At 39.2% G+C, this 60,948-nt stretch overlaps 2 protein-coding genes across 2 annotated transcripts; one reads left to right on the forward strand and one right to left on the reverse strand.

Moving 5' to 3' along the window:
• Positions 1-21,263: 21,263 nt before the first annotated feature.
• LOC310965362 (suppressor of tumorigenicity 7 protein-like) lies at positions 21,264-36,235 on the forward strand (the record flags this gene model as incomplete). Its single annotated transcript, XM_083938915.1, has 15 exons — positions 21,264-21,432; positions 21,885-21,967; positions 22,785-22,944; positions 23,031-23,085; positions 23,279-23,394; positions 23,610-23,688; positions 23,962-24,050; positions 24,575-24,675; positions 24,805-24,919; positions 25,043-25,115; positions 25,260-25,362; positions 31,742-31,892; positions 32,362-32,454; positions 33,052-33,191; positions 36,032-36,235. 15 exons carry the CDS (start codon positions 21,264-21,266, stop codon positions 36,125-36,127), a joined length of 1,623 nt encoding a protein of 540 aa, XP_083795041.1. The 3' UTR covers positions 36,128-36,235.
• Positions 36,236-48,055: 11,820 nt separating this feature from the next.
• Positions 48,056-55,444, reverse strand: LOC310965610 (protein Wnt-2b-A-like; the record flags this gene model as incomplete). Its single annotated transcript, XM_083939309.1, has 5 exons — positions 48,056-48,285; positions 50,400-50,664; positions 51,318-51,595; positions 52,412-52,632; positions 55,281-55,444. 5 exons carry the CDS (start codon positions 55,442-55,444, stop codon positions 48,056-48,058), a joined length of 1,158 nt encoding a protein of 385 aa, XP_083795435.1.
• Positions 55,445-60,948: the final 5,504 nt, after the last annotated feature.

A 60,948-nucleotide genomic window follows, 5' to 3' on the forward strand; every position in this document is an offset into this window, starting at 1 on the left:
TTAATGAATTACCAGAAAATAATAATATAATAATAGATAAATTACCTATAGATAGTTCACCCAGCCCTAATTCAGGTTTATTGACACAGATGTCCTGTGACTAACAAAGGCATATGTACATGTGGCACATCTGAGGCCACCTACCAACAAATACTTTTATGAGTTGTAGTCTAAAAATAGTTTCTTACTGTAAATATAAATGTAAGATCACAAACTGTACCCGAAAAGTACCCGAAAGTGATTTGTTTCTCAATAACAGCATTCTAATAGCTCTAAGGTTTATTGTAAACCACAACTGGGTAAAGTACAAGTTTGGATACCCACATTTGATATTGTTTTAACTGACTGATCTATTGAATAGTTTTTTCACAACTGTCACATGGGAAAAAACCTATAACATCACCAAGCATTCCCTAATGTTTCTGTCCCTGATATAAGAGACTACAGAGAGCTTTGTCTGCTGTTTATATGACACATGGATGTGAATATTAATGTGAATGTGCTCTGAAAATGGTAATTCAAAGTTCTGCATTTAGTTGTCTCTGTCAAGGACATTTATAAAGAGCAAAAGCTCACACAGACACAACAAAGTAATGCTTAGGTAATGGAGGGGTAATTATGCAAATTAATTAGACGGGATTTGTTGAGAAATTGCTCAGAATGCAGATTCAGAGCTATTCAGGAAGTAAACTTTAGACACTGGTCCATTAGCATAGTATCCAACGGTTTGTTCTCAAGTAACTCAGCATTGTTTAAACCATGTTTAAACCATGAGTTAGGATAACTATTAATTTATTAGAATTTAGTTTCTGATCCCTCCCTTATTCATTCCACAATATGTGCGAGAGGCAAACCGTATTGTTTGTCGTTTAGGATATTTGAGCTAAAGCAAGTCTATTCAGCCCTAGTCTTACTTTGCCAGACTCTACTCAGCACTGGAGAAAATGAAATTCAACCTTAATTGTTTTGACCAAATAAATGTAAAGTACTGTACAAATACACAAATACAATTAAGGAGCTTGTGGTTTCTGTGATTTCAACTGACCAAAATTGAAAATATCAGTAGATTTTTCTGTTGTGCAGTATTTATATTTATATTTATATACACCTTTAACAGCATCAATAACTTTGAGATGTGTCTAATTTTAGTGTTACTATAGTAGACTTGTCAATCAATTTGACAGTGACAGCTGTTTCCAAACATGAGTTTTGGTGGTGGGGCCACCGGTTTGTTTACATTTGGATTACAGATTGCACCTTTAACCATTTTTATTTTTCCAGGATCTCTTTTCAATTGTCTTAGTTTGGTGTTTTTAACACACAACCCTCTACTATATGCTTCCCATATATCCTTTTGTCGTTTACCCTTTTTTACTTCATAATTTTTGAATACGACATCACTGTCTCTATCAATTTCAATTGAACAAATTTCTGCCTAACAGTTACAAAATAGCTTTATGATTTAGGCATACATAGACCCACAGAAAGCAAGAGGAACACAAGACAAACATTTGTTGAGGAGAAGAAGAGAAGCCGTGAGTGTGTAGTAAATTGCAGATCAATGACATATTCAGCTTTTTTAATCCCCACATCAGCATTGTTGAGCTGTCCTGCTCAGAAGTACTGAACCAGATTCATATGGACCCTGAATCAGACCTTCCTTCTGTGTCTCATACTGTCAGTTTGTATATACCCATGAAACATGAACAGTTTAATATATATTTAAACACTGTATTACAAGACTTGATCCCTTTTTAAAAAAAAAAAAAAAAGATCTTTGTGCTATTTTTTGCTATGCTACTATCATCCATCTGAAAATTTCTCCCTAAAATTCTTGAAAAGTTTTCACTATTGATTTGAAAAGAAGGGAGACCTGCGTGCTCAGAGGAAAATCCAGATCAATATATGTCTATTATAGACTACAGCAGGAGACCTTTGAAAATCTATGTATACCAGGGAATAAGCTCCTGCCTCAGTGTGTGTCTAAGTGTTAGAGAATGGCCTTTCTAACTGTAAATCTCCGGGACATTGCGCAGATCTCTCAGGAAACCAAAGCCAGTCATCTTCATTCATTTGCAATGTACATCTGCCTGTGGTATGAATATGGCTGTCAGTCCAATAAAGACCCTCACAATAGAACACGCTCATTAGTATTGTGTTGCACTGTGCTTCAGCATCAAGCGCCTACCACCCTTGACTAATTTTCTGTTTGTATCGAGAAACAAAAGCTCTCCAAATCCCCCCATGGGCTCCGGAGTGGCTTTACTGCACATCAAACTATGCTAATTACCCTTTGCATGATTAATTGGACCAATTAGAATTAGCAGTGGAAGAAAATGATTCTTGGCAAGGTGCGAAACATTAATTAGTCGTAAAAAAAACCCTAAAAAAAAACGTTTATTAGTGTTCAAATTTAATCTTGCAGAACACAATGGGATTAGGAGGAAAAGACAGTTAATATGTGGCGTGTTCAATCACTCTCAGCCGCAGATGGAATAATGAGTGTCACTGCTTGCATTGTGCTCCATCTCACATACACACACACACACACATACTCAGCCTCCATCCCCTACCACAGTGACTATACTGTTAGAAAACACCCATCTTCATCCATCATACAAAGTGGCAGTTGTAACACAAACATTCCAGCTCTGATTGATGAGTCAAGACCATACAAACGACTTATACACAGTAATCCCATACAAGATTTATGGCCTGAAGGCGATGCATTACAAATTTGCAATAACAAAATCAACAACAATAGCAGCAGCACCAGCAGCAGCAGCTAATGGTGATTTAGCTGTGGCAGCATTTATAATGGTACAGTATGGCATCTGTAATAACAACGTTGCATTACACTTGTTGATACAGACTCTGTCTGTAGCATTGGAAATGACAGCCGCAGGGCAGTTGTTCATGATAGCGAAAAAAAACAAGCAGGTACAGTATGGGAAGTGAGTGTGCGGGTGTTTTCTCACAGTTTGAACATTCATACAATAAAATAACACAGGGAGAGGCTTCACACTGAACTAAGCTTTGATCTAACTCTAATCTGCATGCATGCACACTTTTGGTTGGTGTGTGGTGATCACGGCACCATATAACATGGTTTCAGATTAAGTGTATCAAAAAATGACTGCAGACATTTATTTTATTTTCCAAGTTGTTTAACAAAGTCTCTCTCTCTCTCCCTTCCTCCCCCTTTTTTTCTGTGTGTGTGTGTGTGTGTGTGTGTGTGTGTGTGTGTGTGTGTGTGTGTGTGTGTGTGTGTGTGTGTGTGTGTGTGTGTGCCTGTGTGTGTCTTTGCTTTGTTTCAGGGGAAACACCCAAACATGTAATGAAAACCTTAGGTGAAATATGAAACTTAAAGAAATCACACTTCAATGTCTTTTCACATCATAACACAATCTAGCAATGCAACTTCTTCAGTAATACCAATGTTTTCTGCCTTACAACCATAATAACTTGATCAGCAGAATGTGTGTGTGGTTTTGTCACTTTTCTACTGTGTCACATAAGTTTTGGGTCCTGATGAGTTGGTCCCTTTGTGACTAGTTTGGGGGGGGGGGGGGGGGGGGTTGTAGGCCTACATATACACTAAAAGACTTTACAACTCTTAATTATGTCTGCCAATGTGATGTTTTTGTCTCGGTTCGCTTGTTTCCTTTGATTATTTGTCTCTCAGTAGGATTACGGAAAAACTACTGACCCGTTTGTCATTCAATTTAGTGGAAGGGTGTAGCAAGGGCCAAGGAAGAACCCATTAAATGTTGAGCTGGATTCACAGACAGGTACACAAATTATTTTTCACTTTCATTAACATTGGGAGAATGAATGTACTGCTCAGGTAACCTGTGAATGTTCTCATTTGTCCAGGTCATCGTTAAAACAAAAGCAATTTCAGTCAAGAGAAACTGGACTTGGTTATTTATCTAGGAAGATGTTTCACCTCTCATCCAAGAGGCTTCATCATGTACGCATCTGACCAGGCTGGGACTGGTCCAACTAACTGGTGTGGATATCCAGGTATTCAACCTCTCACAAGGCCGATGATGTCACTGGAACCCTTTGTGCTCCAAGTGCCAACGAACGTCGTTAGAGTGACAGTCGTTGGTGGGAAGTTGGTTTGGACTTAGTGCTCTATTGAGTCTTAACGACAGTCGTTGGAGTCACAGGAGGCCATTTGTAAACAGTTGTTCTTTGAGGTTAGATTGTTGAATCTCCCGGGAAGGGATGAAAGGGCAGCATTATAAATTGGAGATAAGTGGTGTCTCAGACCTCCTCCTCTGTTTAGCGATGGTTTCTCTACTTTTGCATAGATGGCTTCCTTTACTCCTCTTTCAAACCATCTGTCCTCCCTGTTCAGGATTTGGACATTTTTGTCATCAAAGGAGTGGGCTTTCTCCTTGAGATGTTAGTGGACAGCAGAGTCCAGGCCTGAGGAGTTAGCTCTCCTGTATTGGGCCATGCGTTTATGCAGTGGTTGTTTTGTTTCCCCAATGTAGAGATCTTTGCATTCCTTGTTGCATTGGACAGCATAAACCAAATTGCTTTTGTGGGTGTGTGGTGTTCTGTCCTTGGGATGTACTAGTATCTGTCTGAGTGTGTTACTGGGTTTGAAAAACACAGGGATGCAGTGTTTGTTGAAGATCCTCCTGAGTTTCTCTGATACCCCAGCCACATACCGAATGACTATGTTGTTTCTCTTGTTTTCTTTTTCTTTTTCAACCACTTTGGTTTTCTTTCTGGAAGCAGCTGCTGTCTTCACAAAGGTCCAGCTGGGGTAACCACAAGTTGTGAGGGCGCCTCTCAGGTGCTTCCGTTCTTCCCCTTGGGCCTGTGAGCTGGTGGGTACGTTATCAGCTCTGTGTTGAAGTGTTCTGATAACTCCAAGCTTGTGTTCCAGAGGGTGGTGAGAGTCAAACAGTTGATATTAATCTGTGTGAGTGGGTTTTCTGTATACCCCAATGTGGAGGCTCCTGTCATTCTCCATATGCACGTCACAGTCTAAGAAAGGCAACTGTTGTCCTTGACTTCTTCTCTGGTGAACTTCTTTTTCTGTTCACTGAGTTTATATGTTTGGTAAAAGTTTGCACCTCTTTGGATTTGATTTTAACCCAAATGTGTTGTCCACATATCTGAACCAATAGCTTGGTGTTATTCCTTTGAAGGTGTTCAAAGCCTTGTCCTCTACCTCCTCCATGTATAGATTTGCCACATTAGGAGATACTGGTGAACCCATGGCACAGTCGCGTTTCTGTCTGTAAAAAGTGCCATTAAACTGGAAATATGTGGTGTTCAGGCACAAATCCAGAAGTTGGCAAATGTGGTCTAGTTTGAGATTTGTTTGGTTGTGTAAGGAGTTGTCCTGTTTGAGCCACTCTCTTACTGTGGCCAAAGCCTCCATGGTTGGAATACAGGTGAACAGGTGAAGGAAGTCACGTTGTAGGATACCATGGTTTCATCTGGAACCATTTTCAAGTCTCTGACTTTGTCCTCAAAGTTATGGAGTTTTGGATGTGGCGTGGGGTGTTGCCCACCAGTGGTGCCAAGATATTGCCTATGTGCTTGGCAATGTTGTAAGTGACCGAGTTTATGCTGCTGACAATGGGCCTGAGCGGGGCCCCTTCTTTATAGATTTTTGGGAGTCCATATAAGCAGGGGGTTGAGTCCTGGGGATAGAGCCTGTAATATTGTGATTTGTCAATGACCCATTCTTTTTGTAGTTGCTGTAGACACTCTATAACCTTCTTTTTGTAACCACTGGTAGGGTCTCGGTTCAGAGTTTGGCAAGTGTGAGAGTCACTGAGTAGTGCAGAGATCTTCGCCTGGTAATCAGTTGTATTGAGAACAACTGTGCATCTACCCTTGTCTGCTGGTAGGATTGTGATGTTGTGGTCTTTGCTCAGTGCTGTTACCGCTTTTCTCTCCTCAATGGTGAGGTTGGACGGGGGGACCTTAGTTTGGGACAACGCTGCTGACGCTTTTAACCTTAGCTGTTAAGCCTCAGTTCCAGTAAGGTTGTTTTTCTTCATAGCAGATTCTGTCGCTGTAATCAACTCCACAATGGGTACCTCTTTTGGTGTCATGGCAAAGTTCAAGCCCATGGCTACTGCTCAGTGTTTCTCATTACTAAAGAAACTTGATCATCTTAGATTAGATTTGCATTTTCATAGATTCTTGATTCTTCGATGTGTGAGAAGGAGTATCTGAAGTTAAGAGAAAGTTTTTTGTGGAAAAAAATATCAGACAATATCAGACAGATACAAACTAACATTCAAAAAGTATTAATGTCTTAAAACATGTCTGGAGGGGATCTTTGAATCATGTCTGTTTCCTCTGATGCTACAAGGAACAATAAAAAAGACACATCCTGGTGCTCACTGCTGGATCAGTTTTTTTCAATTTTCTCTGGAGCTAATCATAAGGAAGGTTAGCATTCCGTCCTCACATTACGATGTTAACAAGAGCAGCCTCACATGCTTCTTTATCAGCTCAGGTGCAAAATGGACTCAAAGTGGAGCAGCCACGGCTTTCAGACTTGAATTGAGAGTGTAAATGAAAAGGGAATCTGGCAAAACATTTGTCAATGGGAGTAAAGAGTTGATTGAACTTGTTTTCTCAAGTTCAGTGAACTCTGCATAATGACATCTCATGAGCTGACTGTGGACACAATTTTCAGGCAGCAATGTAGAAGTTGTCATAAAGCATGCATTTACTTTTTCTTGAATTATTTAATGTGTGGAATATATTGACAAGTAAAAGTACTGATAACCCAATATAAAAACACTTCATTACAAGTAAAATGTATGAATTCAAAAGTAAAAGTACAGGATTATTATCAGCAAAATGCAGTATCGACTACTCAATAGAGGGTGCTAGAGTGCCGCCCTATTGTCCCACATGAAGACGAATCAATATCCCCTCATTGAATAAAACAAATAAAACATTACTTCCACACATATATATATATATAAATATAAATATATATATATATATATATATATATATATATATATATAGATTTGTGTGTGTGTGTGTGTGTGTGTGTGTGTGTGTGTGTGTGTGTGTGTGGTTGTAAAAGTAATTTTTTATCATTTTTTATTTATATATATGTATATGTATATATATGTATATACATATATATAAATATATATACATATATATATATATATAAATTAAAAATGATCTACTTTCTATACTTTAAATACATTCTGTCAGAGCACTCCTTACATAACAAAATAGCTCCTGTGACTGATTATATTATTAATACTGATGAATCTGCTTAGCTGTTAGATGCTCGAGGCTGAGCCAGTTTTAATTACTTAACAGTATACAGTCAGCCTGTCTAGGGGTGCCCAACCTTGGGGTCCGACCCCTCCAAAAGGTCACCAGATAAATTTGAGAGGTCGTGATATGACTACTGAGAAAGAAAGAAGAAAATAATTTTTGACACGCAAATATGTATTCTTTTTTTTAAAGATTTATACATGATACATTTATAACTTGCAATACATTGTTAATCTACATAGTAACTAAACCTGTTAAATACATGTAGTCAAGTAAAAATTATAATATTTATCCCATAAAATGGAAATACTCCACTATAGTACAAGTACCTCACATTATACTTACTTAATTTCCACCACTAATCAGAATCAATCAAATCAATTCCAAAATCTCATTCCCTTTTCTGTTTCATGTGACTTATATGAAAATCTTTTGCGCAGAAGTGATATAGTAGAGCAATAATGTCCAGCACTAATTTAATACCTTATTACCATAAGCCTGGTGCAATGCATGCATAATAAATTGTTGTATCTTTTACACGGCTCAGGCATATGGTTGAGAGACCGGATTCTCTTCAAACTGCACCGAATTTGCATGATAGGATGTGAGAGTTGGATGGATTTGGGGATTATATAAAACACAGCTTCCATTTCCAGTTCATTGTACTGAGGAGAGGTATCACATTTACACAGATGGCAAGGAACTTGGAAATTCACAGCTTCTGTGAAACAAAAATGTGAAAAAAAAATCACTTCAAAGACGGAGTCTATACTTTTTTTCCCCTCCAAAAGAAATAGGCTTCAGCTTTCCACAGCTTAGATGGAGTTGATAATTGTTGTTAGTAGTCTTTAAGCCGCATGGTCAAAGTTTCAAACTCATGTGTTTCATGGGAGGTTCTGGAGACCCTGACAGAGCAATCATTATAGTGACATCATTCTAGCGTTCAGTCCAGGGAATATTTTCCTGCACTATTGGCTGGCATCACCCTGCCAGTCTGCAACCATCTAACTGTGTTCTGACATTACAGGAGTCACAGGAGACATGACAAGGAGTGCAGTATTTAAAGCCCTGATTACCTTCTTATACGTTCTTCTTTTTTATATAATAAAAAAAAAATTCTACTTTGTTTGCCAGTCATCATGGTTTGAGCTTTCAAATTACAAATTAACTATGGAATGTTTTTATCGGACAGAGCAAAGGAAGAAAAATAAAACGGACGCAATTACCTTGCACACTTCAGATAGATTTTGTCGCTGAGTTTGAGGAGAATGATCTTTAATTTGCCCCAGATTTTAGTTTCATGTAAAAAATACTCTCACATATATGAAAGGTAACCTCTCTCCCACATGCTGTCAGTTTGAATCTGGTTGTTCCTGATGTCTGACTCAGTAGTCAACCACAAATACCAGTGGCCAGGTAACGTTAATTTGTAATGACGTCAGGGACAAGAGATTAGCCGCGTTAATCAGCAGGGTTTTCTCCAGGTGACACTAACGTGTCTCAATTCGCTATAAAAGGTCAGACACACAGCAGTGGAACTAACTGTGGTTCAATGTGGTGTTTTGTTTTCCGTCAGTATCCAGCAGCCATCACTCACATACTGTTTGCTGCACCAGTAAGAGTGACAAAGACGGTTGTGTTTTAATGTAAGCCCAGTGACTAACTGAAAGCCCATATATGTGTAGAATGTATCTCGATATATAACAACAATAATCTAAAGTTAAATCCCTCTGCCCTTCTTTCTTAGTTTCTTAGAAGTCCGTAGATCCAAGGCATCAAGTTTCCTGTATACATTAATTGGCACATTATTATAAGTCAGTCCAAATTTATACAATCCAATCTTCAGTACAAAGTTACACTTGGTTTTGGACTGTAACCTTGAATCTTTTGATGTTTCTACAGAGGTGGTTACAAATACATTCAGTGAAAACAATGTGGTCAGTGTCAGCCAGTTAATTTGGCTGGTAAATGATTTATTTAAATTAAATAATCATGATCAAGAAAGACTTGTGTCCACTCTTCACAATAGGTACAGTAAAGACTGTATAAATACATGCCTATACATTAAATGATCGATTCGATGTATTTGCTTATAAAACAGGCCTGAAACAAGAACTGTAATATATATGAATTTTTCTGTGACCTTCCCAAATCCAAAAACATTCAATTCACATCCATATAAAGCAAATAACAGTGGCAAATGGTCATGTTTGACAAGCTGTAATCAGAATATGTTCACCATTTTTTAAAGGTCCCATATTGTAAAAAGTAAGATTTCTTTGATCTTATTTTATCATAAAGCAGGTCAGGGTGCTATATACTGTGAAATTATCAAAACAATGTACAGAGAAATGCACACAGTATTGAGAAACTGTGCCTTTAAACAAAGACTTCTGTACAATCACAACTGCACTATATATAGGTAGAAAGTGCCATTACAGTTATTCAGAAGAACCAGAAATGCTAATCAAACAGAAGAGACTGGGCTTTTTCGTTAGGGGGCATTAAGAGAAAGGCACAGTACATGTACAACATGTATGCATGTTCCAGTAGAAACTCAAAATACAAGTATGAATCTGAAAAATTAGCATGATTTCTCCTTTAATCAATATAGCCTTAATCTGACACGGAAAGTGATGTTTCAAATTTACAAAATGTATTCATAGTAAATTAATCGTGAAATAAACAGAAAAGGTGCTACTATATATGAACCAGACGGTTATTTTCATATCTGAACTGAGATCTTACGTTACGCAGCTAATAAAATTGTGCTTCATGACGGAGCCGCTACAATGCTCAACATAAATTGATGGCTAGATAGAGTATTTAATCTACAGACACCAGTCAAGCCAGCATTACAGGGATACACAAAATAGCTCCATATTTATAGCGTTAGACAGACCTGTAGCTTGTGGTGGCTCCTCATCAACACAACTTGTTCCATGGGAATAAACTTTTAATTTAATTTGAGTTATTCAGAATGCATGGTGGCTGTTCACTTCTCCTTTACTTAGATGCACTTGGAGTGGGGGTAGGTCTTTTTACATCTGTCTTAAATTTCTCCCAGTAAAGGCCACACAGACCCAACAGCCAAATCATCAAATTCTACATATGGGTGTTAGGTCTACATAAAGATGTAATAAAACCACTGAGCAGTCAGGAACCACATAGAAGTGTAAATCATGTCGAGCACATCTAAATATTCAAAACTTGTTTCTATATTCAAGTCTGTTTTGCTACTATCGTTGTGCACAGCAGCCAAGTGTGTCTTTTTCTCTGTCTGTGTCACTGCGTTTCATGTTTTATAATTGTATACTTCAAGGACAATCTAAAGCACAAAGCCCTCTAAAATGAGCTAGCCTATGAGTCATCTTTAAAACCATCCCTTAAAGGTCACATGATTCTCAACAGCAGTAACTGCAATCAAGGCCTATTGGCTGTGATGGAGGACTTAAACCACAGAGACCCAAGTGCTGTTGTGTTCTTTCACATGCTCTGAGTCAGAACTCATCCCGCTCTGTGAATGGAGCCAGGTATCGTCAAGGAAATGTTGATGGTTTAAAGGACCAGTATGTAGTATTTAGGGGGATTAACTTGATCTTCATCATCACTTTGTAAGCACAGCAGAAGTCTTCACGTGCAAGTGTGTTCACACCTTTTCATTGGTTTCACACATTTTTCACAACCGTTTCCAAAACACAGATCTCATAGAACGACACAAAATTCTATTGGATTAACCTTGTTAACAAAAGGAAAACATCTATTCACAACTGATGGAAATTACTTTCATAATTATGAATCTCTAATTCACCTGTGTGTAACTCCTTTGCACAATTTTTCAGTAAGCAGTCAGCCAGGAACAAATGTGAAATTCTCAGTATTCCAACTCTTTTTGTTATGTAGGTATTTCTACCCACCTGTTTTCTTTGGTTGCTTTTATGTTTCATTTATTTACAGTATTCAGCATTTTTGAGTTCGAAAAGGATGGAAACTAGCCTGAAAATCCAGACTCACAACTACAATCGATCGACCAGCCATCGTTGGATGTATCATGGGTGACAGAGAGGAGGAGTATCGGAGTCTGGTGGGGCACTCTGCTCTCTGGTGCCACACTAATCACCTACAGCTCAACACCTCCAAGACGAAGGAACTGGTCATTGATTTTGGGAGGTCCAGACCAAGACCGCGACCATTCCTGCTGGAGGGAGCTGAGGTGGTGGCTGTGGACTCAAATACAATACAAATACCTCGGGCTGTGGCTGAACAATAAACTGGACTGGACAACACACACCAGCAGGTTGTACTTCCTGGGGAGTTTGCGGTCCTTCATCATCTTCAGCAAACTGCTGTGGATGTTTTACCAGTCTGTGGTCACCAGTGTCCTCTTCTACACTGTGGTGTGCTTGGGGGGCAGCATATCCAAGAAGGACACCTCCAGATAAACTGATCAGGCGGGCCGGCTCTGTGGTTGGCATGAAACTTGACTCGCTGGTGACGGTGGCAGAAAGGAGGACACTGGACAAACTGCTGGACATTATGGACAATGTCAGCCACCACCTGCACACCGTCATCAGCACCCAGAGGAGCCTGTTCATTGGGATGGTGCTTCTGCCCAAGTGTAGGACCAACAGGCTCAAGAACTCCTTTGTCCCTCAGGCCATCATCCTCTACAACTCCTCACTCGGTGGGAGGAGGAAATAAAGAGGACAGAAGGGAAGTAGTGGGAGCCATTCACTGTAATTAATAATCTACTCATACATACCTGGACACTTATCGTCTTTTCTTTGTGCAATAACTTTATCCACAACTTAAGTGCAGTAATGTAATTTTACCGCTCATTTCTGTCATATACAGTCATACATATCTTATCTTATACATTTTCTCTACATTTAACTCATCTGATTTCATTTTCTGTGAATTTTATTTTACCTGTAATCTTACATCTACTTCATATATATTTAACTAAGAGTTTATTGTTAACTTTTTATTGTTTTTTCAATACTTTCTGTATTTATTTAGCTAAGAGTTTATTGGTTATCATATACTGTATTTGTATGTGTATGTATTGTGTTTTTCCTTGCGGTTGTCATACCAAAGGGATCAATAAAGAGAAGTCTAAGTCTAAGTCTCTCTCTTCCTAACTCAAGGGGCCGCACCAACACATGCAGTTCAAAATATAACTGCACACAATTTCATAGCACTACATCCGTCTACGACCAGTCAGAGCAATGCACAAGGTGACGTATGTACGATTAGCAACCAGCTGGGCCAACTGGTAAATTAAACTTTTGCTGTATCCGGTTGGCAAAACAGCAAATAAATCTTTCTGCAAACGAAAGATTTGAGTGCCGCCCTCTGTACATTTTTTTAAAGAAAGAGCTGAGTCCAAGTCGTTAAGAGAAACAACCGCTGTTCATCATCTGCAGCCATCTTTGTTGTTTACTATAAAGACTATGACAGCGCATCACAGTCTTCATCGGTTATGTGACAGGTAGTATGATTTGATGGGTGATTCTGGATTTTCTGGCATAGATAATGAGCTCCAGTGGATAGTTCCCGAAACCAACGGAAATGCAAATTGAAATTTGCTGGCGAAGCATCTGGATTTACAAAGTAGATGGAAACAAGACTCGGGGTCAAAACCTATTAAATACAGGAAGACTCTTGGCGCAGCAGGCCCGTGCAGTGCTTCTAGAATGATCTCTCAAATTCAACTACCGGCCACACGTCTGATCCAGTGATTATCAATAAGTCTTTTTCTGATTTCTATACCGCACGTTATACATCTGAATGCAACCCAAATACTGCAGCAACCCCTAATTAGACTGTTTAACATATCCTCAGATTGATATGAATATCGCAAGGGAGCTCAATAGACCCATCTCCCTGTTGGAGATGCATGAAGCGATCAAGTCGATGCAAAGCAGGAAATCTCCTGGTCCCGATGGTTTTACAGTCGAGTTCTTTAAGGCATACTCGATGATATGATGTTACAGCAGCCAGGTCACGATGAACTCTAACCTGTGTGCAAAAAGTAAACACAAGAAGTGTGCTGTGCAACGCTGTAGAGCTTGGCGACTGTCATTTCTCGCCCTGTAAATGAAGGATTTGATTTCTAAACTAAGACATTTTTCAAAGCTGGACTTTCAGTCAAAGCAAGAAGTAATTTACAAGTAAAGGTAAGATATACTGCAATATACAGTGGCACTGGTGTTTTAAAATGGTTTTCAGCATCCTATCCGCTCCTATTCTCTCCTATTCTCTCATCCTATCCTATTGGCATCCTACTGTATGTTTGTAAATCTGACTTAGTCAGTGCCTCCCCAACCCCGACCCTCACTGCACGTCACTGATTTCTGTTATATGTTTAATATTTGATGTGATGTTGGAACCTGTACCAAGCTGTACTGATAACAAATTCAACCAGCCTGGCTGTGTGGTCATTTAAACAATCAATCAGTCAATCAAATACAGCCTGCCTAATAGCCACTTTTTTCGGTACCTTTAAATGAGACATTTTGTCAAACGACTGATATCTGACATTTACAATAGGATTGAGGTCTATGGAAAGATTTATAAACAAAGCGAAGCAACGCGATGACGTCAATCAATGCATGTGACGTGTTACGGCGTGATGACGTATGGAAGGGCAAGAAGCATTTGCGCGAGGCCCAGGCAGTGTGAGTACAAACGGGCTGGCCAGCGGGGTGAGAGGGAGGGGGGGGACAAGTACCCTAAAGCCCGGGGCGTGGTGCGGAAGGACAGTGTGAGTGCGCCCTTAGACAGTATTCCACAAAACTTGGGACCTACTGCTGGCTTTTATTAGTAACAGTCTCTCTGTTATTCCTGATGATGCTTTCTAATACTTGGAAGGAGCATTTTTTTTCTTTAATTACTTTATTTACTTTTACTATTAATTACAGTTTTTTTACTTTATCTTTTATCATTGTACCTTAATTATTTACTAATGTTATATGCTACTTAATTACCTAGTGTCATGACTGGCTCAAAATGCCATTAAAAAAAAGGGTGAGACTTGGATAAATATAAAGAAGGTCCCAGGTCCTTAAGTTGGAAGTGAGAGAGAGACTGAGTGACACGGCCTGCTTTTATAGTCTCAAGTAGACTGGTCAGGTGCTCCTGATGACAAGCCCCACCCACTAAGGTACCTGCAGACAAAGCAGGCCCTAGGACAGCAGGGGGCCATCACACTAGTTATTAACTGTGACTACATCTGACATGGGTTGTTGGGAGGGATAGTGGGATTCAGGTTGGGGTTTTTTATTTTTATTTTTCACTTTAAAGCAGACGCTCTGACGCAGTATGCAATTGTTGTCCTTTTTTCTTGCCTATCTTCAACAATTCAATAAAGAAATTTTGAAAAAAAGAAATATTAAAAAACTGTTGAATGACATGGAAAAAAACTGAGTACAATAAAAACAATTCTGAGTATAGTTTTTTAGTTGAAATTTCGTATCAGTTCTTTAGTGAATAAAGGATGCAGTACAAAAGCGGTACCATAATGAATTCCTGAATTTGTCTAGCCTAGGTGGTTTTTGCAGATCTTACATGTCAACAACAGTTCATGGGCAGAGAAAGACCTGCACGCAAGAATAAAATGAATGAAGAAATCTTTCTTGGAAAATGTCTTTTTTACAGTATTTGAACAGAGCATTGTATAAAAAAGTGAAATCCTCTTTGGAGGAAAGTATACAGTTCATGCTGCGATCTGCTTGCTTGCTGTTTTTTGGCACATACCATAACTATGTATAATATGAACAAACAGCAAAAACAGTAGCTTAAACTATGGCTGAACCGGTTCATGTAGATAGGTGTATTTTGTTGTCAACTGTGTAATGATTGATTAAAATAATATATTAATATGACTAGTAGTTGTGGTGTCTGATGGAAATATTTGCTCTTGTTGCATGTGTCAAATTTTTTGAGATTTTGCAAACAAAATGTGTCATTTTCACTTTCAGTTTATGTCTGTGTGTGAACTGTTTTGAAAAATTAACTTAAACGTGAATGGAACAATGTGTACAAGCAAATGAAAAAAACTGTAATATAATATGTTTTCATACATTTATAATTACCTGAAAATAAGAATTGTTGTGTTTTGTTAGCTTCCATGGAGCCCACCATGTTGCACCACCAAACCAGATACTGGCTCTAGATAGGGACTTTTGTGTTTTTACATTAACTGTAGGCCACCATAGGTTCTGCTGCCTTACTGCAAAATTCCTCTAAGCCCTACTAACTGCTCCTGTAAAGTGGATATTTGTGAATCAGTGAACGGTTATTTCAGTCATCTGATGTTGTTGTTGTGATGTGTAGGGAAACAGCTGTAGTAATGAAATGTGTGGTTTCCCAAGGATGAATCCTACTAACTTTAGTTCCTGTGACTTTTTATCTACCTTACATACATACTGCATGGTGAAAGAAAACTTGGAAATGATTAATGTCCATAACCTCGAAACAACAGTCAAATCAGCAGGTCAAAATCTTTCCCGACAGACATATCAACAGCCAGCAAAATACCCAATACCGGCTCAGTGTAAGTTCCTGCTACAGTGGATGTCTCCAGCACCACATTTTGCCATGATGACACATCCACACAAAAAATACCAGCATCGCTGTTGCCGATGGTTAATACTCCTGTTGTTTACACACTATTTAACACCTTTCAAGCTCTTGCAACTACTGATGCACTGTCAGTCTTTCACAATACCGTTTTTTTTTTTTTTATCTGTACACCTTGCCTTTTATTTTATTGTTTCTAAAATTGATGTCCTTGCAGTTGAGGGGAGTGGAAAAAAGTACCCTGACTGCATGAAGGTAATTCACATGTATTATTCATCTCCGCCTCTTCCTTTTATAGTTACAGTTGGCTGGAGTTTATATGATGAAAAAGCCAGTGTACACACTGGATAAGAGGCTACTTGCTACACTCTTGCTGTTATTCAATGTTTTGCGTTTTCATTCCCATGTTATTAGTGCTTGTACTGATGACAGTGATGATGATGCTTCATGTTCTGTGGGGTTTTTGTTTGACATTTAAAGGGTTGAATAATATTTCACACATACATTGTATTCCTTTGAATTCAAATTGGGGCTTTGCAGCTCATAATGTAGGCAAATGTAAAGTGTGCATGATATGTATATTCCTTGCTGCTGTTTAAATGGTAGCTATCCTTTCTGCTGAAGCATAATGGTGTTAATGAGTCATTATTGTAGTTATGAAACAGCAGCAGAGCATGTCCACTTGTCCTCACAGATTTACAGAGAAAAGGGTTGAAATGGTGTTCCATGGTCTCTTAGCCTGTCATGGAGGAAGTCATTTTTCTGCAGCACCATTGCTTGCAGATGTGGTCAAACAGCACGGTCTTCTGATGCAAAAAAAGAACACACATTTTCTGAAAATGAAGTGTTTCAAGAGAAATTACTGGTAGGGGGAGAGTCCCTTCGTGGAGACAAGTAATATATACTCACAGAGAGAGAAAGTAGTGTGGGAGACAAGAACCAGTTTCATAAAGTTTTCCATCAGCAAGGACCACCAAATACAGAGCTGACAAACAACCAGAATGTACATACGCAGTGCACTATAGTACTCAGAGCAAACTTTATTACTCATTAAAATTGCATTGTATCAAATCTCTGCTCAGGTTATACTAAAATGTTGCACTTACAACAAGGAGATTTAATCAGACTTGAATTTTATGTGGAGAAATTAAATTATTACATTGCTGTTGAATATTAATTCATGGTTTGTATATTTATTTTTCATATACATCCTCCTCGTTTGTTGTAACAGCTTGCTTTTTGAACAATTCGATCAACAGCGCGCCGGGTGTTTTCAAGCCTTAAAGAGCAGCCTCTTAAGTAATAATGAGAGTGAGAAATGCAGTGCATTTAAGTGAAAATCCTGATAAATTATGTATGTTTAGAGGACTCTTAAAAGCTTTGGGGAGAGAAAAGAAAGAAACTACATAAACAGAACATGAAGTCCATGGCTGAATGGATATGAGACGTAAAATTGTAAATGAACCTTAAGTGTACAGGTGACTGCAGAATGATGAGAGATATTGCTTCTGTATGACTGGTCACTGACTAACCGTATGTGTACAGGTCATGTCACACCTACTAACAAACTGTCTATTGCTTGTAATTTTTATATCAATCTTGTGTTTTATTTTTATAATTTACTATGTATTAAACTTTTGTCCTATGACCCAAATAAACATGTTTTTTGATTCAGATAAGTACTGAAAATCTGTCCTTACATTCATCTAAATATATATCTTATTTAACTGCTGTCATCTAACAGATAGAGGTGGTGCAGTGTAAATACATAAGAAGATAACACTGTTTACCCGGTATATTCTTGGAAGCTTCATGCATGTTTGATCAAAGAATGAGTCACTGAGCAGAGGTCATTTGGAAATATCATTTCAGCTGGAAATACATTCAGACATGCAGGTCATCCCGTACACCCTCGATAACTTCTACAGACCTCTGTTGCTTTTATTCCTCCTTTTTTTCCACACTCTTCCTCCCTGTCAATAGCATCATGCATGTTTTCACCTCTAAAGCGATTGTACCTGATTTATATGACAGGCCTTTAACCCTGCGTGTGCTTGTCCATCAGCATCAGGCAGAAAACACCCAAGGGCATGTGTGAGCAGGACCAAATCTGGTTCTCTGTCATTCAGTGGCTGTAACCTCCAACTAGAATGCACTCCAACAAATCACATGTATTCCTGCACTGTTAGGATGTGAGTCAATCCCACAAGGTGAGAAGTGCTGCGGGTGATATGCATCCAAAAATATACATCTACCTTAAAGCAACAATCTAACTGAATTGTTCATTTTTTACAAAGTATTTACATCGATAGATATGTAAATCATGAGAATAGGGAGTTCTCTGAATGTAGGTTACAGTACAATGATTATCAATTTGCACAAAGACATACCATTCGATTCCAACTCTTGTACCTTAGATAAGGCCAGCAAAAAGGGTTTGGTAATGAAAATCTGAGCTTTAAATGAAGGACTAGACATGCATGCATGAAAACATGAATTACTAAAATGTTGTCATGAATTTAGAGACTGCGAGGGAGTCAACAGAACCGAACGTTGTCTCCACCTGCAGTCAGTAGATGGTAACAGAAGTGAATGTTTTGTTACTACAATAGCCCCCCTCACTGGTCATGACTAGTAGTACAGGCTAAGTGAGCTCGTGAAGGGACATCTCTCATTAATATTATATAACGTTTAGCATTAATGAAATACTTTATTGGATTACTTGAATTGATAAGTTATGCCAAATATCATTATCTCCAGCTTCTCAAATGTGAGGATTTGATCATTTGCTATGATAACATTATGTATTGATTTTTATGTTTATTCACACTGTTGGTCCTACAAAACAGGACATTGGAAGACATCACCTTGGGCTTCTGGGAAACTATGGCATTTTTGGTATTTCTTTAAGATTTTACAAATTAAATTATTAGACCACTTGATTAAACACAATGATAATACCAGGTCTAGATAGAAGCATTGGCAAAATGTACCCCTCCCTACCATTTAAAAAAAAAAAAAAAGATTAGTTTCTTTCCTTTTTATTAGAGCAGCTAAAGAGTGAGAGGGAAAGGGGGATATGAAGGGAATGACATGCAGCAAAGGGCCACAAGTTGGATTCAAACCCAGGCCACTGCCAAGGACTGGGCCTATATGGGGAGCAGACTCTACCTGGTGAACTAGAGGCTGCCCAGCTGCTAGAGCTTTGCATAAGTAAGAAAAATATGTATGGAAGTACCAAAAGAAATTGTACTCATTGTGCACAACGCGTAACTTTAATTGTATAGCTGTTGGATATGGAGCTCAAATTGCATGAGGATGGTTGACATATGAGCCTGAACGAGAGGTTTTTTTTTATAAACTTCATATATTAGACATAACAATGATTCAGCTGTGTAGTTCCAATTATTCGCTTTCCAAAAATATATATGGTTTTTTAGATTTTGTTTTGGATTCTGAAGTTATTTACCAATTTGTTATATTCGTACCTAAAATTGCCATATGGTGTGACATGGAAGTTATTGTATATAAAATGAAAATGAGGTGTACTTTTCTTAAGTAATTCACTTTATCATAATTCTTTATCAATACTATCTTGAGATCCAGCATTTCCTTGTGCAAATGTATAAAATTCTGTATTATTATTCGTAATCACTGCGCAAAAAAAGACATCTTTCTTCAATCTGTCTATATATTTTAGATTATGACAAACCCTGTTATAAATCTGAAAGAGTGCTTGTGACTGTTGCTTATACGATCACCAACCATGCCTTCTTATTGTCACAATTCTGAATGTCACACCAAATGATATAAGGTCACACCATAGGATGAATCACAATTGTCATGCAAAAATGTGTTAACATTCAAACAAAAACAGTACAAAAATCACACAAAAGTATGCCACATTTATTTAAAACATTGTTTTAACGCAACAAGCTTACTAAAAAGTAAGGCTATTTCAAATTCATGGACATTCGCTTAACAAGTTTGCTAAACATTGAGCTTATTTCGATTTCATAAACATTAATTTAAAACGTTAATTTACACTGCATACGTTTATTTATGAGAATACGTTTATTCTCATACACCTCATTAAACTTTAACCAGTCAAAAGTCAAGGGTTTGGCAACTTGACTGCATGGCTTGGTTTCTGATATTCCAGACAGTTTCATTGTAATGATAGAAAATGAATTCAGAGAATGCTGTTTTCGTTCGACAGCAGAAACAACTCCACTTGATTTCTCTTCGCCTTCCCAGACTTTTTACATGGGGGCAAGTGATGTTTCTCACTTACTGTTGGTTTTATTTTCTTTCACCGTTGACTCAGTTTTCTATTTTCGTAGCCTTCCGTTACTTCCTGATTGAACAAGGACCCCTCCTCCCTTGGGTCTCCAAACAATTTGCCATTTAAATATCACAATACAGTGTCACACCATATGATATCAATTTATGGGACAAATTATTTTTGATTAGAGCTGACTCGAAATATTATGCCTGGAAAACAGTAGACTCACACATAGACATCTCTGTTATAATCCTATACTTGATTGAGCAGTTTTGAAATTATTTTTCCTAGTTTTATTTAAGTTTAAACTTTGTGAAATGTACTTGGTACAGTCCCACCATATGAGCTTTTTCGTGTTTGGTTCAAAATTGTGAAAAAAGTGACTGATTAATTGCATGAATGTGCAGTATGTTCACATAAAGAAGCATATTCTGAACAATTAAAAATGTATTTAATTTATTTTTGTTTGTATCTGTGTTCGGAACCACAACTAGGTCAACCACACATAAACCTTTTTATTTCAGATTTGTGTTTGTGTTATTTTTCAGTACAAATATTCACAGTAACATACTGTCATGGATTAATTAAGCGGAGTACAATATTTAAGGGTTTATTGAAGGTGCATGAAGTGCACTAGAAATATAAAGTAGTATAAATAGCGGCTTACCCCTGTAGGTTACACTTTTTAAAGAATTAAATAAAATACTAGGCTAACTTGTTTAGTTATTTCAAAAAGCTTCTATCATGGGTCCCTATAAAACAAAATGCATAGCTTTAATTTTATATTGTAGTTGTAATACACTATATATATATATATATATATATATATATATATATATATATACACTGTATTTTTATATACTACTATGACTTGACATATGTTAAACTTATCTGCAAGAAGAAAGGTACGAAACCGGTATTTCTATTGTCGTATTTTATAGTTGTAGTTAAGATGACGAGAAAACAACACTATTCCTTTACAAAGATAAAAAACTAAAATAAAATTCTGTAGTCCCCGGAAATGGATTTCTGTTGAGATTTCAAAATATAAGTCATCTTACTTGGTGATCACGTGACTCCTCTGTTTACAGGCATCCGGAGAAACATGGAGGACACCGCTGGCAGTAATCCCCAATCTCTCGGCTTCACAGATAAATTGAAGTCCTGGCTCTCTTGGTCATGGACCTACGTGTGCTTCATTTGGTTCGGTATGGTGCTGATCATGATATACGTCCTGTGGAGCCCGCTGAAACTGCAGGAAACTCTTACCTCAGGTGACTTAATGCAAGTGCTTAGCTAGCTTTGTTAGCCTTCGGGTATGTGGCTTTAGCTGACAGAAAGCGGGAGCTGTTGGTTTGACAGTCCGACTCATTCAAGCACGAATAGAGGCGACTTTCTGCTTGGATTTAAATCGAGTTAGTACATATTTATTGCCAGCTCCTAGTGTTTTTGCTTTTTTTTTTTTTTTTTTTTAAACAGTAGCTTGTGTTGAATATTGTCAAAACTGGGTATTTATTCCTGTATGCTACTTTGATTATTCTGTAATCGATAAAATGTATGTGGTTACATGTCACCTGCTTTATGAAATCCACTGCCAATGCTTTTAAGTTGTGCATGTTGTTTATTGCATGTTTTATTTATCTCATGGTCACAACAGAGGACACTAACTTCTCGCAGTTGTGGTTGCACTATGGCTCTAATCCTCACTGTCTTCTTCTTCTTTCAGCCTCAGTGTTTTTGAATACACTGACCCCCAAGTTCTATGTGGCTCTCACTGGAACCTCCTCTCTCATCTCTGGGCTAATCCTAGTGAGTAATAGTCCTAGTTAGTTCTTGCACTTAATGTTTAATAGTTACCCTTTGAAAAATTAGATTTGCTAGTTGGCCACCTAGAAAACCCCATTTGCAAAGAACGTGTCCCATATTTCAAATTCTCATTCAGGAATCCAGGATAAGACACACATGGGTGGAAGCCATAGTTTTAGAGGGGTATCACTAATAAACGCAAGGCGGACTAACCACAGTGCCGGGGTACCTTAACTGAGGGGGGCTGCAAAGGCATTGTAAGGGTGATAAAATATGGAGCATAACAAAAGCTGAATGAATCAGAATAATTTGGGTGCATTAAACAAACAATTGCTTTTAGCCATTTCTGTGCTTTGCAATGTGTTTATTATGAATGCATTGTTTTAACTTTGTGTGTGTGTATATACATATATATCATTTCAGTACTGATGATTTTTTTCCATCATTATTGTTATGAATGTTTTCTTCCGATTGTTATCTTTTCTTATGTATTGTAAAGAAAAATGGCATGCAATGTACAAGATGGACAGATTTTGACAGAAAATAAAAGATAGTACTGAACAAAAATGTTAGCTCACTATTATAACATTTTTATTATAACAGCAACAGATCCTCATGTCTATCGTGTATTATGGCAGTTTGGGCAGACTTTAAGTTGCATACGTTAAATTCTTTTTTTGCATCTGACGGGGGCTTGACAGTCCACAGGACAGTCTAGTGAAATAATAGCAATTGGCACTAAGGGATAACTGGGTAAATGTTTTCTATTAATGAGGTACTATTTTTAAAGCAAATTTTCACCATTTATTCCTGTCTACAGATATTTGAGTGGTGGTATTTTCGTAAATATGGGACCTCGTTCATTGAACAAGTGTCAGTGAGCCACCTGCGTCCTCTCCTGGGTGGAGTAGAGAGCAGCTCCACAACTGGTCTATTCGCATCAGTTAATGGAGAGGCAGAGCCTAGGCCCAGTGTGTCAGGTAAATATATATATATATATATATATATAATACAAATAATACTTCTATTACTACTAGCACTAATAACATTATCTTCCTTATGGTAGAGTGTAAGGTCTGGAGGAACCCTTTGAATCTGTTCAGAGGAGCAGAATACAACAGGTATGTGTGATTGTTATATTTAGTTATACAGCATCTAATAATACTTAAAATGCCTGGTTAATGCATAATGTATAAAACTATTTATAAATATACAAACTGCCTTTTTGTGCAAGAACATTTTGATTCATTGGTAATCACAAACTGTAGCAAAACAGTCTTATAATTTAACAGTATTTTAATCTGTGCACTACAGGTACACCTGGGTAACAGGGAAGGAACCCTTAACATACTATGATATGAACCTGTCTGCTCAAGACCATCAGACCTTCTTCACAGGAGATACTCCGCAGTTGAGACCAGAAGATGCTGGTGGGTTTTTATACAAACTAAATACCCAGTTTAGTAAAGAAAAAAGAGCAAAAGACTGGTGGCATATGTCCTTAGAAGGTATTTCTCTGATTCTTTGTAAATGTTCAGACGGACATTCTTTTTTAATGTGGTGCTTTTGACTTCAATTCAATATGTCTGTAAGATCACATTTATAAAAAGCTTGACTTCATCATTTCTTTATCATCTCATTACAGTAATGCAGAAAGCCTGGAGGGAGAGAAATCCTCAAGCCAGGATCAGAGCAGCTTACCAGGCCATAGAAATGAACCATGAGTGAGTCCTTCTCTGACACAGTCATATTTTTCTTTAAATGCTGTCAATATGAATCTAACACTGTTTCTTCTTAACAGTATCTACTGTTGTAATACAGTTAACAGGGGTGGACACAAACTAAGTGTCTGTGATTGTGTTTGCTTCAGTTAAGAGCATAAATGCATTAATACAATCATATTGGCGCCTTTTTATGGGCGTTTTCGTACTCAAATTAAGCTTTAGTTGTGTATGCGGTTGAAAATCTGTCCCTTTGTGTCTTACATTTGTGTGCAGATGTGCTGCAGCTTATGTGCTCCTAGCAGAGGAAGAAGCCACAACAATAACAGAAGCTGAACGCCTCTTTAAAAAAGCACTCAGTATCGGTAAGTAAGGTCTGTTGGAGGAAATGTCCATAGGTAAGAGGAGAGAGGATTTGCGCACACTGTCCTATTTATTTGCAATAAACTCAATTTAATAGTACAACAGAGGATCCTCTGTTACCTGGTGAAGGTCTAAGGACTGGAATGTTGTACTATTAAATAGTTTATTGCAAGTAAATAGGACAGTGGGAATCTTCTCTCCTTAGTCCTGATTGTGCGACATGCTCTGCCACAATATGTGCACTGCACTTCAGAATGCACTATTGAGGATCCCCACATCACAAGCAATTGTGGTTATGTAGAATGGACTACATCTGTCCACATCCACCTGTGATGAAGGATGAAATCACAAGTGCAATATTCCACAATGTGTCAGTGCTTTTCCTCCACACAAGACCACAAGAGTAGTATGTAGTTATATCATATATAAAAATACAATTTCGATCCATGTTATTCATGTTTTTACATTTCGGTTTTATTGTTTTTTGTTTATTAAATGTCTTATAGTTTCTGTTTGTCATCTACAGCTGGAAAAGATATCAACTTACTGGTGTACATTAAACGCAGACTGGCAATGTGTGCACGCAAACTGGGCCGAATTAAAGAAGCAGTGAAAATGATGAGAGATGTGAGTAGAAGCTCATCGTACTTACAGCTGTTATAGTGTGTAATTTGTGGACATAATGTTTACTGTATGTAAAACAAACTACCTTTAACAAATGACATTGTTTATGTACAATATTTTCTCTCTGTACAGTTAATGAAGGAGTTCCCTCTTTTGGGAATGTTAAATATACATGAAAACCTCTTGGAAGCACTTCTAGAGCTTCAGGCATATGCTGATGTCCAAGCAGTCCTTGCCAAATATGATGGTAATGCAATAAAAAGAAAATTCTGAAGCCATCACACTATATTTGAAAAGAAAGTAGCTCAGGGTCATTGAATCAATTATGAAAATGTGTGTCACATGACTCCAATTTCTTCTGCTATTGTAGACATCAGCTTACCAAAATCAGCCACTATATGCTACACATCTGCACTGCTGAAAGCACGGGCTGTATCAGATAAGTATGTGTCCACTTGGTTCATGTACTTTTAAATATCTTTTGAACATTGCATACCATTCAACATCAGTATCTCTTATATGGCTGCACCAAAGGCAGCATGTAATTATTAGCAACAGTGCGTCATATGGGGTCGTTTTTTTTTCAGGTTTTCTCCAGAGGCCGCGTCACGGCGAGGGCTAAGTACAGCAGAGATGAATGCGGTGGAGGCCATACACAGAGCTGTTGAGTTCAATCCACACGTGCCAAAGGTCAGTGGTTAAACTAATGAGTGTCATATAGACTCTCATGGTTGATGTGGGCCATGAAAACCCAGTGATCACTTAGCAGGCATTCACACTAGATCAGGTGGTCCGGCAAAAATGCAGATCGTCCTACTCATTTTGAATGGGGGTAGTGTGTTTAGGCTGTGACAGTGGATGCTGCAGAGGGGGTGCCAAAAAATGCAGTGGGCTGCAGTGAAAAGTTGAGACAGACTCAACTTTTATTATACTCGTCACAGTCCGTTTGGATGCGGTGTTTCAGTCCCGTACAGTCAACGGTAATCATCCTGTCTCTATCACTGCCACAAGAAAGTAAAAAAAACGATGAGGGTAAAAAAAGGTAAAACAAGCTTCAGCAAAGTCTCTGTCTCTTTTCTTTCTCCATACCTCTGTAAAAGGAAGCTGCCTTCAAGTGCGGTCGTAATTGCAAGATCATAACAACGATCTGACGGAAAACAATAGCCTAATTGTGAAATATAAAGCCCAATAAGTGACACTCCCAATGCCTAACAACCCTGCAGCATTTCATAGGATGTGAATGCGGCCTTAATGATGTGATGTGCTTGTTCCTGTTCCACAATTGTCCAGATTAGTTTTAACTAGTTAAAGTATATTTTCATCCATACAGCATCTATGCTGCAAGTGGTTTGGGTTGAATTTTTCACATTATTTATATATTCTATAGTCTGAACATACAGGTCTTGCATGTCTGCCATGCATAAATGTTCCACGCAGAACAAGCAAAGCAGTTAGACAGGTAAACAATCAATCAGACAATTATAGGTGAGTTATATCAGCAGTAACACGTAACAACTTACAAATAGGGCAGATAGTCGTTATTCCAGGCATGCTACTTACTGGCTCACCAGCAGGTGTCAGTGTTGGTCTTAATACAGGAGCTCCTAATTCATCATTTCATCTCACTTGATTGTCAGCTTTAGATCCTTAAGCTTGCATTTGTCTATTCTTTCTCTATATCAGTAATTTAAGTGATTATTAGGGCCAGAGCACCGACGAAGTCGTCGTTGAGGGACCTTCTTCTTTTTCTTCTTTTTCTTCTTCTTCTTCTGTCTATAGACCTTAGTGATCGAAAGTTACCTCATAACGTTTCGTTTTTCTGAAGTGTCTGGCGTGGCCTGGCGGCGAATATTGGCGTCATGTTATGAAACAGGAAGTTGCTTTAACTTTATCATACATTGTCCAATCTTCACCAGATTTCTGAGGAATGACAAGACCCCCGGCCTGAACACACCAACACATGGATATTTACTCACAGCCACAGCGCCACCTGTTGGCAACAGGAAGTCAGCCGATTCACATCAAATTTTCAATGATTGTTCTTCGTTTGATGTACAGTAAGGGATAGCATGTTTGATAGGGGCTCTCTAGCGCCAAACATTGGACGCAGGAAGAGGGGCAGGAGAGAGAGAGAGCTACAACAGGATATTTCTCTGGCCATCCACATCAGTTCCAACAGGATTAGATGTCACACATGCACACAGTCATTCACAACCAGTTGCATCAGAGTTTTTCTCAGTTTAGCCTTTGTTGTGTAGTCTTGTTTCATCTCATGGAGAGAAAGAGAATCAGTGTATTGGTGTGTGAGGGAGGGGGGGTTTGTATGATTCAGCCTTCAATTTTAAGGTGAGGGCCCTCATTTTCACTCTTTCCAACTGCTCCCACCCCACTGTCCCAGAGGCTGCCATCCTCTTTCCTCTCGTCACGTATCCTCATCCTGTTTCTTATGCCACCATGTTCCCTCATCCCTTCTCATCCTATTTGAGCCAAACAGAGAGCTATCACTGCCAGCGTTATGAATTTTTTACCACACCTTTGACAGAAGATTATTTCTAGGCTAATCTTTCAACACTTGACTTGACGTTTCTCATCTGCTGGGTGTGAAAATGTAACAATGGAGAAGGAAGTAGGGGTTGTTGCTTTGTGTTGTCTGGCATGATGAGAGCACCTGTGACTGGCCTTTTGAGACACAGGCTGGCCTGTTGCCTGCTTAAGTAGGACCTGCAAAGGGCAGATCCTACTTAAGGCGCAAAAGTTCTTACTATTGTGTAGATTTGCCTCTAATTTCTTAAATAGTTTAAAAACATGTGCAAGCTTTGGCAAAGTGCTTGTGTTTTTTGTGTGTAAGCAACTAATGGCAACAACTTTTTTGAAATTGGTCCAGTATTGAGGGCGAGCGCTGCAGCCTGGCTCAGCAAGCCATGTTATTAGCCCGGTATTCAGATTAATTATTCCCTAAAAGCACCAGTACTTGTGTTCACATAGTCCGTTTAGTATCCATTCACCAACATCACAAACATTGTCGAAAACTAAGGTGTCATGAAGTTGTGGAGCAGACAGACAGCAAGCAGCTAACGTGAGGAGACGGCAGCTGTCACTCAAAGTAACCACACCCTTAATTTAACAGAACATTAAGCCTTATTATAATTTAAATGGTTGAGTTGTATAATAAAATTACCCCCGCACAGTCAACATGAAGACTGAAATGAGATAATGGTGTTTTTGTACCAGGGTGTAAATCATTTCTAACATCTTTAACATGGGGCTCTATGAGGATTTGCTCTGTTTTAGAGCCAGCCACAAGCGGCCACTCAATGAACTCTCAATGAACTGCAGTTTTTGGCACTTCTGCATTGGCTTGATTTCTCAGACCTTTTAATGATTTTGTTTTTTCTAAAGCACTTATTATGAAAGGTGCTATATAAATAAAGTTTTTTATTATTATTTATGAAAGGAGATGGCTCAAAGCTAATGTAATAACAAAGCTTGTGTGTGTTTGTGTTGCTATAGAGAAGCCATAACAGATATCAGTGTTGCACTGACCTGGAAAAAACTCACCTCTGTGTGGATTTTTCTTAATTTCTCAACCATCATCATCATCAATGTACCAGCTGACCCAACATTAGAGATATGGGCTTGTGACTGTAGCCAGTTTTGTCCTCGGAGTAGCAGGATATATAATGTGAAAAAAGGGCATTACCAACATTGAAGTGCCGTGAGAAAGACCTTAAAACTCCAGACTGTGGTTGTACTGGGTAGCTTCCAGGTGTGAATGTCTGTGCAAGTGTAAACAGGACAAGTGGAGTAATAGAGGAACAATGTTATGTCATGTATTAAGTGTGTGGGTGTGTTATCAAGCATGCCAAGGTGATTATATATAAATGTCATACTATGCTACATCAAATGAGCTTATTCAAACTGCTCAAAAAGCTAAACTTAAACCACATTCACAAATACACACACACACACACACACGCTTCAGTCAGAGTCTTTTTCTCTACACTACCCCCTTTTCCCTTACTAGATCTTCATCTTGCCCCTATTTACCTCCCTTCTATTTTCCTTCGCTCCTCATCTTCTTGTCCTTCTCTATTTATCTTCCTCCTCCTCAACCAAACATTTCTCTATCTGTCTGTCCATTCCAATCAGCCTCTCCACCAGCCAGTGGTTAAGAAACTCACAGTTTGTTGGGTGCTTGGACAGCAGATAAGGTGTTCCTGCTATTTAAATCTGTTGTCTGTTTACATGTACCACCAGTTTGGTCCTTACATGTTCATTTTAAAGCAGTCTGGGTGACCCGATCCCATCTACCTTACTAGTTTACTCCACTTTGGAATGCGGTTTCTCATCTCAGCCCATTCTGGTTAACGTGTTCTCATCTAGATTACCTGTCAAGGCTCAGAAATGCTCACCAATATTCCTCTGAAATTGGGTTTTTGGTTTTGTAAATTGAGACAGAGCAGAAGTCCTGGGTTTGTTCTGAATTAAGATGGATGAGGTTGGAATCAGACAAGGCAAAGAGGGGGATGTTAGGATTTGCCTCATCCCGGTCCACTTTGGAGTAACTGCTAAGTTTTCTGCTACTGTCCTCAGAGGAGATTGGAGTAGCTTGTGTCGGTGTTTACTGGCTGTATAAGATTCATAATCTGCAACACCTGTTTTTTTTTTTGTTTCACTGTACAACTGAATGTTTGTTCAACCCTTATACAGCAACTACAAGGCTGATGTCATTGTTGCCTGTGTCCCATTGTGAGAAGCAAAGTGCTGCAGATTAGAATCAGAAGGCAGCTTATGAGTTATGCTCTGGGCTTATGACTGCCCGGGGATAAAAGGAGAACACATGAAACTCAATCCCTTCATCAAAGAGGCGACAGGGAGTGGAGAAGCGGACCAAAGAACGAGAGGGTGGGGGCTAGCACAGAGGACAAAGGTGTCACCAGGTCTAATACCGTGGCATGCAAGGAAGAACAGCTGAGCCGCCAGCCTCTCTAAATGGTTAATCTTAAAACACAGAAGACCCAGACCTGCATGACTGCCGTACACTGTCATTCTTTATCAGCAACAGAATATGGAGGTCGAAATATGTGTAAAACCAGAGTTTAATCAAAATCACAAATTGGCCCGCTTACAGATTGTCAGAATGAAAAGATTGGCCCCCAAATTAAGATCACCTTCCTACTTGGCATGTGGTTCTTCACGCACGTCATTAAGTGTTGTATAAAATGAATATATATTACTATCAGGTACCGTTGGAAGTTGTAGGTTTTTCTCTTGGGCTGGCTGGCTGCCTCGACACCGGTGCCGGGGGAGTGATGAAAGGTTTTTGCACAGAAGAAAGGAGACTGAAATGGTGGTGAGGAGGATGAAGGCGGACTGTCAAATGTCTGGGCTGAAGCAAAGAAACCTGATTTAAGCAAGTCAGACAGGATAAGTGAGAAGGTCAAACAAGCAGCTTCTGGTAGTCTTGAGCCGCCTATCTTTGTAATGACTACAGAGGAGGTTAGGATGGAAAGAAGTGGTTAGAAGACGGGACATTCTGGGAATGGTTGGGTGATGTGAGGAGAAGAGTATAAACCGGTTGAGTAGTTGCATGCTTGATTGAGCTTTTTTCTTTTTACCCATAAGGGTGAGAGATTCAGTGGGTGGTGAGTGAGGAATAGAGAGGTGATATGGGCTTGGACAACTGTCTGGATAGAACACAATATACAGAGAACTATTTTATGAATATAGCTATGATAAAGCAATGAGGTAGCGCAAGCAGAGTGATGGCATTGACGTGACTGGCATTGCCAAACAGGTGAGACAGATAACCAGGGGACATGACCATATCTTGCAAGCTAAAAGAGCATGAAAGATGGGTGGAAGGAAAAAGGGATGAGCCAGGTCCAAGAGTCTGTGCAGGCTGTGATCATGACAGTGAGAGTGGAGAAAGAGGGTTAGTCAGGGGGAGATGGGTGAAGCAGCATGGTCTGGCTGGCTGGATGGATAGATGGATGGATGGATGGCTGGCTGAGCCTGTGACCATGGAAGGGATTAGACAGGATTAGCTATGGGGTAACCTTCCTAAAGTGTCAGTCTGAGATCCAGAGCGCTGTGAAGCTGGACGCCTGGGAATCCGGCCCAGGGGGCCCCAGCCCCGCACATGGATTTTGTTTAACATAGACCTTGCCACACTGGGCACCACAGACATAAAATACATAGAGTGGCATCTTCATAGGAGCCAACATACATCCACTAATGACTTATCGATGGACAGAGATAGGCTGTAATTAAATTACATAGTGCAGGAAAATAGTCCACAGTATACTCATATTGTTATTTCTAGAAAGTTGTTTTCTGCTTCAGATTTCATTCCAGAAAGCATACCTGTTCTATAGGTTGTAAGTCTGGGATGTGGGCCTTTGTCAACACAGTGAACCGTCTGACTCACTGGGACAAACTTACACAGTAGGGAGAAAGAGGAGGGTGAGTGGGGGGATGTTACACATTCATGGAATGAATGTACCGTACTGTAACAATAACACACACTCAGAGAGCTTTGGAAAGCTTTTCCCTCCCACCTTGAACAATTGCAAAATAAGGCTGTCAACAAATGCCTCACATGAAGAAAATATGTGTTCAGTCTGCAGGGAGTTTGCCAGAGGGAATTGCACAATAGAATAGAATAAGTGAAGTGCTGACTGAGAAACAAGGAGAAGATGTGAATGAAACCATTAATGCTGCATGAACAAATTTTTGACCACAAGGGGCAGATGTCCTTTTAAACCAAACTTACATTAGCAGAATTTAAAGGTTACGTACTTAATGTCCAGCACAAACTAGTATTATAGTAGTATACTATTGGCTCATTTGGTTATGTGATTCTGAATTCTACCGTGTTTGATTCCACTGTAATTGACTGCCGGTTTTCTAAGATGAGAAATTATGGCTATGACAAACGGGCATTATCACAGTTTATTTACAGCAGGATTACGTGCACCTATACTAATATTCTTTACCAAATTCGGGGGCCAAAACACATTAAGGTTCTTACCAGAGGTCTTGTATTTCCTCCTCTTCCTGTCTGTAGTACCTATTAGAGATGAAGAGCCTGATCCTCCCTCCAGAGCACATCTTGAAGAGGGGTGACAGCGAGGCAGTGGCATATGCTTTTTTTCACCTGCAGCACTGGAAGAGGGCAGAGGGAGCCTTAAACCTGCTACACTGTACCTGGGAGGGAAGTATGTATTACTATTACTTATTCTATTGAATACTAATGCTTTTCATATGATTTGTTATCATTTCAGTTGTGAAAATCTTGCTATTGTCTTTGGTTCTGTTGAACATTGATTCTACAGTATGTATTTTCAAAAGTCACAATTATACAGCACTTCAATTAAGCTGGGCCATCAAGACCCAAAGTATCTTCTTTGTAGGCTGCTCTTCATTTTTAGATGGCTGTGTCATAGGTTGTGTATGCACAGTACACCCACAAATATTCCGGTTGTGATTATACAGGGATGAGATCACTGCTCACACAAAGCCAAGGGCCAATGGTATTGCTATGTATTATTATGATTTTACTATTTTTACTTTCACTCTTTATAATATGTTGCTACTTAAATGATTTACTGAAATGGTGTCAGCTGTCATCCTTGTGTTATTCATCTGAATTCGATTTCCTACTTATGCCTTTGTCTGTCTTTACAGCCTTCAGGATAATTCCCTACCCACTGGAGAAGGGTCATCTGTTTTACCCCTACCCAGGATGCACAGAAACAGCAGATAGGGAACTGCTGCCCTGTAAGTTTAATAGCAAAAGCCTATGTGCAACGCATTAATATACCTGGTTGCTTCCAATTTGATTGTGTATCTAGAATGGCCTTCACCAAAGCCAATGGTGTCCTGTCAAATGTCAGTGGTTTGTTGGTTTGTGGTTTGCACACGGTCTGCTGCTCTCATATGGGTTTATTGGGGCATTTCTTTATGCTAATTCTAAATTTCCTGGCACGTGCAGCCAATTTATGTTCAAATAGGATTCATTAACATACTCAGGGGGGTAAGAGCAAATTGACTGTTAACGCACGTTTCATGAATCCCACGTAAGATTTTCTTATTTACCTCTCGTTGCTTTGTGCACAAACAAATATAAGAGAAAATAAAAAAATGCTTTAAATGCATGATGCCTAATTGAATCTTCCTTGGCCCATGCTACACCCTTCAACCAAGTTACATGAAAATCAGGCCAGTAGTTTTTCTAAAAAACATGACCTTCTCGGTGGAAGTAAATAATCATACTATCACTATTTCAGCCCCACATCTTTTGAAAATGCTTTATATTTTTGCATACATAAACTAGTGGTGACTTTTTCTTGCTCTTCGTTTTCACATTTGCTTCAGCATTCCACGAGGTGTCTGTGTACCCAAAGAAAGAGCTTCCCTTCTTCATCCTCTTCACAGCAGGCCTTTGCTCCTTCACTGCCATGCTGGCCATGCTCACACATCAGTTCCCTGAGCTAATGGGTGTCTTTGCAAAAGCAGTAAGTAATTACACAACACATCTCAATTTCATCTCAAAAGTTGCTGTTGTAAAATGTATAGATTCAGGTGGGCCACTTATTCATCATTATACAAGTATAACTTGTGCGTAAGTGAGCTGATCAGTTACATCTTCATTTAATATCTGATTGGGTCTGTGTTTTGAACGCATGTTGTTTGAAACCTGAACCTTCTAACCCCAGTGGTAATTGCTGCCTTCCATCACTGTCAGTAACACTGGGGCTCATGAGAGTCGTAGGCCTGTAAAGTCCCTGTTTCCCGCCAAAACAAGCTGTAGCCCACCTTAAGCTATCAGTGACCGCAGCTGTATAATGCAAGCTTGTTGCCCTAGCAAACATAACAGTGTAGCTCACAGCCTTAAAGTTTCAAGTGCATGACTTCCTTTTACTGTTTGTTTATTTATTGAAGTGTTGTGTTATCTGTTTTTAGCTAGTTTGGCAAGTGCCTTACTTTGGCTAATCCTTTGTTTATGGTCACCCTGTTTATTAAGGCCTGCCTTTTACAAAGACTTTTAGCAAAAACAAGGCTACAGAGAACATATAGTGCTCTTCCTTTTGTTATGGGAAATATTGGGGGTAGACAGGATTTTTACAGCAGCCCTGGCAAGCCTGGTTTGTGTAATGTTCAGATGGAGTGCATGAAAACCATCGAGGAAGGAACACAGAGGTCCTCACTGCTTTCTGAGGAGAAACAGATTCATCTAAATCTGCTGCTCTTGAACAGAAGGTCCAAGCAGAGCAAGACAGTGTTGGTGGCAGTCTGCCTTTCCTTAATTTATGGATACCATGTACAGCAGAGTAGTTGAATATGTTTCATAATATTAGATGGGATAAGAGGAGTACTTGATTTGCATTTGTCTGACAAAGCAGATATGTCCACTTATGAGACTATGAATTACACCTCAAGTTGTTTCAGAGAGAAACCATATTGTAATATTTTAGGGGATATTTCACTGTTACTAGCTAACTTAAATCACTAATATGTGCCTTTAAAATCCTTTATTATATCCATATAATATACTTTATATCTTAGATCTAAGAGGATATGTGCTCTGCTGGTAATTATAAAATCACGTGTTTAAGTTGCGCCTTATATACTCGTAAGTATGAGCCGGATTTGTCTTTTTTGTCATTTTGTAGGCACAAACTTTGTTATTGCTCCTGTTTTATAACTGACATTAGGAATAACAACAATGTCAAAATATGCAGCCAAAACACAAATTGTTTATAATCTATCTGTTAAATTAATCAGTTAAATTAATAGCCGTGTTTAGACGAGGTTAATGGGATATATAATGGCTTTACAGTGAATCCATTCACTTCATTTGAGAGCTCCTGATAATGAATTGGTGTGAATGCCACAGCATTGCATTATCCTATTGGTTTTTGCAGTAGCACACCTGCAATTTTTATATGACAGTTTCCTCAGGGAAATGATTTATGATAAAATATACATTTGTAATGGTCATATAATGATATTACAGTATATAGAAGCCGACATATTTTTTATGATCATCCTACAAGGTTATTTGCTCTTGTTGTCAATTCAAGTCAAGTGTATTTCCTTTCCCTTATTTATTTTCCACCAAAAGACAAACTGAAAGAATGAACGTGGTTGATTTGATGTATAAAAGTATGTTGACATTTAAATCATTGATAATATAAAGTTTACCCCAAAAACACTGTTTCCACAAACATTTTAAAGATGATCATTTTCAGATAAAGCTGCTTTGTTTTTGTCTTCCCTATACTTTGGAAGCAGTAGGACTGAGATTGACAAGTGGCTGATGGTACTGTATGCCACCAGTGGTACAGCTGCACATACCGTTTCCTAGCGGCAGGTGCTGCTTGAAAGTGGGCCACTGTTAATAAACAAACAAAGTAATTAGATATACTATCTTTGAAGATATACCAAAAGCTAATACTAGAGCTAGCCTTAGCTAACATGGCTATTGTTTGCCTAGCTGCTTATGCCCATAGAATGTGCTTATACCACAATAATAGTTTTATATGATGTAACGTTAATATGGATCGCGTTCTGCAATTAAACATACTAAAAATAATACAGCGTTTGCTCTAAATTTCTGTTATTGATTAAACTGTCTGTGGTTAGCTAAGGCTAGCTATATTATATATTTGGGCACATTGGCAATGATACATGAAATTGCTTTACTGTCATTTAAAACACATAACACATATCCAAACAGAACCAACAAGAAAAAAATGATATATTCCTTTTTTTGCTTAGATGGCTCTAAATTATTTCTCTTGATTAGTCAGACTGGCTACAGGGGCTAGGCTATCACTAGCCATGTTAGCTAAGACTAACTAATATTTATTTTGGGTACATCTGCAAAGATATATGAAGTTACTTTACTGTGGGTCACTGACAGAGGCCATTTTCTAGAGGCACAAACGGTATGTAGAACACAACAACATTACCAATCCAGGGATCAGCTGATGCTGCTATACCAAAGTGTAGGCACTTTTTGATCTTAGCGTCACTCCTGGGAAGCTTCTGGATATATTTCATGCGTAAATATGTTGGGTGTGGACCTCCCTGCTGCAGCCCCAATGCACTTTATATCTGAACTGTATTACTCTCACCTAAAAAAAATAATAATAATAATACTTTTTTTTAAATGTTGTACTTAAGGATTGGGCTCAGGCTTTCCATAAAATAGTTTTAGTGAAATTGTTGGCTCTGTAACTTTTGTGGATTTGTTTTAAGTATTTTACCTAAACATTACCTATGATTTGGTAGGGAGCGGTTTAACTGACATTCATCTAAAAGCTCGTTCTGCTTTTTCTCTTTCTTTTAGTTCTTCAGCACACTTTTTGCACCTCTGGGTTTCTTCGCAGACAAGATGGAAAGCTTCATGCCGTCCAGTTTTTGGCACCAGCTGACTCGAATCTGACCCCATCTCACACAAACGCACACACAACGCACACAGAGACACACATACACACACACACACAGACACACACACACACACACACACACACACACACACACACACACACACACACACACACACACACACACACACACACACCAATACCACTCCAAACCCTCAGACAAGAAGTGTTTGCTCTCCTGTCTTCAGCATTACTGTCCACTTGCTGCATTGTTACTGATTATGTTGGATGAGGTTGTATCAACACCGCAATACCGCTCTTAAGATGTTCTCCTACACTGTTCAGCAGCCACAGTTTTTCCAAGAACACATTTAGTGAATACCATTTGCAATGATTTCACAGAATCGTTCATTTGTCATTATATTAGCACCGGCCAAATGGAAGTTTTTAAGCATCCCACAAAGCCTACAAGAATCTAATTAGAAATCTGTCGGAGGCACTCCACTGTTCTTTTACAATCATGGATTAAATCATGGAAAAAAGCTAAAACAGCATGTTTTTAATACTTCTCTAACTCCTGTCAAGTCAGATGAGTTAGTTTTAACCAGTGTGCTACTGATGACAGGAAACGGAAACAACTATATTTCTCTTGTAGAATATGTTTACCGAAATGATTATTGATTATTGTGCCCATTTATTAAATCCTATCACAGAAGATCCCATCGGGTGTTTGGGATGGGAACCTATGTGTCCTATGTGAACCCACAGTGCCCCGTAGACATCCAATGGGGCAGATTTAAATGTCTGTAAGACCTCTTAAAAACCGTGCTGATATTTACAGCCTCGAAGTGCCTGCAGTGCATACAACGCCTCTTCAGTTCAACAGTTGTTGCCATGGCATGACACCTCAGCACTATATCACTGGGGCAGCCCCGTAACATCGAAATGTAAATGGGATCATCATTGGTCACATTAGAGCTCTACTGGAATCGCTCATTTCTGCTGATTGCACTACAGAATGTTGTAAGTCAGTGTGTTAGTCAACTTCTCAAACAACAACGAAAGAGGCACACTCTGTAGCAGTGGAGATAGGTGGCAAAATTACAAGCACAGACAAATTATAAAGAGTAAGAATTACCATACGTTGTATGTGCAAAATCTCTGAAAAAGTCTGTCTCTAACTGTCTGTTCATTTTACCAGATACGGTACATGTTGGTTCTGCTTGAACTGGTTTAGTTCTGATTTCTTTTCCCTCTGTGAAAGATTTACAGAAGATGCCGGCATCTGCTTGTTGTAAATTATAATGTAAACCTTACTGATAATGTAATAACCTGTCAGAAACAAATGTGCCTGGTTTGAAATCTTAAAAAAGCCTGTAAATGTAATACATATTCCTATGTAAAATGTATTGAATGAAGCACCATGCCAATCACCATCACCTTATCGTGGTGGAGAGGTTTGTGTGTCTCTGTGAACCTGAGGGCTGTGTTGTCTGGAGCCTGGGGCTCCTGGTAGGGTCTCCCATGGCAGAGTGGCCTGAGGCGAGGGGCCGGACTAAGAATGGTTCATGAAGACCGCATGGAAGAACAGGAAAGAGGAAAAGAGACCCTGCCCGGAGGAAGCCCAGGGCCCCTATCTGGAGCCGGGCCCAGACGGAGGGTTCGCCGGCAAGCGCCTGGTTGCCATGTTTGCCACGGAGCTTGGCCGGGCACAGCCCGAAAAAGTGACATGGCACCTCTCTCCTCTCCATCCTGTGGGCCCACCATTCATAGGAGGAACTGCTGGAGTCGTGTACTTACAAATCCCCGGCTGAGTGCTGCGGTGTTGGAGTTCACCCCGGTGGACGAGAGGGTCGCCTCCTTACGCCTGCAGGTGGTAAGAGGGAAACTCTGACTGTTGTTTGTGCATATGCACTGAACAGTAGTTCACAGTATTCAGCCTTCTTGGAGAACCTAAATGGAGTCCTGCATGGGGCTCCATAGCACTACGACTTCAACGCCCAAGGGCAATGATGGAGACACCTGGAGAGGCGTGATTGGGAGGAACGACCTCCCTGATCTAAATCCGAGCGGTTGTCTGTTATTAGACTTCTGTGCTAGTCACGGATAGTCTATAACAAACACCATGTTTGAACATAAGTATGTTCATAAGTGTACTTGGTACCAGAGCACCCTAGGCCAAAGGTCGATGATCGATTTTGTGATCGTATCATCTGATCTGAGGCCGTATGTTTTGGACACTCGAGTGAAGAGAGGGGCAGAGCTGTCAACTGATCACCATCTGGTGATGAGTTGGATCAGAGGATGGGGGAAGATTCTGGACAGACCAGGTAACCCCAAAAAGGTAGTGTGGGTATACTGGGAACGTCTGGAGGAGGCCCCTGTCTGACAGATCTTTACATCACACCTCCGGCGGAGCTTTTCTGGCATCCCTGTGGAGGTTGGGGGCATTGAACCGCAGTGGCAATGTTCAAAGCTTCCATTGCTGAAGCTGCAGCGGTGAGCTGTGGCCTCAAGGTCTTAGGTGCCTCAAGGGGCGTTAACCCTCGAACACCGTGGTGGACACCGGTGGTCAGGGAAGCTGTCCGACTGAAGAAGACTCTGTTGTAGAGGCAGAGCTGGAGGCTGATGGGGGATCATTATCAATATCTCTGACGGAAGTCACTGAGGTAGTCAAACAACTTCACAGTGGCAAAGCCCCAATTGATGAGATTCGTCCAGAAATGCTGAAAGCTTTGGGTTTGGAGGGGCTGTCTTGGTTGACACGTCTCTTCAGCATTGCGTGGAAGTCTGGGACAGTGCCATGGGAGTGGCAGACCAGGGTGGTGGTTCCCCTATTTAAAAAGGGGGACCAGAGGATGTGTGGCAATTACAGGGGTATCACACTACTCAGCCTCCCGGGAAAAGTCTACTCCAAGGTACTGGAAAGGAGGGTTCGTCCTAAAGTCGAACCTCAGATTGAAGAGGAACAATGCGGATTCCGTCCTGGACGTGGAACAACGGACCAGCTCTTCACTCTCGCAAGGATCCTGGAAGGGGTCTGGAAGTACGCCCATCTTGTCTACATGTGCTTTGAGGATCAGGAGAAGGCATATGACCGGGTCCCTCGGGAGATACTGTGGGAGGGGTCACTTTTGTGGGCCATCCAATTTCTGTACACCCAAAGCGAGAGCTGTGTCCGGATCCTCGGCAGTAAGACGGATTCGTTCCCGGTGGGGGTTGGCCTCCGCCAGGGGTGCGCTTTGTCACCAATCCTGTTTGTGATTTTCATGGACAGGATATCGAGGTGTAGTCTTGGTGGGGAGGGGTTGCATTTAGGTGGGCTGAGGATCTCTTCTCTGCTTTTTGCAGATGACGTGGTCCTGAAGGCGTCGTCGGTCAGTGACCTTCCACACTTACTGGATCGGTTTGCAGCCGAGAGTGATACGGCTGGGATGAGGATCAGCACCTCTAAATCTGAGGCCATGGCTTTCAGCAGGAAACCGGTGGATTGCTTACTCCGGGTAGGGAATGAGTCCTTACCCCAAGTGAAGGAGTTCAAGTACCTCGGGATCTTGTTCACCAGTGAGGGGACGCTGGAGCGTAAGATTGGCCGGAGAATCTAAGCAGCGGGGGGGGGGGGGGTATTGCAGTCGCTCTACGAATAGAGAGCTGAGCCGGAAGGCAATATAATGCCTCATCATCTCAAATTTGTATTACATTAAAAGGTTTCTTACATTTTAATCCTATGACAATGTATTAGGCCCATTATATGTTTAAAAATTAAATCAATAAAACACTACAGAGCCAGGGGACAGGGGTAATATTAAGAAAAAAAAATTGAAAGAGATTAAATAACTAAGATTAAAATTGCAAATTTATGAGAAAAAAATGTATAATATATATTATTGCGATTATTATAATAAATATAATATTTTCTGATATTATAAAGTCATAAATTTGTGAGAAAAAAACTCAAAATCTCACATTCACAGAGATAAAGTCGCACATTTTCAAGGGGAAAGGTTGTCGTTGTTTTTATGTCAAGGAACCACATCACACCCCAGACAATGCTACCTGCTGTGTAGTATACCTGCAGTGGATGGATTTATCAAATTAGGCTACTTTTGCAATGAAATTCTGCGATAAGGAAATACTTGTGATTTTAGCCTAGAATCACCATATGATCATAAACATTTGGACTTTAAAAGAGACATTGCCTTGAATTGGGACTATTAGAATAATTTGGATGAGGTGAACTTGATTATCATGACTTTATTATGTCAGAAAATATTCAAAAAATGTACATTTACAGATTACTATTTTCTCAAAATATAATCCCCCTACCCCGGTTCCGTGATTTAGTTTTTTTTTTTTTACCCTACAATGGCCCAAATACACTGTCATATAAAGCACTTAAAGCTAACATGTTTACTACACTTTGTCAAGTTATGTTACTTGATAGTTATTACATCATTGGTGGCTAGAACAACATAGAGTCCATGTTCCAGGATGTACTGTAAGCGATATTATACTGACAGCTATACTTCACTCTACATGTAATAAGTTATGTGATAATAAAGTGCCTTTTAGTACATCGAAATAGTTAAACACACTGATTTGGCATTTCCTGGACCTACAGTGTTAATGTCAAGTTTAGTGGAAACTTTGTTAAATTTTGATGGGTTCAATTTAATAAATAGATGCCTTCAGAAAGTGTCATTTATAACAGAATCGTTGATTGTCCAATGATTATCATTTTGAGATACAGCAGCCAAGTAACACCGACAAACATAATTTTGAAAAAGTAGAAAAGGGCAAGCTTGTTATGATGTAATGGCACATAAAACGTGTGTCACAGTATATTTCCAATTATGATTCAATATATAATAACTTATCTACGCTCAACTACAAAGATTCTGTTTTGCATCTCACTCTGGTCTGTAATATGTCTGATTAAATTTGTGACACTTGAAATGTGAAATTTTATAGCGTGCAGTCGAAATGTAAGAGTACATGCTGAAAACAGGAGAATGTCTGAAGAATTGTAACTACTCTTGGATGAGGTTGAAAGCAAAATTCACAATAAATTTTTCTTTCAGTGGAAATTCCTTCTGTGATGTTTGCTTTTATTGTGGAGGTCCCCAGTTTTATTGTTGTAAAAATGTGTGGGAGTGGAAGATATATTTAAATACTTTCCTGTTGTATGTTAATGCTTTCCTTCATATTTTAATCACTTCTGTATTAACAGGGAGGTGGTATCTTGTTCAAGGACAAAATAGTCACTGCTCCTGGAATATATAAAGCCAAGAACCATTATTATGATTACAATACTCCACCATCATCAGCAGATGCTTTATGTGGCATGTTCCCAGCGAACCACTGGTGCCATAATCATACTCTCATGCTCAAGTGGCGAGCAGCAGTAATGAAAATCGCTGGTGAGGTCTGTTGACAATGCTGAAGTGTTTGCTCTCAGTGCCAGAGCTTCATTTTCAAACATGAATTGTTCACTGACCTCCGAAGTGCATCAAAGTCAAGTTAACAGCAACAAAGAAATAGAGGGTAAACATGAAAACAATAAATATGAGGTGAAGACAGTATAGATGTTTCATTTTACCTCATTTACACAACCTTGATGAAAGGCTTATAGGCAAGGTAGCCACTAAGGTTGCCATGCACAGATACAATTGAGCTGAAGGATTCAGTGAGCCTTCCAAACGTATATTTAACAGTAAAATATGATGTATAGATATATGAATATGTCAATAATGATCATAGGCCATGATACTTTAATCATTTATTTTATTTTATATTATTGGGGAATCCAAAAACCAATGTTTACACTTGCATAGACACTTTTGTGGCGGGCAGTACACTGGTCACACTAATTTTTCTAGCTCATCTTTTACTTCCTGTTGCACGTCACTTTCGTCAGAGAGTTTCTCCAGGGCAGAGAAGATGTCCCTGTCAGCCTTCCTGTATTACTGAAACCATCAAGTTTTGCTGATTCTGGAGAATTCCAAAATGACACAGAGGAAAGTGATGAAGACCTGTGATAAGGGTAAGTTCAGCGAATCTCCTTCCATGATTTCTTGCAAGAGTTTTTTTCTAGTGAAATTGAACATTCACTGTCTCTTTTAACAGCCAATTATTAATGTCCAGTTTATACTTTTATCCAAGACCATTGCCAGCAATTGTCTCCACACTCAATCCCATATGATGGACTGAATTATATGCAGAAATGTTGCTTGTTTACAGGCCAAGGTAGTTTAATTTCTTTTTTTTATGGTGGCCATTTTGGAAATCCATTGCATAAATGGGAAACTGTCAACATTGGTTTTTGGTTTCACCAGAGTCTGCAGCTCCCAAAAATGTAAAGGTCAACAAATTCCCACAAAGTACTTTTTTGTACACAGTGAATCTGACATTATAGGTCGACTCATGCACTTTTTCTCAAACAAAATTCATACTCAGCCAAGCAACAATAAACTATTTCAGGTCAAAGCAATGTGTTGAGCTTACTTTACTGTGTTTCATATTTAAGATAGCCGCTGAGCTCCTGTGCTATGTTTTATGCATCTGCTACACTCAACAGCCGAAACGTTTCATCAAGGGCTGGGCTATATTACCAAAATCTTCTGCCCAGATATAGGTAATTTCATATCTCAATAATGACAATATAGCATATTTTGCAGTCATTCAATAAATCAATAAATCAATAGTCCTGTAAAATAACGACTTGGTATAACCTATTTTTGTCTACTCCTGTGTGAATTAAGTACTTCGAAAAGTATGTTCTGTTCATTTTATTAAGAACATAATGTGCAAGGATAAGAACATATGGGCATAACGGCATTGTGATAGAAACAATATAGAACAATATACAATACTTTTTAATATTGTTTTGATTATATAGACAAGGGGTGCCCAATTCCGGTCCTGGAGGGCCACTGCCCTGCATGTTTTAGGTTTCTCCCTGCTCTTACAGACCTGATTCTACAGGCTGAATTGGGCACCCCTGATATACACTATATTGCCCAGCCCTAGTTTTATCCACTGATTGCTTTCTGTTGTTTATCTGTGTGCTGTCTGCTCATGCCAGTCATTTTTTGTCAGTTTAATAAGCATAATCTGTCTAGTTTTAATCTACTGCTGCAGATTGGTGGATTTCCTCATCTCAGTTTGCAAGATAGTATATTCCCTTTGTGGTCTGTGGTGCCCAGCAAGAAAGTAGCCACACTGCAGCTGGTGCTTTTGGCCTATATAAAGTAGATTTCACACAATCCCTGGTGTCAGAATCTGTATCTAATGGGGCTCTTGGGTGAAGTGGTTATCACCACTCCGCAGTCTCTGCTGTACTGATCTTAGTGTATGGTTGTGAGGAGTGAAGCAGCCTCTATATGCCAAATATCAGTTCTGTAAATACTCTGTATTCACATGATAAATCCAGTGCTTGTGAGCTGGCTGAATGCAGATAAGGATTATGCATTTCATCATTTAGCATGTGCCTCAATAGCTGTGTGCCCCGCTGAAGTATCCTTGAGAGAAAGACACTTAACCCCAATAGACTCATTTATTGTATGTCATGGGGGGCATAAGAATCATCCAGATGCCTACAATTTAGTAGTCTTAGGTATTGCTGTAAAAAGACAATTTACATTGTATAGTCTTGTGACAGTCTTTTCATTTGTCAATACTATAGAAACATATTGTGAGATTTATAGTTGGATTCTCCCAGTAACAAATGGGTATGATGTCACTTGGCAGTAACTACCCCACACTATAGCAGCTATAGTCAAGTCCAATTTCATGTCAACATAAAGCTCTTAATTACTGCTCATAGGGCCATAAGGGGCATCTTGTCTTCCAAGAAAAACAGTGAAACTACTGGGACATATTTTCAACACTTTTCCTAAATAGTCTAGAGAGCATCAGTTTCACAGTGTATACATATCAACATATTTCCCATACAGCTGTACATCACAGATATTAATCATATAATAAGATGGAGTACTATGTTTTGGACTAGTCAGACAAGTTCAAGGAGAAAATTAAACATGTTTAGTGTTAAACTGACACAACACTGAATAGTTTTTGACTCATTACAATTTGTATGGATTACAACATTTCTCTCTTCTGGTTTCCCTGAGTGTGAACCACAAATGTAGACCACACTGTAAGTCTCTCCCCCGGGCCAATTTTAGCTCTGAAATGTTGTCAAATTGAGATGTCCATTTGATATCACTGTGATGGTGGAGAACGCCTGCGATGTCGCTCCTGTTATTTTTACAGAGTTCAACTGGATCACACATTGTGGGGAACAAAGCGGTACAGATAGTATGACAGATTTAAAGATCTGCAAAGTATTATTAATCTGTGTGTTTGACGAAAATGGACTTTGTAAAGAAAGTCCCTTCATGTTAAGATTCCTCAAAGACGAGATGTTATATTTAAAATCTGCTGGTGTTGATGTGAATTATGTTGCCATGCCAACTATCTGCCTGTCAAGTAACATTTCTGGAAAGTATACTCTGGAATTACCTCACGTTGAGCTGATTAAACTTTAAAAAACCAACACGGCTGGTTGCATTATCTTCAACCTGTCCCTGCCAAAAGTGAATCAGTGGTAAAACACAGGATATCACATAAGCATGAAGAGAACGGAAGACCTCTAAAGAAGTGACAGAGGATCAACAAGGTTTAATATAGAGCCAGTAAGGTATTTTTGGACCTGCATTTAAAGGTGAAAATACCTCCCTAGACAATAATACAAACCAGGACACTGTTGCACCAAACGTTCGCCGAGGAAAAGACTGAGCTGAATATAAAAATTTGGCATCTGCATTAATTAAACAAAAATATTTTTGTTTGGCTGAAATCATGTAGTATATCTTAAAATTCAAATCTTTTAATGCAGTGTCGGAGTTGTGAATAGACCCTTATGTACAGTAACTAGGACATAGTACTATACATCCATAGTACAGATTGTATGATGGTAGAGATGACAGCTTGCCCAAAGCGAAGACAAAACATCTCAATCTCTCCCTGGTGGCTGGCTGCATTATAGGTCATAAATCCTTCCATGTTAGCGGAAAGGATATTATCCAAACAAAAAAATCCAACTACATTTCAAATATGTTTTTACCAAAGTTGGTTTCTGTCATTTTAGGTAGTTCTTGTCATGCTGATGTATGTTCAAGTTTGATTTAAATGTGATGCTACAAAAGCAGGGTGAAACATCATGATTGACAGTTGTGATTGACTCGCGATTTATCATCAGATCTTGTCCTTCTTTCATACAGTCTATGGTACAGGTCCCTGCTGGACCAGTGGTTACCAATGTGGATTTAGGAAAAAAATGTTTCATTTCATAACGGACTGAAATCGTCAGTGTTGTGCTTAATCCAACTCAGTTGAGCTGGGAAATGGAAATATGAACTTTTTAGGGCCGGAGCAGCACAAGCCTGGGTCGGCCTCCGCTGCATGTGAACAGCTCTCACCTTTCTAATCTTTAAGACAAACACAGCCAACGTGCTCTTCATTTACATTGAAAACAGGCTCCTTTGTTTGCAATTAACTTTTGACTTTTGAACGTTTGACATGGTGTGTCATTAGGCCTTGTTCAAAGCACTTTGGTTTGGCTCCCCTCCTCATTACGTGGACTTGAAAAAATGTTTTGACTCTCAGCATCCACAGCTTGTTGTCACATTCATTTAGATCCATAGACCCCTCTGAGGGTTGTGTCTCCAATGGCCTAGCATGATGTCTGGCTGCATTACCAGATGTTGAAAAGTCAAAGTCAGGGTCCGCAGCTACTTCGCCGCTCTTTCTGCAATGTCTTGGCCCAGTGTCATGAATACTTTACTTCTCACAAACTAGTCAGAGCCAGTGATTATGTGCACAAAGGACTGAAAGCACAGTTTCATAAGATTGCATTGTAGAAGTTTTCTGTCAAAATATGATGCCTGAGAAGCATGCTATGCTGGTATTTCCAATGAAGACCAATTGATGAAAAGTTGTACAACCTTAAGATACAACCCACCACTGAGAGGCACACATTGGAGATTGGAATGTGTACAACAGTTGGTTTGAAAATGGCAACAAGACCACATTGAATTAAGCTCCCATAAACAGAAACTTTGTGTTTTAATATTTCCTCTATAATGCCTATCTCCAGCTTCACAGTACATATCTTGCTGTTCATTTTTAGATAGGATGACAATATAGCAGCATATAATATTTTTCATGTACATTCTAGTTTGAGGGAAGTAGCATCATGTTGCATCATGCCAAATAAACAGCTGTGGTGCCTGCTGAAGCTGGCAGTAATGACAGTGAAGCAAATAAAAAATTAGCTCCCTGTAGGCTACCACCATAAGTTACTGATATCACGTTAAGAGGATGTTTTTTTGATAGTGGTAAAGTTTAAGTTCACCAACTGAGACCCTCGATACTATCTTAAAAATAATTAACTGTGTCTCACCATCAGTGATCCATAGAAAGCCAACTAACAGCATCAATGCAGGATGTAGGGAAGTTTTTTTTTTAACAGAAACAAAATAAAATGCTGCAAATGATAAAACATTTAAATATATTTTAAAAAAAAACTCCATTGCATTCTGTAGTTCACTGCCATCAAACTAGAAACATGAGAGATGGATGAAAAATAAGAAACAACTATGACTAAGAAAGTAGGTAAGTAGGTACAACAATAAAGGCTGCAGGCATTATAGGTAACTGGGTGTTAAGATCCAAAACAGCTGTGTTGGTTTGGCCATAGGTACTGATGATATAAGATCCAGGTGGGGCAGTTTTAAACAATAAATCAATGAGTTTGAAGTATTATCAGACACCAAATGACTACACAGCAGTGTGTAATACTGTGGCACTGGATTTGATTACTGTGGAAAGTCATCACGTTGAAAATAATTTTACAAACACATGGAAAACAAAGACGAAGGACTAGAGGTAGAAATGATAAAGTTCTCCATCAGGCAACACAGCCAGAATGTTGTATGTGTTAGACCAATTGCAGACATTAAATATGTGGGTTACTGTATAAAAAATTAAAGCCTGTCAGACAACAGTCCAAAGTACATACGAAGCTTCCTTTTTCCTGTTGTGCTTGTGTTCTTTTGTCCCCTCCTGCAACTATGCAGCCACTTTAACTGAAAGTCCTTGTTCTCCTGTTTGCAGTTTCTTCTGGTTCACAGTGTGATTGTCTGATGTTATTTGAGTAGCAACTTTTTCATAAGCTCCCTCCGACTTGTTGTTAGTTCGTTAGAGTTGCATTCATTAGCAGCAACTGTCCTTTCTATTTTAAACAATTTGCTGAAGTGCCATACAATGACTTTACCTTTTTAAATGATACAATGTCAGAGTTTTTACAATATTACAATGTTTCTTTTTTATCTCTCACACTCTCTTCAGGCTAAATAATAAAACTGTTATTATGATAATCCTGTGAATGTTCTCATTTGTCCAGGTCATCGTTATCCCCAAAACAATTTCAGTCAAAAGCAACTGGACTTGGTTATTTGTCTAGGAAGACGTTTCACCTCTCATCCAAGAGGCTTCATCAGTTCATGTACACATCTGACCAGGCTGGGACTGTTATTATGATCATCAGAATGAGTTTGCTATGTCTTTACATACCGTAAAACAAGCAGACATTATCTCATATCTCTGCTTCAAATAAGAGTACATTTACAACAGAATAATACAGTATTCAGTCATTTTGTATTGAAGATTCAAAATTTGTCTGAAAAAATTTAAACAAATTGTCCTCAGAAACAAGTAATAAAGCAGCACACAGTCAGTAACTGGGCCTAATTTCCAGTTTAGCAACAAAGTCTGTGAAGTCCCTGCTTAAGGGAGTATCAAAGGATCAAAAGCCAGAGGTATTACAGTTCAGAGATCCCAATTATATATCCCTTAATAAAATGCAGTCCTTAGTGCGCAGGTTACTGAGTCAGTGGTGACTCGTGATTGGTCAGGTGTCCTTGTTAGGTTATATGCAGCCAATCGGGTCGCTTGTGGGGCTTGCAGGTGTGAATGTCCACTATGTCCTCACAGTCGCTGCACTCCACAGCACAGCACCACTTGAACTTGCACTCGCACTTGGTGACCCGTTTGACACGCATGGTGTCATAGCCCCGCCCGCAGCACATGACCTCACAGCCGTCTGTGCTTCTGGAGGACTTGTTGCACACTCTGCCTGCTGTGCCCAAGGAGCCTATGAAGAAATTTATATTTGTGTTAGAGAGAAAATCGAATAAAATTTCTAGCATCATGAAATGTCACATTTGTTTCTGAAAGGATTCTCAACACAGCAATGTGGTCTATGAGTCTGAATACGCTACGTACATCTGAAAATAAATGTTTGGTATGATGTTTTATTTTTAATATTATTTAAAAAATGAACGATACAAACAAAATTAACCATGATTGCAACCTTACCCTACACTTACTTTTTAAAATAACTCAGCCAACCCATAACCAAAATCCATACAAGTGACTCATTTCACATTGTACATAGTTATTTGATCTAATGACAATACAAAAATATAAAAAAATAATTAAAAAAACTGCTACCTTAAATGAATTTCAACTCTATTTTTAAAATGGGAAGGGAATGTACCTTTCTATTGCTCATATAGTAAATATATCATTCTTCTTCTTCTTCTTCTGTGGTTGTTACCCCTAGTCACATGTCAGTTCAGCTTAATTTAATTTTGGAAAACCTCAAATGAAGATGTACTGCAGATGTCCAGAACTGCTAATATTCGCAGTTGACCACCTCTGAACACCAGTGAATATTTTGATGCTGATTAACTATTGATTTACTATATAACCAAAAATATCACTTTTCCCATTCTTTTTGGCAGGGTATTGGCTTACAGACACGCTGACAGAATAGTCTTAGAGACAAACACAAAGGTGACCATGTACTTAGGTGTAAAATATAAGCCTGAGATCAGATGCCATGCTAATAACAGAGCATCCCTGAAGTAAAGAAAAAAGGATAAGAGGAGATATTCCCCTCAGGCTCTAGGGAGTGGAGCCTAATACTGACCAAAGGAAGGATTTGAAAAATAATCCTGCATGTATCCTTAAGCTATGAATTCCTTTACAATGGAGATTAGTGACGAGGAGGGTCATAAGCTCCTTTTTAAGATCACCTTTTAACAGGGAAGGGGAGCCTTTCTTTTGAGTGAACACACATTCATTACCACTCAGTTTTCAAGCTGCAATCAAGCTAACAGCAAGGAGAATGGGAGGATCTGGCCGTACTATGTTCCCTGCACATATGCACCACTCTATTTTACCTAACCTATTAACAGTGAGCTAGTGAACTCTTTCATGCTTTATTGAAGGGGCTGGATTGGAACTTAACAAGGCAAAGCAAATACTAGGAATTAAAGGACATGTTAAAGGTCAAACATTGAACATTAAGCTGTGAAGGAATGCAAGTCTTCAGTAGACAAGTGACACAACCAACCACCTGTTAGACTTATCCCATAACAATATACTCAATTGCCTTTTAAATGAAAATTGAAAGTTTGGTGTTGCAATATTTGAAAATAAAAATAATGTAATTATTTAGAAGAATTAGTTAATTCAGAATGAAGATAGACTGTCTTTTGCTGATATAAAACTTGAACAAAAAAAATATAGGTAATCCAAGTAGACATACTTCCTCGACTTCCGATCAAGTTCTTTTAGCACAGATCCTGATCCAAGTCTGTCTAATATTGGATATCTGCCAATGCTGCGTCTGATCTGGTATCAGCTTTAAATCTGGCTGATACAATAGTTACAATAGTTTTAAATAAAAGCTGTTCATAGCAAGGTGTGTACCAAGGACATCAGGTTAGGAGATTTTTGTTAATGGTGGCAGACTTCTGGTGGGAGTCTCGAAAAGTAGATCCAGAGAAATAAATCACCCGGGCCAACATTGACTTATCCAATGATGGCCAATGAGGGACAAAAAAGTAATTTAGAAACAGTTTGTCCACTAGAGAGCACTGGTTTATTTTTTTGACTGTTAAGTGTCCCTCTCAGTACACATCTTGGTTACATCTCTTACAAAAAATGAACAGCATGAAACAAAATGAATATGGGCAGATATATATTTATTGGATTTCTAAACTCACAAATGTCTCAAAACTTTAGCATGGCACGTAAATACCAAAAGGGGTACACATGAAAATGGTTGTGTGTGACTTGGATGAACTCAACCTTTTGAAAATTATCATGATTCAAGAGCTCCTATTTTTTTTTTCCATTTTTTAAAACCTAATCATACTTCCCAATGACAAAACCTAGCCTATATCTTCGTTCACTCACCTGCTGAGCGGTCTGTGAGACAGTAATCTGGGGAGTTCTCAACGTATACCAACTCATTCTTGGTGCTTCCCTTGAAGTCTTTGTCAGCCACCATAAAGCCTGTCCCATCCTGGTTCATGGTCACCTCGATGGCTGTGTTGTACTTCTTGCGAAGATAGTCTCCAGTTCGCTTGAAGTCCGACATCGCCAGCCAGCAGGTCCTCAGAGAACAGGAGCCACTGACCCCGTGACACTTGCACTCCAGCTTCATAAAGCGCTTCACTGCCTAGAGCCGAGGTCAAAGGTGACAGGTTGTTAAAGCCTATGATGTTGCCCATGGCACGATGTAGGTGTGATCAGCCCTGGTTCAGCCAGATAAAAGCAAGAGATTTGATCTCACTTTGACTGTTGCCAGGAGTGTTGCCTTTACAAAAACCCAAGGGAATATTGGACACTTCTTCTCTTAAAAGCAAAGTTAATAATAAATAACCTACAGTAGACAGATAAAATGTTCTGTTATGGTATATTTACTTTCATATTGTGATATTCATGGGGGAATAGGGATTTTGCTGGAAAATGAATTGAGATTGGAGCCATTCGATTAATTGATTTGTTGATTGGGCAATTGTTTCTGTTTTCACATTGTCCAATCATGCCTACTCAAGATAGCGAATATCCAGGTGGCACAAGCCTATTCTCCAGCTTATCTAATGTGAAAATGATTGTACAATACAATGGTCTAAAACAAATCAAAGTATTAAAGGTATGGCTAAAGGAATACTTGAAAGAAACTGTATAGAAATAAACTCTCAGGATACTGTCATATCACCCATACTTGAAAGACATTTTTCTGTATATAACTGATAGTGAAATAAGTTTCTCAACTGCATCAAAAAGTAATGCAAAAGCTCAAGTGTAACTAATAAAGCTGCTTCTCACCATACGACCGCACCGGTTATTGTGCAGATTCATCAGTGCACGAGCATCTTTCACCATCCTCTCTCGAGCATCTACGAAGGCTTTTGCAAATTTTATGCCGTAGTTGATGTTGTCGCTGCATCCACCCCAGTCGAAATTGCCCCTGTCGTCAGTGGCTCGCCCTCGTTTCTGGCCATCACAGTTGCAGATCTTTAGGTCCCCCTGACTGCAGGCCCTGGTAATTGCATAGACCACTCCTGCTGAAGAGATGGAGTACACGAATGCTGCCTCACGGCTGCCTGGAAAGAGAAGTCTTGCAATTAAATCCAGAAAATAATGTACTTTTTCAAGGGTCAGATTTTCTTACTGCTACTTTTCATTTGACAGTGTTGTAAATATCATAGGAAACCATGATACAACTGGTTTTGTTGCTTTCTATGGTAAGATTCAGGCTGTTCTTTTAGTGTCTAGGGTCACTGTGTTTTACTCCAATATATTCCAGACAGCTTAAAAACAGAAATCAGTCCATTTATGGTGGATGGTCCAGACAGAGGTAGCAGCATGTCAGCTATCACATCACAGTCCAGCCGCCTTTCCTTTCACCTTTTATTTTGCACAGATGGCAGCTTTCTCAGTCACTGGGCTGTGTTTTCATTTCAGACAAGAGGAGATTTTGGGGGTTATTTGGTCTGGCTTTCCCACCCACCTCCTGTTCTCATTCCTGCTCACGCAATGAAGCAGAACACAGGCGATATGTCAGGGAGTAAAGCTTTGTCTGGCTGCCAGAGACATCTACCCAAATATTTACATCTCCTATTACTGTTTATACATCACCAGTGTGGATCTCTCAATCTGCTACTTGTTGTCAGAGAACATCTTTCCCAATCTTCGTTCATTCCAGAGAAGATAAAAAAAACATAATACTTTCTCTTTCTGTTTGTATTGTAGAGCAAAGTTGATTTAATAAGACACCTATTAATTCTCTACTTATCTGGTAACAGTGGAGACATTTACGAGGATGATTAACTCAAGTGTCACTGGCATAAACAACCACTGTCACGCACGTACGAAGAACCACACAGATGGAAATTCTAGTCACACATGTGTAGACTCACTTCGCAACATCACTCTGCCAAACACAGTGTGGTCCCGATCCAGTGTGCTGCAGTTCCAGCGGTGGTGTCTGAACTGGTGCTGGCACTCTTTGATCCACTCTTTGGCTCCCTCACCGATGGACTGCATCAGGTCCGGGTGCCGCTGGCAAAGCTGACGCTGCTTGTTCACCAGGCCAGGAATGTTATCACAGATCACCCGAGCACCCAGCGCACCGATGTACCTGCAGACAAAGTATTGATCATGATAAGTTAAAGGGACATTCCACCAATTTTGCGCTTAACGTTCATTCCTCATCTTAGCCTGTGTGAAGTGGTACAGTGTTTTGTATTCTGTGGTTTTGAAGGAGCTGTGTGTAATCTGAGAAAATAATGCATAATGATGTCATAATGATGCACGTATGGAATTTGGGAGTTCGTACATTATTGCAAGATGGTTACCCCTGCTGTTAACATTTTGTTCATGCTAGAAAATAGCCTTAATTAACTACTACATTTTTAATAGCTGAATACATTTGTCATATCATATTTGATATGATTTAAGTTATGTCCGACTCAGCAGAGGTAGACTTTTGGGATAACTTCTGGTCTACCATTAGCCGCCTATTTCAGCCTACATTGTCAAATTTTGCAAGGGCACCGCTGCTGCATCTGGGGCTTAGTGCTGCCCAAGATGACTTTTCCAGTGCTGACACATTGCTGTGGAGCTAGGTGTGGCAATGTGAGACTCATTTAAGTGCAACTGTCAGCGCTATGGCTTTGCAGCAATTTTGCCACTGGTTTGGTGACACCGTAGTTCTTTTCACCAAGTGGGAGAAATTGTACTTGTTGGAAGTTCCCAATATCTCCAGCTCACAATCGAAATGTGACGTTGAAATGAATGTTTTCGTTTGTTACTCGCAAAAACAGCCTGAATGATATGACAGTAACAAAGCAGTAGAGACTACAGCGTTATAACAGAAAGCCTGTGTTGGGCTTTGGCATTTGAAAGACGTGGATGATTTGCAGTCAGAGATGTTTTGCAGAGTTGCATTCTGGATTGGGCTGAACACTAAATCAGAATTTTACCAAAATCGCAATAGAGACAAATAAAATATCCAAGTCACAGAAGGCGCAATATTTGTTAATTGCAAAATGTGTCCAAATGCCATTCTAAATTAATTATTGTTGTGCTGCAAAGACGTCCTGACATAAAAAAAAAAAAAAGTGTTTTACAGACTTAGGTAAAAATCTTTCGGGTTGGGGGGTCATGTGTCGCGCTATTTCTTGGTTGGGTCAGTTCCTGGACCCGACCAAGAAACAGAAGAGATTATTAAATTCCTCACGTTCAGTGAAAAGCACCTCTTTCCCTGTGACAGGCCTTTGCTTCCTGCGCTATTCAGACATAATCCCTTACTTTGTAGCAACTCTTAAAAAGGCGGATCACATGCTGGTGGTATTGTGACACTGGGGGGCCTCTTATCAACAGGACATGAGGACAGTCATCTACAGTGCAAGTGACCGCTCAGGCCTTTCCCTCTCAGCCTCACAGATCGACCATTTGCAGACACAGACCCCCCAACCCCCCTCTTCCCCCTCCCTCTCTAAGCCTGCACGCTCCACTCTCCATCCGGATATCATTATAGTCTCTAATCGCAGCCACATTTGTGTCGCCTGGCCACCGAGACAGAAACGGACGTAGCAGGCAGTTTCCACTCCCGTTATGGCTGTCCCAGTCCTGTTCTCACTGTGACTATCTTCCTGAGCAGTAAAGCAGAGCAGAAGCACTACTGGTGTTTATTGTGTGTTGTACATACCGGCTGTGCCAAAAGACCCCTGACTGTCTCCAAGAGGACACACACAGAGAAAGAGAGAGGGAAGGGTTCCTGTGCAGCAAGACACATGGTGCTCATCTAAATTATTGCAATAGTTAAAAATAGGCCCTAACAATACAAACCAGGATCAAATAAGTATGAATCATCTGGACACAAAGCTTCCAAGCCTCTCCTGCTCTCTCTCTCTGGATTTCTCAGTGATTTAACCAAAGCTTTTTTTCATAATGTATTTGCATAAGGCAGCAAAGGTATTACACAATGGAAAATAGGCTATTGTATGCTTTTGGCTCTCTTGGGGAATTAGCATTCATAACATGTTTTATTTTTATTTTTTACAATGGGTTCATTTTTAATCTAAATTCATCTGTAAAACAGAGGCTAATGGGTATGGGGTGCAGGGCCTTAAATCAAAGATAACGGAAGAAAACATAGAATTAGAACTGCTTTGTTGCGGTTGGTTAAATATAAAGTACACATCAAATACAATTTATGTAAGTATGACCTGACACATGAGAACAATTATTATAGGTGGGTGAGATAAGGGGGTGTGCACACCTAAAAGTTTTTTTCCTTCCTCTGAGCATTTAAAACCTCAAGAGAAATCATCAAGGGGCATTTATTCATGCACCAGTGCCTGCACCTGCCACTTGCTCAGGGGCAAGATGGATGGATAGGGGAGATTCCCCCGACACCATTAATCTTTACAAACACATGACACACACTGCTGTGCTGGACATATCACTTTGCATTGATGTCTTAAAAAATACTTCAGTGACAAAAACAAAATCCCATGCAGAGGTGAATTAAGATGAAAGTGTTCAATTTTTACATTTCATTGGACTAGAAATTTTCAAATTGCTGTAGGTTTGTTGAAAAAAAAATCGAATGTGTCAAACGTGAGGAAAATATACGTTTTGTATTCATCTTTCATCAGCATCCGAACCCTTTTCTAGCTTGCAACTAACTTCACTGTTAGTTTTACAGATGTTTATCTTGGCTGATTAATACAAGTTGTTAAACCCAACATCAGATGCACTTCAACGATCTCATTAACTCACCACCACGATGAATCTACTCTCGGTGTGAAAATGAGCAGGAACAAAATAAAAATGAAGTGTATTTTGGAGATGGGTTTGGAGTGATGTTGGATTTTTGTGCCTTGTCTTATCCCCATAGCCCTGCTGCTGTCTGATAAGCTCCGAGACTTCATCAGACACAACATGTTAAGTCCTTTCATGTGTTGGAAAAAGCTGCAAAATCAGGTATGAAAGTCCTCGACGATTGTCTGCGGTCCATCATCGGGGAACTAAAGAGCTTCACAAGTAGGAAAAGTGCTTTCAAACTCCACCAGTTAACATTTAATAATGCCTTGCAGATCTTCCGTCAGTACATCCATAATCTTCATTGGTGTAGGAGATTGTAATTGAGGATTGGGCAGAATAAATCCTTCGTCTTAGATGTCTCGAACAGTCTTATTACTGATAGTTTCACATATTCTCCGCAGTTGTTGCGCACCCAATTAAACATCACTAAAGCTGCGGGTTATAGAGAACAGAATCCGATGCTGTAACACAGTTGCAAAGGAGTTACAAGTAAAATCAAATACGAGCCGAGTGGAAGAACCGTTTCCGAGGATGTGACAGACACTGTGCGCACCTTTCCTCCTGTAGCCAGGAATGAAGATGCGCATCGAAAGGCGCTGCGCTCCACTCCTGTGCGTCAGCTGTCTGTGACTCCCCTCCCTCCACCCCACCCCTTTGTCTGACCATTACAAACAGCGGTATGTAGACTTAAAGACAGCAGGAAAGGAGATGCATGTATTTAGTTTGATGGTAAGTAATCCCTTGCTGTATTGTATTGTATTGTAGTTTAAAAAGTAACGCGCCCAACGTACAGACATTATAACAGAGACATTGCCCAATTATATTCCTATAATAAGTGCAGACGTTTAATTATGTCATTGTCTATCTTATATAATTGCGCAAGACATGTTCCCTGTGTTGTGCCCTGGCATTTTGAACAGTTCAGTTTGTCTAAAATTAGTTCAGAACCATTACTGTGTTTAACACACTTGGAAGAACTGAACCACAAACCCTCCTGTGAAGGCGCAGCCATGCGCAATAAATCATTTATTCACATAACTGAATAAATGACTCACATGTTATTGTTATTAGTAGTACTGATTTGTTGTCATTGACACATCATTAGACAGCAACTTGGCATCCATAGAGATGGGTAATGCTTCCCTGGGGGCATTTTAGACATTGTTTCATGCTAGTCCAAATGCTCTTGCAGAATTAAACACATAAAAACATATTTGCTGTTGAATGGAACCACCTTAACAAGTTCTGTCTAAGATATTAACTGGTCAAGAAACCCTTCCAAAGGCACCTTTATAGTTGTAAATTTGCCCAGAATTCGGTCCAAACATTAAACTCGTTTCCTGAAGAGTTGCCCAAAGATTGTATCAGTTAAAATAAATTTGCCTCAAATTATTATGCAATCTGTGCAACATGCAATACCACCCATCTTTAGACCCTCTGTCTGGTGAATAAAATAGTGCAAAAAATACAAGAAAACAAAAACCCAACCCTTATCAGGAAAACGAAACAACAGGAGAGGTTCCTCTTCCAGGATGGACAGGCTAGTTATAGATTGTATACACACAGAAAAATACCAAAGTACACTATGAAGATCCAGAAAGACAATATTGGGTAAACATACTCAAGTCTACCATTGTCACAGAGGGTGAAGAGATGAGACGTGTATAGTATAAATAATAATATAAAAAGTACCAAAGGCATGTTTTTTGCACAACATTAGACACAAAATACATATGTAAGTTTAATTTCCTCCAGTTGTCAGTGATGTCGTGAAAGGGTGAAGAAAGTACTTTGGCCTTGTAATTAATTTGTGTCCCAAACCAGTCTTCGGTCACTGGTTTGAAGAGACACCTCCACATACAGTAGAAGTAGCCTCTTACATTTGCATAGTGGTTGACTTTTCATATAGTTTACTGTATATCTAGCATGTGCTGTAACGCCTGGTTTCTCCATGTTTGGTATGTCTGATGTAGTCCGTGTCCGAAAATGATTCTGAAATGGTTCTAAAAACTTGCCTTCGTGCCATACAACTCAGGGTTGGAGAGTAAATATCTCCCCCCACCTCCAAGCACTTGAACCTCCACTGTAATGCCACCGGAGTGCATGTTTGTAGTTCAGCTCATATCAACAGTCCTGATCCAGAAACAGGTTTGTCTCATTGAGCCAATGTGGAAACATATGACCCACCTCAAGGACACATGCGACTTGTATCCCTGCAACTTCAGTGAGTCACTTGGTGCAGTGTGTGTCCAGCAGGTAGAGAAAGACGCTGACGAGACGCTATGTGCAATACAGTACGTGTGTGTGAGAGAGTGTGAGGTCATTTAAATCAGTGCAAATCCAGGGGTGTTAGTAAGAGACCTACATAAAGGTCAGTAACAATGTGGCTGCCTAAAAATACCACTATACGGACAGCGAATGTAATAGCATGTCTGGGAATGCAAACCATCATCTCTAGGATTTGAATCAATATTTTCTTATGAGGAAATATTTTATTTTAATTTTCTTCCAAAACAACAAATAAATGCACATACATTTGTGTTCTTTACAATGTAGATTAAAGTTTGGTAGTCTCTTCAAGCCTGTGTCCTTTCAGTCACTGGAAATTCTCCCCTCTTATTCAATATCACACAAAGACAAACACACACATAGACCAGCTGTTTGTCCTTCAGTTATGTCATATCTGGATTTGGAGCAACACTTGGATCCTCATTACATGTGACCCTGTCTTTCTTTACCCCAGGACAAGCTGTGGATTTTACAGTGACAACTCTATAACAAATTGCTTTACAGGGAGCAGGTGATGGTGGCGATAACACTCGTCATCCGGCCCTCCCTATCCTTCTGTCTCGCTTTGAGCCAGCTCCAGCTGTGGTCTTTAAGAGGCTCAGTGTGGGGGCTCGAGCTCCTATTCTAGGCCAATCTCATGGCCTGGGCTAATTTTGGAGGGAGAAGAGGACAAGAGGGGGGAAAAGAAAAAGAGAGCAAGAGGATACGAAAGAGGTTGGAGCACTACATGCCACATCACAGATGACAGTGATTATGACATTGCTGTGGGACCAGAGCAGTGACAGCAGTCATCACTGATGCAGACAAGAAAATGGATGGCTTGATGGGCCGCATTTTGCTCTCTTTTTTCATAACAGGTCTGAAACAAGGTCGTAAATTTGTGGTTTATCTCATGACAGGTTACGTGCTCTCTCCTTGACCTCACTTTTGTCATCTCATTCACACAACATGACACGGGAGCCATGACACCATGTGTCTTATTGTACATCTGTTTTAATGCACCACAGCCATTAAATACAGCACTTAACAGATCCGCCCAGGAGGGACAGACGGCAGCAATCCCTTTCAAATTCAAGTTTAAGTTAATTTACTGTATCTATAAATATATGGTGTTCAAGCACATGTCACACAACTGTACAGAAAACACTATCCAACAAATCTATATGGAATAAACTGCAACAACATAAAATATCATAAAAGTCGTTTCCAGGAAAATACAGGATCCACCAACTTTCCGAGGTTTGGCAATTAAAAAAAAAGAAATGTAATCCAATACTCTGAGATTTATTCATAAGCGAAAAATAAAATTAATTATTACCCTCTTGTCATGTAAAACACTAACAGAAGGAGAGCCAAAATCCAAGATCATAAAAAGGCATCATTTTGTGTCCAAGTCATGCAGCCCTAAGCCTAAGCAGAGTTTGAATATTAATGTGTCCAAATACATTTCAGGTCAGTGCAGATATGTGAGACATCCAAGTTTTGAATGAGGCGCAAGAATAACTTAAAAAAAAAATAAAAAAACCTGAATATGTATTCTGTACAAGCTATCATAAAGAATACATCAGTAAAATAACACAGCCACACATCAAAGTCAGTGAGTACAATATCCAGTCAAAAAGCAATACAAAAACTGTTATAATGCATACAATAGATTCCAGTCTTTAACCGTTTCGGCAGAAAAAATCACATTGACATCACGCATGCTATTTTCTCGATCCCTTAAATGGAATTGTTTTTCCCAATGATAATCAGTTCGGACAATTTCAGATCCTTCTAAATATCATTCGAGGAAGAAGGGGCAGCACATTTTAAAAAATCCTTCTGCTCATGTTGTGGATTGTCTGAGTAGCATGAGCAGCCATACTGGCAGGACATGGCCCCTCACAGCTCATCAACCTGAGCCTGTGTTTATGGAGGCTGAGAAAGATGGGGCTTTGCTGGAGGACCGGGCATGCCTGTGCTGGATTTGGGATGCGGTCCTGCTGTCCTACACTGGAATGTTAATTAGGTGAGCTGAGCGGAGAAGAGATGACCCGTCCCGTTAACCAGCCAACCCTTCCCCAACAACCAAGAAGGGGATTTAGTGTGACGGAGAGCCCAGTCAGCATGTGCGCTGCATCTGCTGGTCATGATGTCAGGTCACACTGACTGAAAGTGTCTGTGTGTATGAGGGAGACAGAGTCACTGTATATATGTACTGCGCGACATTATAGAACACAGAGACAATATTTGTCAAGTAAAAGCGCCTTTCTGTGCACTTACACAATTTTTAAAATTCATCAACCTCGCCCAGTTTCTCTCTGAAGCTGCATCACTTAAGCAACATACCACTAGAGCAGTGTTTATAGTTGAAGCAACACAGGGTGCAAAATAACAAATGGTTCAGTCCACTTAAGGGTTTCATAACTTATCTTTGCAACTCAACAGGAGCAAAAGTTGAGATTCCTTATTTCAAAATCCAAATCCAGTCAAAGACCACATACACACAAATGAAGAAATATCTTTTGTTTATATATGCTGTCTGTAATCTTCATAGCATCTCCATTGAATGTTTCATTACTAACTATTGATTCTATTTAATTTAAGATGGAAACTTATGAACATGTAATTTTCAGAAATTTCTGATTCAAATAAATCCACAGTATAAAATAATACAGTGTATAAACATGGTTTATTGCTTACTTATTGCTGCATTTGACAGTTGTATTTTATGGTCCTAACAGATCATGTGTCATTGATACGATCTACTAAATATTACAGATTAAAACAAAAGGATCCAGTTTATTTTTAACATGAGAGAAACTGTAGTCAATGTCAAATATCTGAGGAGTGATATTACTTGGGAAGCTCTGCATTTCCCAGCCTGCTGTAAGATTCTTACCAAATACTGACCTCTAGAGGACATTCACTGAATGTACAGCACTATAAGCACTGTGTATCCTTACTGCAAAATACTACATTAGTGGAATTTGTCCACTAATCATGAAGAGACAAACAAATTGGTGTAACCAATGTGTAAATCTATTGGAAGACATTTTCTATTCTAACGAATGTATTAATATGTATGAGGTTGACAATTTTTATTAGATTTAAATTTATAATTAAATTCTCATTATAAATTGAATATACACTTTATTTTTATTAGGCAGGGATGTTATACTCAAGATCAATAACATCACTAATGCTTAGAATCTTAAGTGTGAAATAAAAGATTAAGTTATTTATTTGTATTCCACTAAATTAATCGTCAGTTGATTTATAAGTTGATCAACAGTAAATTAATTCAATTCTGATTAACAATTAATCGTTTATTTTTTTTAAAAAATGCGAA

This window comes from Echiichthys vipera (genome assembly GCF_963691815.1).
Source record: "Echiichthys vipera genome assembly, chromosome: X".
NCBI lineage: Eukaryota > Metazoa > Chordata > Actinopteri > Perciformes > Trachinidae > Echiichthys > Echiichthys vipera.